Here is a 52,284-nt window from a genome sequence, read left to right as displayed (position 1 = left end):
AAAAAAAAAAAAAAAAAAAAAGCTCAGAGACATTTTAATCCTATGGTATGTACTACCAAGATCATAATATATATTATATAATAAAAGTCGTGCTCACGCAATTTAATTGCGTCAAAGTATCCTTTCCTTTTGCACGGTAATAAATTGTCATTTTGTTCCTCTGGCCTTCTACTCTATTACCAAATTTTAAAATTTAAGAACATTCATATCAGTACATGTAAAAAAACTAAGAACCTACTTTTCTTATTTTACATACTTAATTTTCAAAATATTATACATCAGATTATCTATTTACATTACATTTAATTAAAATATCAATTTTTTCTTTTTCTTTTTTTTAATTGTTTCTCATTCTTTGTACACAATAACCATCATTCATGCTTTTTCTTTATCCTCAGGATACGTAAAGAAGAAATAAAAAAATAAATTTAAAATAAATAGTGTCAATGTAAATTTTTTTTTTTTTAATCAGTGTCAGTGTAAGTTTATACAGTTTTCATAACAATCACACTTGTATTTTTATACAATTTTACATATTCATATGTGGGTGAATTTTACTATTTTAGACTTCATTAGTTAAAATATAGTCTTTTTTTTTTTTTTTTTATTACTATACAAACACCAATAGAGTGCTCCAATACTATTGAAATCAACTTTTGGGTGAAGGCAACTTTTTAGGCGCCTAAATTTCAAAAATATAATACGTACAAGACGCAAACTATTAAAGTTGTAGAAGACAATCGTACGTCTCACTTTTTTGTCTTTAACTAGGAAGACGCAATTACACAGTGGGTCTATTTGGATTGAACTTATTATTGCTGAAACTGAAAACTGAAAACTGAAAACTGAAAATACTGTAGCAAAATAAATTTTAAATGTGTAAATAGTATCGTGGGACCCATTTTTAATATTTTTTTAGTGCGTGAACAGTGCCAAACAGTGCATGAACAGTATTTTTTGTCTCTGTACAGTAAAATCATGTGATTTTACTGTTCACTTTCCGAAAAAAAAAAAAAAAGGAAAAATGCAAAACGCAAAACGTGGACTCAGCTGAAACGCCCTCAGTACATGCATGTAAGATGATGCACCCTGTAACTTCTTATATTCACATTCAACCAAGCACACTCTTTAGCTGAAACTTTTTTTTTTTTTGGTGGAGAAAATTTTTAGCTGAAACATTAATCTTACGTATCAAGCCCATCTCAACATGAACCTAAATCAAGTATTTGACTAGCAACTCATTATACCATGGAGGAAAAATAACTATTTAGTATTTACTTATATAATTATAACTACCCTAAAATGTAATTGAAAGTTCAAAATGGGTATGAAACACCCTTGAACGTTTAAACTCCCAGAAACAAGAATACCAATTCAAGCTTTCTATCAAACAATTAATGTGCGGAATATGATAACAAGCTTAATGGAATTGATAAAGCAATCTATGCCATATATAAACACATCCACAACAGTAAATATAAGGCAAAGATAAAAGAAAGAGAGATGCAAACACACGGACAACACACGATGTGTTATCGAAGAGGAAACCGAAGTCCTCGGCGTAAAACCTCTCCGCCGCCCTCCAAGCGGTAATAAAATCCACTAAAGAATGTAGTTGGGATACATGAACAGCAGAAGACCCTCCAAACCTAATCTACCCAAGTACCTAAGCCCTCCAAGCTTCTTGCTCCAACGAGGTTACGCCGAACCTATTTCTTCTTTAACTTCCCGGATTCCGCTACTTGACCATAGCATCAACCAATGTATATTGGTTCCTTTCCAAATTGCTTCCCAAAGCACCAAATGGACCTTCTCACAGACGTGGGTGTGGTGAGATAAGGGTTTGGTAAATGACCTCTCAAGGGTATGACAATGGAGAGGAAGCGAGTAGAGGAATTGGGGATTTGCTTGATGGCGGAAGTGACTGGAGCTAATTAAGGTCCAATCGGTGGCTCGTGATGTGAAGGTTATTGGGTTTTTATTAGAGTTTGATTGAGGATTCAGTCAAATTTTTTATAGATTGATGATTGTTGATCGTTGATCGTTGATGTGACTCGTTTATTCGTTGAGGATGAGTTCGATTTTTGGTTGATTCGACCAGTGATTTTGAAGGTTGAGTAGTCACTGGATAGATTTGGAAAGAATCGAAAGATATGACTAGTAGAGTCATGTGGTCAGTGATTAATTTTCAAAAAAACAAAATCAAATGTGATGGAGAGAAGTAACAGATTTTGTTAAGAGGATAAAACTAGATAAAATAGAAAAATGGATTTTTAATTGAAATTTATGTGAAAGTCAGAAGAAAAAAAAAATGTTAAAGCTGTTCTAAACAATCATGACAAAAAAATATTTTAAAAAAAAAAGAAAATTATTATTGAATACAGTTAGTTACACACAGTCATACACAGTTTGTAAAATTTGAGTTAAAATTGTGAAACAAAAAAAATTGTGTTTTCAAAAACACAGTTTCACAATTTTAACTTAAATCGTGTTTTAGAAACATGATTTCAACTTGTGTGTATGTACACAATCTTTCTTGCGATCATTGTAGGTTTACAACTAAGTGAACCAATTATACAAGTGCACATAAAGGAAAATTTTTAGTGACAAAAAAAAAAAAAAATGAAGTGAAATCAGAAACCATGATGGAAAGAAATAAAAAGTTTTTGGATAGAGATGAGAGAGTTTGTTTTTGCTCAATTAGTGAAGGTCAAAAGCAGGGAAGCTAGTTGGTAACAGAAAAGACAGGCATTATATTCGTAACCAGAAGAAACTGCAAAAGCAAAAAAAGCCAATATGGAGCAAAACCCCACCCACCATTATATGACACTAGAAGCATAGGGATTCTCTATGGGTCTCTTTCAATTCTGAGGAGATTAGAATGATGAGGAAGATAAGTCTGCCTTTCATTGTGCATTCCATTCCATGCAAATTTGAAAAGGAAAAACATTACCATGCAATTTTTTTGTTTTGTTTTGAAAGAGCCACTTGTGTTGAAAGGGAAAGGCAAAGGCTGGGGTGTCCAAAGCCTCAGAAAAATTTTTTTAAAAAAAAAAAAAAAAAAAGCTCTAATTATAAGTGACTATTCAAAGTGCTCATTGACATCATTGTCCATTCATTTTTCTCATCTCTCAGTTGCTCAATGTGTGGTCAGTGCTTGTTGGTCCTTTTCCCCACCATTTAAGCTGCACCTTCACACATGATTAAAACTGAGGGAGAGTAGAGACCATTAGAGGACGATGTCTCGTCATACCTAATGGGGCCGCATTATTATTTCTCTGTATAATAGTGAATTTCTGTGGTAATTTAGACTACTCATAGGATGGATTTTTTACAAGAAAATATTATTTTATTTTGTTACTCATATATTAAATTTTATTCTTTCATATATATATATATATATGCAATGCTATTCACCATATAAATATAAATTAAGATACAGATAGGTTTACTTTATTAATTTAAAATGAATTTTGGAAAGTTATCTATTCTCATGCTTATAGATATTTTTGTTAACGAATTTAGATTTATAAATAATAAAATTATTATCTGAGAAAAGAAAAAATTGACACGGCCTCATCAACTTAATTGAAGCACTGACCTATCATAGTTTGTGTCTATTTAAGTTATAACTAGGAAGGAGTCTTTTTTTTTGTGAAAATCCAGCGGATGATATTGTTTTCATATATCCTTTTATGGTTGCAAAATATCAAAATGATCAATAACTAATAACTATCTCATCTATAAAATTTTAAAGTTCGAAATTTGTTTATATTTTAATTGTTTATACAAAATATGAGTTTATGAAGCAAATAGTAACTGGCATTCAATTAACATGAAATTTGGCATGTGATTATATATATATATATAAATGTAATCTAATGGTAGGATATTCAAACTATAAATCTAATAAGAGGTTATTAAAGTGTGTAACGATGACAAAGAGTGTATCAAATGTAATTTGATCTTGACTTATCTAAACATATGTGTGTGTATGTTACCGTTCTTTTGATTGCCATTGTCGATATAAAAACAAAGGTAAATTACATTTCTCATATAAAGTAAAATCTTCGGTGAAATGTAGAATGGACAAAGCTTTTTTCTCCAAACCAAGTTGGAGGTCATAAAACCATACATATGCATTAAATCACGTGATACATTTAATCATTTAAATAAATTACATTACAATTAAGTATATCATATGACTAAAAGTACACATGTGACATGTATATTCATTTGACTTGCCATATAGTATAGGTTGAAAAAAAAAATTTTAAGTGGGTCATGTAACTAAAATACATGTGTATGCTCATTTGACTTGCCACATGGTTAGTTGAATAAACTTTCTTCTAAACCAATTTGAAGGAAAATTCCGTCCAAGTCAATATGAATCAAGGTCTTAATTTGCTTCAATCAATCCATATTATTAGTAGAGTTGCATAAAACACGTTGGAAGATAAAACACATTGGAAGATTATAAATAAATAAATAAATTCGATTGTGGAGGTTCTAGAATGGATCGCCCTCCAATTTCTGTTTTGAGCAAAGAGAGCTCAACTGCTCAAGTCAACTTGCCTTTCTCAAGTCGAAGCTGGTAGAGGCAATGCATGCAGGTTTGGAGTCCATTTAGCTGGTCAACTTTAGTGGGAAATCTTCCAGTCTTCAAACTACTCCAAATCTCAGTGACTATGAAGCAAAAGTCACTTTCTTCTGTGTGAACTCAATTCAGAGGACATTGGGATTTCGAAACATGTGGTGATTTTTTAGTAGGGAATGTATTAGTGGGCAATCTTCTTAAGGATTTGGGTCGGAAAGAGAAAATCAATGGACATAATTTTTGTCCAACAATTTTTGCTACAATTTTGATGTGGTCAATTATAAGTAGAGAATCAATATAAAAGTGATTGTCTACCACTCACAGTTAACTATATAAAAAATGTGACAAAAGTTGTGGTCATAGAATAATTGAGTTGAAAATTGAGGTAATTGAAGAAGAAAACCCTCTAGGTCTCTAGTGATTATATTCTTTCTTCCTTTTCAGATATGAATATGGTTGTTTGGAGCTGTCGGGGCAATGAAATCTTGTTCTAGGGTGGAGTTGACTTATAATCACAAAGTTGATCTAATGATTACTTTTGAAACTCGGATAGGGGGTCCTAGGGAAGGTGACCTTATCATAAAAATCTTAGTTATTACAGATGATATTTGTTGATGCAAACCGCCTAAGAGGGTTATGTGTGTAGTTGTGTCCCTTATGTGTGCTCCCTGCATTTGCAAGGGGTAAAGGTGTGTGGAATGTGCATGAACAGAATAGAGTCTCCATTAATCTCGATATGATGTTAATCTTGAACTTAGGTCATGAGGGCTGTACGGAAAGAAATAAGTATAACCTTGTTTTGAACTAAAAACATAGATTTAGGGATCTGATTTTGTGTGGAGACGGTGTTAAATAACCTAAGACACCAAAATTCAATAGCAAATAAATAAAAAGTGCATTTGGATGTGGTTTTTTTTTTTTTTTTTTTTAGGCCGTGTAATCTTTTGTTGAAATTTTATTTATTGAATATTAGTTAAAGTATATTTATAACTAAAAAAAAAAAAAAAAAAAAGTGAGATTTTAAAAGTTGTAAATGGTAAATAGACTAAAAATTTAGAAGGGAAATTCAGTACCAAACACATATATAAATCATTTAAGCTATATGGCATGATGTTTGTGGAGGCTGCGCTGCGGTCAAGTGTCATGACTTACGAGTTTTGTTCGCGGGGAGTTGGTGATTTGAAACATTCTTAGAAGCAACGATTACTTAAGCAACTGCAATATAATTGCATTTTAATTATTTGTTTAATTTTATATTGATCTAACTAATATGAAATATCATACATACAATTAGAGTGGATCTTATCTCAAGAACAATAACTAGCCATTAAAAAGATTATTGATACGGTATAGGGTTTAATGAAAGGTCATGCATTGAATTGTGTATAATAGATTTTATGATTACAGCATCAGCCATAAGAGCAAACTACATAATAATTGACTGATAAACTTTGTTGCAAAAATTACCGTATCATACACCATAAACATAGAGGCCATGAACTTAACCCTAACAGCTTAACATAATTTTACATATAAAAAGTTCTAGCGTAAAATTTTCTCCAATTGCTATCCATACAGGTGATTATACAGGAAATGATCTCCACTATTAGTGCATAATTATGTAATCATTTTCAACATTTCGGCTACAAAGTATGTAATCCTTGCTATACTGGGCATTGCTTCTCTTAAAAAAGAAAAAAAAATTTATATATATCCTATATCTTTGCTTTGGCTATGGACAATTGTGAACTGCCACTGATTATCTTCTCATAGGCTTGTGTTGATGTTGTGCAGGTCTAGCAGAATGAGGCAGTGGCTCAGGGCTTTCAGAGACCTCTGATATTGGACTTGAAATATTGAGAAAGCTTCCCAAAACAGGAGGATCGGGTGTGTCTATGGGGGAAAAACATGGAAATTAGAGGTATGAGAGTGCAGATACATATTGAAATATACAGATAAAGTCAGGCAATTCTAGTTAAAGAAGAGTGTACCAAATAATGACTGAATAGAAGGTCTCTTTGGCTTGTTGGTCTTTTTCTTCAATTGAGCTGCATTGAGGTTAGCCTCTTAACAGTTAGCGAAAGCTAAGAAACAAAGTCTCAAAACAATTAGATACATCAGGCTATAATGGCCATTAAATAATGTCAGTTCTTTTATTACAGTTCGAATGGTATGATCTACACCTCCGGCCTCCGCCCCCTTTTTTGGCATACATAGTAAGGGCCAAGGTTGTCAAAATCAGGATCCTACGTAAGATTGCAAGAGGTAGATAGAATCGTGGATCGTAGGATCTTACCTATTTTCAAATTTGAAGCAAAAAACACATTGATAGTGACTCTGTATATTGAATAATCACGTAAATTATGAATCTTCCATAAATAAAAAATAAATAAATTAAGATTTTGATCATATGATGTAATTTGCATGTCCTACATCGCTATGTCTATACTAATGAAACAAATATATTTAAGTTTTAATTCAATGTATTTAAAAATTTTAGTAAATGTTTAATTAGAAACCAACCAAATACCAAAATACTAGCACACTTTTTCCTTCAACAGCAGCTCTTAAACCCTCATCATCACCTAATATTGATAATCAAATGATACAATAGTGATCACACATTCACACTATACACTAGTAACTTTTTCTTTTTTCCTTTTTTAAATCTATAAAGGAAGGTATTAAAATTATTACTTCATTATCTTCATCAATATCTATACCATCATCTTCTGGTCAACACTCTTTGCTAACCACTCATTATCCGAAGACAAGTTCTTTAAACCAATTTCTTCTTTTGCACTTGATGGTTTAGGTATTTTCTCTTTTATCTTCAAGTTTTACATAACAAATACCAACTCATTCATTTTTTTTTATTTTTTTTTTGTTGGTTTAAACAATTTTCTCCTTTTTTAGTGTACTTTAAGTTGTACCAATTTTAATAGAGAATTCTCAACTGGGGGATAATATACCAAAGTCATTTGGTCTTACTATTCCAAATGTACTCCAATTACTTTCACAACTTGAAGAACTATATGTTAAGCTCAATATTCTAATAGCAAAAAATTTCAATTCAAGAAAGTCATCTCCATATGAGCCCACCACTTAGTTGATACATTTATGAAATACAATGTCTTAGTCTTGAGATTACAAATTACAACTTATAAAGATGAACTTGAAAATAAAATAAAATAATAAAAAATAAAAAACTGATTTTTACGTTTTGGTAGGATCAGTAGGATCCCATACAATCCTACACGATCCTATATGCAATCCTACAATTTTTACGATCCTTGTGCGATTCTAAACATTTTGGTGAGGCAAGATCCTAAAATCGTGCGATCTTACGATCCAGATCGCGATTTTGACAATCATGGTAAGGGCTGCTATAAAGAATATTTTCAGCAACTATAAACAATATATTCTATTTAAGAGAAAAAAAAACTATAAATGATATATCACAGCATCATAACTAAAGAATTTATAAAGGTTGATACAAACCAATGCCAGGTATATGATCCTCGCTCACGATCTCAAAATTCTTGTACGTATAACCAACAAAATTCGCATCCTTGGATGGAAGCATCTGTAATCAAATGAAGTGATAATCAGTCACTACAAACAGACTCACTAAAACTTGGTAGTGCAGACATGCGAAGCAGGGAACCTTTAGCTGCATCAGATGTGTCAAACATAAGCACATCTTAGACACATTTGGCATGTTGAATTCTTTTAGAGAAAACATTTTAACTTACAAAGTTGAAAAGAAAATAATTAAGAAGGAATATTATGAAATATTATTGCAATCATGGACAAACCCCTTATGAAGCTTATCATACAAGTTACATCTCTGGAGAGGGGAGAAATGGAAGAGGGAATATAAGCTTAAGAAAAAAATATTGTTCTTTAGTTTTCGTTGTTTATATATAAGAAAGCCACGTAACCCACTAACCCAATACACACTTGGATACCACCCCAAACAATGCCATTAATAATCCAAAGGACTTCTTGAATTTCTGACCACGTTGAGGAGAGATCTCTCTCTCATATCCTACACTATACTGCTAGACAATTGGTATAGAAGAGTTAAAATGGAAAAGAGAAAGTTCAACAACAGGTGAATTTATAATGACATCAACAGATGCTGCATTGATATTAAAATTCCTCTGCCACAAAATTATGGGGAAACTGCAAACCATTTCTGTTCCAAAATCATATTCTTGTAATATAAACAAGGCAGTTTAGCTTAAAGCCATAGCAGATATAGATACTTTTAGAATAGCGATTAAATGATTAAATTTATCATTTTTTTAATAACTTAAGCTTTTAGGACAAGTGATACTTTATCATGATATCAAGACATGTGGTTCTGAATTCGAACCTTGTACCAGCTCTATCTCCCATTTAAAAAAAGTAAAAATTCCACGTGTTGGGCCTCACATGTTGAGGAGTTTGGGCCCACAAGTGAGAGATAGTATTGTTAAAATAATGGTTAAATGATTAAATTTATTATTTCCTAACAGCTGCTTTTGGAAAAGTGGAAATTTATCAAATACCATCTTGAACTTGACAAACTTAACTAGATGCACCAGGCGAGCGGAAAAATGAGAGGGTCCATTTTAAAAAAAAAAATTATATAAGTAATGAAAATTTTTATTAAAAACTCAAAAAAATAGTCACTCAAGCATACGATAGGGACAATAGCAATCAAAAACACAAAAATGAAATGGTTGCCTACTACAGAACCAATCTGATAAAGTTTTGAGGAAAAAATGAGAGGGTCCATTTCATGATTAAGATTTAATTTTCAAGAATATGAGGGTATACATGGTGCCATTTCAGTTAACATCAATTATCATTCCTTATATGGCAGAATAGAATTTCAAATGACGTAGCATCATGTATACCCTTAGATCCCTGGAAGCTAGGTCTTGACCATAAAACATTTCCTTTGAAAGCCTTTGAAACATTTCCTCATGGAAGTAAAATAATACAGCCAGATACTTATCCTGAATTCTAGGCACATACATCCACTAGTGGTGAAAGCCTTCATACATCCCAGATACATATACTATTCTTGTAGAAGTGAATTAATATAGAAAACACTTGTCTGACAAGGAGGTAATGGAACTAGAGTTGCTGTCATAGCATATTTGAGCCAGATGGAGGAAAGGATTTGATTAAGGGACCAGGGACTCTAAGCAGGAAAATTATCTTCATAAGTTTTTTATATTTATTACTATAACAGATGTATGCAGAAGACTTACGGCTGTAAAGGAGGTTTGGGCCGTTGGGGATGTGTGTGGGGGGATGAAAGAAACTAATTTTTTGGTCATTCAATAGAAGTACCCAATTTTGGGCTTCCAGGATCTGACAATGTTCTTATGGGTTTTATAGATGGAAAACTTCTTTGAGGGGCTTAATGGTATAACCTTCCCCCCCACCACCACCACCACACACACACACACACACACACACACAAAAAAAAAAAGAAGAGAGAGAGAGAGAGAGAGAGAGAAAGAAAATCCCCAGGAATCGCACAGATGCCCATGGAAGACAGACTCCAATAAGTCCAATGCAACAATTTTCAACACACAGTACCCACTAGTTTGAGTTGGGAGAACCTCATCTCCTTGAATTGCTCTAACATGTTTGAAAGAGTTAAGTATACATCTAATTTTGAGCCATATGTTATAAATAGATTGACCAACTCTATGAAACATATAGAAGGATCATTTGGACTTTTCAGAAAAATACATAAACATCCTAAGTGACCTTTTCATAATAAGAATTACTAATGGCAGTAATAAAATAGAAGTAAAGGGAATTCCCGGGAGATCTTCACTATAACAGTATTTTATCATTTAAGTTTTCTCTAATTGTGTCCTCTATGTAAAGACAGTGCAGCAAATGCCAACCAAAATAATGATAAGAAGAAGAGCCCAATCCCATCCCAAAAGCCCTTCAAAAGTTGAAAAGGACTTAAGCTTCCATCAACTCAAATCTCTCACAACCATAAATTCTAAATAAAGGTGGTCTGAGACTCAGAGGTATGTGGTTAACACAGGACAAGTGTGTATTGACTCTTGGTCAGTCCACTTGGGTGAGAAATCATTCTTTCAGCAAGCCCGTGGCCCTGGAATTAAAGAGCTTCCTAATTGGTTGGTAGCCAAAAGAAAAGAAACCAACGGGGGAAAAATGCTGAAAGGAATTTGCATTCTTTCCTTTCTGTATCGTCCTAATAGCATTTCATTTTCCCCAGCATCTTTATCTATCTTTTCTCAAATACTATTGGAAAGGATCCTCTTAATTGTTTTATTAAGATAATAATGATTACAAACTTCAGAGTTAAACAAACTACGTACTGAAAATAAATTTTAAAAAACATATTAACAAATCAGATAAATAGTAAGATCGGGTCAATAGAAATTAAAAGTTCCCAAGACAACAAAATATAAAACTAATGCAAATTATAAAACTTGCCTTTCTCCATGGACCCGATTTTGATGAAGGTTGTCCCATGGCCGCTGACTGCAGACACAGTGAAATGAATAAATATTACCAATAAAATTGCAAAATGAATTCATCACCCAGAAAGGGGAAAGAATAATTTAAACATGTGTCTTTCAAAGGTCCTTTAGGCTTTAGCTCAAGCAGATGAAAAACAAAACATAGCCAATACAATTAATACTTCTAGAAGTCCATTGCCAGGAAACTTCACATGAAATGCACTTCTAGAAGTCCATTGACAGTAAAATTCACATGCCAACAATTTCAGTCAATGAAGATACAAGTAAACTAGGTGATAAAATTACTATATATACCAGCAAACATGTCATCAAAGCAAACTGCCATACTATAGAAGCGCTTTAATAACATGTTGGAATGCTAATATGACAATTACTTATCTAGATTTTTGATATATAAAAACCAAATTATGGAATGTAGGCATGAGGACTCAAGTGTGCATGTGAGAGAAAAGAAACAGCGGTGAAGAGTATCACTTTTTAGAGAAACAAAATGTAAAGAAACCATTACTCTCACCTCTTCAAACTTCTCAAAGTTCTGAGTATCTAACTCATCGTTAACCTCTGGAATGAAAGCAGCTTCCATCTCATATAATCTATCCCACTGTAATCCTTTAAACCATGTGTGTGCCTAATATGAGTTGAAACTTTTGAGTTATAGTAGAAAATAAATTACCCATGTACACAATAAATCAAAAGAGAGTCTAAAAATCCCAACTTTTATTTCAAAAGCTCCTTTTGTCCCAAGCCTTCCCTCAACATTGCAGAGAAGCTTGCAAATGAGATCTTTGGCCTCTGCAGACAGCTTCGCTTCTTCAGGAAATTTCAAATGAGTTCTCCAGTTTACGATCTGCAATGCATGAACTGACCATTTGTTTGATAAGAATATACATATCAGATGTTAGCAGAGATGTCTTCATGTACAATACATAAAGGCAAGATTAATGTCCACACTTCAGGAAAAACAACTATATGATTATTGCAAATTGCTCAGACGAGACATGAATGTAACATTAACTAATATTATTGCATAAGTCTGAAAATCTGAGACAAGAAATCAATATTTTAACAAACAAGGTTCCCCTAAATTATTGTTAGTTGTTAGTGGGAGAAAAGCGTTGTTTATCATTTTAAAGCAAACACAATTTCTTTTAAATTTCATAAAATGATTTCAGAATTAGTCTAGTTTCTATTAAATTTATCTCTCATTGCCTGACATGTAAATGATATGGGAGGTTGTGCGACATAGAGACATGATAGCAATATTAAGGACTTTCCCATTAGGCAATGACGGTTCCTAAGTGATCATGAGCAAAGATGAGGATTCACACTAGTAAGCAAAGGACCCCTGTAGGACCCTTCAAAAGAGTGGCCAACACCACAATTACCTTTCTGCATGTTGACATTGGTTCTTCAGAATAGAATGGTGGATAACCCACAAGCATCTCATACATGATTGCTCCAAGAGACCACCTGATACAGATATCTTGTCACCAAATAAAAACAAATTACCTGTCTAGACTGTGATGTGTACTAAAGAATCAACTAACCAGTCACACTCCATTCCATATCCTTTCTTCAGTAGCACTTCTGGGGCAATGTAGTCTGGTGTTCCCACTGTTGAATAAGCCTGTATGGCACACAGCAGATCTATTTATATGGAAACATTTACAGTGAACATTTTCCGACAACCAATATAGCAGATCTATTTATATCCTTTCTAGTTTCCTTTAGTAAAATTTTCAACAATAGGAAACAATTCCCAACAATGAAAATTTGAGTTTAAAAAAAAATAGGTCAAGGGGTGGCAGTAGACATAAATTGTCTGGCAACCAGCCAAAAGCTGGCTGGCTAACATAGTAGTCAGTGGTGACCACCAAAATCACTGCAGACCAAATGAGGGTGACTGGTAGAAGAGGAGCCATTGAGAGCAATTGGGGTGCCAGGAAAGGCCACAAATGGTTGGATGGAGGTTGCTGGTAGTAGTACAAGGCTTGAGTCTACTTCTCAAAAATTTAAGTCATTTTGCAGAATTTAGGCTCAGTTTCTCTTAATTTTACTGAAGTCCCTCAAAGACAAGAAAGTACAAAGATATTTTCTGGAAGTTATTTTCTTCAATGGTACCTTCAGATTATGAATATTAGCATAGACCTTCAATATCCCATATTCTACGTTGTTGGGACTATTGACATCATTACTCTTATCAACCAAAAATAGGAAATTGACATTTAAATTTCAAAAATGCCATCTTAAGCTGAAATTCCGATCAAATTCCCTCATCCAACCAAAGCCTTAGTATTCCAGTCATGTATATTCTTTTTCCTTTTCCAAAGTTTGATAGAAAAATTCAAATGGAACAATCTAATATGCCATCAAAATATGCAAAGCAGAATTCAAAATTAATTTCTGTGAACAGGGAAAGTTTTTCACCAGCCTAAGCAGGTACAGTAAGCTTGATGAAACCTAATTTAGAAAGTCTGCAAAAGTAGCTAAACAAGTGCTTTCTAATGCAATTGAAAAGCGAGTTAAGTGTGAGTGATAAAGGCAATTTTACCAACTTCACAACCAATAATCTACAGTTGCACTTTATATCTAAAATATGCGTTTCATGAGAAACAGAGAATAAAATTTCACCCAGGGAACTAAGCCCTACAAATGAAGTGTCAATTCTAGGATAATAGAGAGCATACCAACATTCGCCTGTTTTTTTGCCAGTGCAATAACTGTTCCTGTTGGGTCCGCCTTGGTGCAGAATGCAAATTAGAATGGCTGCTACTCTCCAATGAAGATTTGAAATTCCTTCCCACTCCATGGTCATTCTCACTAAGATTCGGAAAACTACTACAGTCCAAGGGCTTACACAACCCAAAATCCGAAAGCTTAATATGGCCATTACGGTCAAGCAGCAAATTATCAGGCTTGATATCCCTATAACAGAAAGGAAAACTCACTTCCACAGTGGTCTAAGTAGACTTATCAAATGCATGAGGTACATTATAAAGGACCCAAAAGAAAATGTAGCAAATGAAATATTAAACTGGGTACAATATAAAAATTAAAATTTAAAAAAAAAAATGTAGGCCACAAGGATCCTTTACATCAAACATTTTATGACCCAAAATCTCATAAGATGGTTATACACAGATATGAATGCCTTTCTTCATCGTTATTCCTGCAGATAAGGCTACTTTCTTGAGTTATTAGAGTTATTAGAAAGAACTTGTTTGAAAACGTATACAGAAATATCACGGTTTGAGAAATAATATGAAGTGACAGAAGCAGACTCAGAGCAGATGGCAAGTTTAGGCATACAATATCAAGTAAATACCACCACAAGGTTTTGTATTACTATTAAATGACTTATGCTGTGACCTGTGAGGATATCACCATCGTACCCTATGTCTAGCAACTGGATATTATTATAGATACTGTGGGAACAATGGCATAGATCAATTATATAAACCTGTGGATGTAGTTGTGCTTGTGAATAGACTCGATGGCGAGGACCGTCTCCCCAACATAAAACCTGGCCTCATCCTCACTCAAGGTATCTTTGCGCATTAGTAACGTCATCATGTCACCACCAGGAAGATATTCCATTATAAGATACAAAAAATCATCATCTTGAAAGGAGCAGTAGAGCTTGACAATGTAAGTACTATCAACTTCCGCAAGAAGATTTCTTTCAGCTTTAACATGTTCCACCTTCAAAAAATAAAAGGATTATTAAATAATAATCATACAATAAGCAAATCCCTTTTTCACAAAAAAAATACAATCAGCAAGGAAATATGAATTGAAATTCCAGTGACAAAGCCAGGATTTTATACTAGGAGGGGCAAGAATAAAAGAGAAGGTTGAAATCAAAGTTAATTTGAAATTTTCAATCAATATGAATTGTAAAAGAAATTAACGATTAAATTTTCATTTTAAACAATAATTTATTTTTCATGCTTAGGGTCAATTTTTTTCTGAATTTTCATTAATGATTTTTCATATATTCCAATTATTGCATGATTATTGATTTCTTTATTGTTGTATATCTCGAATATTCCTCTCTCAATATACTTAAACTTATTAAAAGATAAGTGTTATACAAAATATAGTTATTATTATGCTAAAAAAACATATTTATAAACTACTACATTGTTAGATCAGGATTATATAATAGTACATATTTCATAAAATTTATATATATATATATATATATATGAAAAAATTAATCAATATGCAAAATAAATGAGATCTATAATGTCAAAGAAAAATTGTTTTTTCTTAAAGTTTTTTTGGCCTTTAACAAGACAAATTTTGATCCTAAAAAACCAAGAGCATGATCCCAGTCTGTTTGAGGAAATTATGCGCAAATAATCAACACGTTTAATGCAAAAAATTGATTAATTTTTTAACATAAATACAACAAAAACAACAAGCCTTAGTCAGGTTGGCGGTTGGCCACATGTATCCTATCCAAAATCATACTCTCTATCAAGAGCATGATCCCAGTCTGTTTGAAGAAATTATATGCAAATAATTGACATGTTTAATGCTAAAAATTGATTAAATTTTTAACATAAATACAACAAAAACAACAAGCATTTGTCAGATTGGCGGTTGGCCACATGTATCCTATCCAAAATCATACTCTTTATCACCTCCTTAATTGACATGTCATTTTTTACTATTTCTACTAATGTTATTTTTTGTCTTCCTTTATATTTTCTCATTCCCATGACTTGAATCAACTCACTTTTCCTCAAAGGTGCATTAATCGCTCTCCTTTTACACAACCAAACCATCTTGAAAAGGGCTGAAATAATATCGGATCAATATTAAGATGTGCCAAAAAGTACCGTCGCCTAGAAGTTTAAGAGGAGGCTGGTCCCCTAGTCCATTCTATGAACCAAGCAACGTATGCGTTGCCTAAAATGATGGTTCCTGTTATTGATTTTGTCATTCCAGAAAATTTAAATGCACCAATTGGAAAGAAGGATGTTATGCTGTCATCATGTATACCTCCAAGATAGAAGATGAAAGGGTGTCAAGGCCAAACCTTTTATCTTTTACTAAGGTTACAATGGAACTTTTTTTTTTTTTTGATAGATAATGAGAGACCTATTATTAAAAAGAAAAAGAAGAATAATACAAGTTGTTCATGATGATGAACAATGAGAATTAGAAGAAACAAACAGCCAAACGAAAGAGAGGGAAATCAAATAGTTAATCTAAGTGAAAACAAAAACTCAAGAAGAGACGACGACTCAGTAAAACCCCAACAACAAGACCACTCAAAAAGACATTGCTGGCTTAAAACCTTTAACTCATCCAACGTCTTCTCCAAGTTCTCAAAGGAGCGGCGATTCCGTTCCAACCAAACAATCCACATTAAGCACCCTGGAATCAAATTCCAAATATTCAAGTTGTGCTTCCCAAGCCACTGATGCCAACAAGACAACAATCCTGCCAACGATCCTGGCATAACCCAATGAATACCATAAGCCTGAAGCATAAAGGGCCATAAGGAATGAGTAACAGGACAATGAAGAAGGAGATGGTCAACGGACTCCCCATCACAACAACACATACAACACCAATTTGTCAAAGTGCGACCCCTAAGCATGTTATTATCCAACGTGAGAATCCGATCATGAGCAACTATCCACAAGAAGAAAGCCACTCGCTTAGGAATCTTAGGTTTCCAAACACCCTTCCAAGGAAACTGAATATTCGGAGTACCCTGAGTTGCATGGTAATACAAATGGGTGTCAAACTTACCATTACCTTTGAGTCGCCAACAAAGAGTATCCCTCCTACCACCCTAAGGAATACAAGGTTGGATAAACTGTAAAAGAGAAAAAGAAGCAGCAAGCTCCCAATCTTCGAAAGCTCTGTAAAACCTTAAATCCCACACTCTAATAGTGCTCCTTCCAGAATCCACAAAACCTTAGAGACGCAAGCATCCTTAGCAGCTGAACACAAAAAGAGCTCAGGATATAGATCTTTTAGGGTATTATCCCCAATCCATCTATCATGCCAGAAGCGGATATGGGTGCCTTCACCCACTACAAAAGACAGATGCTTAGAAAAACTCTCCCACCCTTCCTGAATGCTTCTCCAAAGGCCACATCCATGAGTCCTCCTGCACACTTTCGTACACCACCCCCCTTGACCCTCACCATATTTTGCAGAGATAACTCTCCGCCAAAGATGGGTAACTTCAAGACCAAAACGCCACAACCATTTCCCTAATAAAGCTTGATTAAGCGATGCTACCCTTCTTATCCCCAAACCCCCCAATTCAACCAGTAAACACACCTTTTCCCAAGCCACCAAAGGATATTTGAAACTTCCTTCAAAAGACCCCCAAAGAAAATTGCTCTGAATACTTTCCATTCTAACTGCCACAGCTTTAGGAATAGTGAAGAGGGATAAAAAGTACGTTGGAAGACTAGAGAGAGTACTCTTTAGTAAAGTGAGCCTACCACCCTTAGATAAATAGAGATGCTTCCACCCTGAAAGTTTCTTCTCCATCTTCTCCAAAATAGGATTCCAAATCGCAGCAGTCTTAAAAGAAGTTCCCAACGGCATTCCCAAATATTTCATAGGCACACTCCCCACTCTACAATGAAGAATACTAGCCAAATCAACTAGATTATTCACCTCCCCAACAGGGACAATCTCACTTTTCCCAACATTGGCCTTCAAACCCGTAAAAGCCTGAAAACAAGACAACGCCAACCTTATTGACAGCAACTGATCCCTAGAAGCATCACAAAATAAGATAGCGTCGTCCGCAAACAACAAATGGGAAATCCGTACACCAACAAAATTCACAGCTCCCACATGAAACCCCCAAATAAGGTTATTCTCCTCTGTCTTCTTCAAAATTCTGCTTAAAACCTCCATGATAAAAAAAAAACAAAAACGGGGATAAAGGGTCTCCTTGTCTCAACCCTCGAGAGCTTCCAAAAAAGCCTTCAGGGGAACCATTTACTAGGACAGAACAACGAACAGAAGTAACATAAGTCTTAATCCACCCCCTCCATTTCAACCCAAATCCCATCCGGTCCAACAAATAAAACAAGGCCTCCCAGTTTACGTGATCATAAGCTTTTTCAATATCAAGCTTGCAAACCACCCCCGGGATCCGGCTCTTCAACCTACTATCCAGACACTCATTTGCAATGAGCACTAAATCCAAAATCTGCCTTCCACCAACAAACGAATTTTGATTCTCAGATATGAGATTATCCAACACCGTCCTCAGCCGGTTAGCCAACACCTTGGACAACAACTTGTACACACTTCCCACCAAACTAATAGGGCGAAAGTCCTTAATGTTGACAGCATTACCCTTCTTAGGAATTAAAGTGAGAAACGAAGCGTTCATAGACCGTTCAAACACAAAATGCCGATGAAAATACTCAAAAACATCCATGACATCCTTTTCCACAACACTCCAACATTTATGAAAGAAAGCTATGGTGAAACCATCAGGACCAGGGGCTTTATCACCCTCCATCTCCCTTAATACCTGGAGGACTTCCTCCTTCGTGAATTCCTTCTCCAAAAACAGCCTCTCCTCCTCTTCAATACAAGCAAAATCTAAACCATTCATAGTAGGGTGCCCCAGATCAGTTTCCTCAAACAGCCCTTGACAGAAAAGAACTAACTGAGAGCGCACATCCGACTCATCCTCATAAAGGACGCCATCCATCTCGATCCTCTTAATATGGTTAGCATTTCTATGAGAGTTTGCTAAACTATGAAAGAAATGAGTATTATTATCTCCCTCCTTCACATATAAAGCTCGAGATTTTTGTCTCTAGGAAATTTCCTCTAGGGAAGCCAACTGTTCTATGTCTCCTTTGAGTAGAATACAACAAATCTATTCCTCATCCGATAGACCCAGCAACTCCTCTTTCGCATCTAACCCCATCAGTTCAATCAGCAAATTTTTCTTTCTAAAAGCCAAGTCACCAAGGAGGAGTTTGGTGACTTGGCTTTTAGAAAGAAAAATTTGCTGATTGAACGGTCTATGTACACCATAGGGTGCTTCCTTTGGGTACAGGTTTGCGGGTTTACCAAGTCACCAAAATAAAACCTGGTAAACCCGCAAACCTGTACCCATTCCACCACTGCTGAACCCTATCTACAAAACCCTCAACTTTCAACCACATATTTTCAAATTTAAAGGCACTTTGGCCACGACAAACAACACCAGCTTCCAACAAAAGAGGGCAGTGATCAAAGATAACACAAGGAAGCACCCTTTGGTGTACATTCTCAAAATGAACCTCCCAATCTAGAGAAACCAAGGCCCTGTCAATTCTTGAAATAGAGGGAAGCCCGAAATTTCTAAACCAAGTTAAGGAAGCCCCCTCTAAGGGTAAATCAACTAAAGAATTACTCTCTATAAAGTCCGAGAAAGCAAATATAGCAGGGCTAAACGACTCACAGCCAAGCCTTTCACTTGGGTACCTAATGATGTTAAAATCACCAACTAAGCACCATGCCATGGGCCATCTAGCACGCACCTGTGACAACTCCTCCCACAAAGTAGCCCGCTGACCGTCATCATTGGGGCCATACACACCTGTACAAGCCCAAACAAAGTCATCCACCACTCCTCTCAATAAGACTCTGACAGAAAGGAAAAATGTCCTAGATTTTACTTGAAGACATGCCCCTTTGAGGTTTGAATAAAATCCTCCCTCCCTACCCATGAATGCATTTTCTGGACCTTTACCTCCTAAATCCCTCCCTACCACACAGCCAACACCTTTACCTCCTCTGTTCCCTTCTCTACCACTGCCTCTAAACCAGCCACCTCCTTCTTTTCCTGGATCCTTTCCACTACCATTCCCAGCATACTTCGGTTTTTTTCCTTTTCACTCTCTTTGTCCACCACATAATTCTCCTCTGAACACCCCACCTATTACTGACCTGCCTTTACAACCACCAATATGGTCTAGACCAACCTCTACAATATCACCCACACTTCTTCCTAACAAATTGCCTCCCCCTAGCTCAGCTCCTCAGGGCAGAGGGGGTGGTAACAGTGCTTTTCGCATAGATTCCAAAACCTTTTCTTTCTCATTTGACAGGGGGCGGGCTGATCCTTATTCTATTCACGAGTCGTCAGAATTTTAAAAATTCTGTTTGGATGGGTCGGAAGGGATTGGAATGGCTTCTATCGTGTTTTGCAAATATTCAGGATTGGGGTCCAGGAAAGGATTATTTGTGCAAACATTTTAGAGCTAATAATAAGTTTTTCGAATTCCGAGGAAGGTCGAATAAGGCTGGTATTTTCGTGGAGATAGTTGTGTATTTTGGTGGAGCTCGTCATGGCTGGGTTATGGTTCCTGCAAGCTCAAACCAATCTGGGTGGTGCTTGTTTACTAAAGAATTAGATAGGCTCTTATCAGCTTCCAACACTATTTGGGTGGAAGGGAAGTCTGCTGATGAAGCTGTTGGTGGTGGTTCTACGAAAGGTGGTGGGCAAGATGGGAAGAAATCTTTCAATATCGGTGACCTGCGGAAATTAAGGAATTTTGAAATTTTTAGAGTTGTTTTGGGACATAACGTGCAGAAGGGAGTTTCTGCCGTTACTGTCTCCTCTAAAAATGGCAGACCCACGCGTTAGTTTAAGTTTGACGTGACTTCTGCAAATTTGGCACTGAGGGTGACTAAATCTACTGGGGGGTAAACGAGTGGTAACTCGGTTGAACCCATCCAATCCTCTTTTGTCCAATACAAGTGGGCCTGTTTTGTTTAAAACTGTAGCTGGGCATGTTAAAGCCCATTTAGCTGAACCGAGTGGAAAGGCCCAAGTGGAGGGTTATAATCATCTTGGTTTGGGCGTAGGTAAGTCATGTACTCGAGTGCTAGTGTGGTGGGAGAGTGCTCCAAGCTTCCGATGAAATCAACGAAGACACCGGGGTTGCCAGAGACTCTGACGGCAGTCATATCGCCGTTACCCAGTTCTGATCAAGCTTCGGAGCTTCTCCCGTCCTACCTGACAAGAGTGTTAGGTGTCCCTAAGACCGGTAAGGGCTTGGCGTCAAGGAGTGGCTACGTTGTGGATGTTTTCGACACCGTTAAGGCTGGTTCATCCATGAGTTCAGTCTCTGATGCCGAGGAAAGTATTGGATTTGGGGTTAGCTCGGCGACGGCATCGTTTGAGACTCCGATGCTGAAAGATGTACCACCGATCCTTGGTAGGTACCCATGGGTGGCTCAAAATCGCTTTTATCCTCTCTCAGACCTGGGTAATGGGATTGAGGATGAGTTTGAGGAAGGGGAAGTTCTAGTAGAAGAACAGAGGGGTATTTCTGTGGATTCTGGTGGGGGAGTTCAGACAGAATCTGGACTGCATATCCTTCCGTGGGAGAATAGAGAAGTGGTTGACCATAGTTGTGATGGTGGAGAGGAAGATTTTTGTGTGTTGGAGTGTGACCCTCTGTCTCGGTGTGAACCCAATGAACTCAGAGAGTTGGTGCTGGTGCAAGATTCTGTGGAAGGAACTCAGGTGATGGAGTCAGTGACACCCTCAAACTGGGTGTCCCAGACGATGAAAAATTTATGTAACATGGTGGGTTTTCCTATCGTGAAACACGAAGCGCAATGTTATGCTTTGTTTCGCCTTTTGGAACAGGAGTGTCTTAAGGTGGTTGATGGTGGGGTGTCCAAGCGACCCATAAATTCAGGTTCACTAGGTATCAGGGAGCTTAAGGGGCTTATCTCTAATATTAACTATGATGGTGTCTCTTCTAGGAATAGAAGCAGAGTTTCTTCGACTTCTGTGGGGGGTTGTTGGCAATTGTAAATGACTCTGTGACTTTTTCTAGGAATGTAAGGGGGCTTAACAATCCTCGGAAGAGAGAGGTTTGTAAGAATCTTCTAAAAGAATGGAAGTGTGATATTGTATGCTTTCAAGAAACAAAAGTATCTTCTACTAATGTTGTTTTTGTTCGGAGTTTATGGGGTAGTCCATACATTGATTTATTTATGGTTCTATCATGTTATGGGGTTTCTATTTGTGATTTTTACCATTTCTAAGGTTTGTGCTTAGGGTTTGTTTGGCTGAGCTTATTTTGTTTATTAGGTTAGGCAGCTTGTTAGAGATTCAATGTTTACTACAGAAAATTGTACTCTATGCTGGGTCCCAATCTTGTCACTATTATTTAATGTGGGACCCCACTCACATGTGTACACCCAATTTAACCCCACTTAACTTATCAAAAATAAATAAATAAACACTTTAACCCCACTAATGTTTTAAACAAAATAAGCTCATACAAACAAACTCATAGTGATTAAAACCTAGTACTAACCTTTTTGATAAGTCCCCTACACTAAAAATATTATTAAGGTAGGTTTTGTGGTGCCATGCTCAAAATTAGTGCTAATTTGAGTTTTGAATTTAGAATTTCCATTGATGTAAGTTTATAGTGATTGAGGATTATGTGGGATTATGTTTTGATAATGGTTTTATTATTTTCCTTCTTATTGATGTACCCTTGTAAGCCTACTTAAAAAGAATCCAGTAAACATAAATGACAGATTGTTGAGAAATAAAATTTCATGTTGGATTTTTTTTTTCAACTACTAGAAGCTAATTCAGTTTTCCTACTTGGTGCTAATTCCAAGCAAACCCTAAATGTTAATTCCTAGGGCCTATCTTTATTATTGGTTTGATTATTTATACCTAAATTCTTATTCTATCTCCATTTCCCATCCCCTTTTGAACCTGTCCGGCATCATTTTGTTTTCTGTAAATATTGATGCAACACTCTCAATTCAAAAAATGCTTTGGGTTTTTTGTGAATTTTGCAGCAATGAGGTTGTTGAGAATTGCATGTTCAATCCTTTTCTTCCTTAGTGTGATGCAAAGAAAAAAATAGTTGTGATGCCTTCTGTTTCATCTTCTTTTTTGTTTTTCAGCAACTCAATCTCCTCCCTAACCCTAAAATCCAATTCTTAAAAGTCCTAAACCATCAATCCACAAAATAGCTCCAAAACAACCCCCAAAATACTAAAACACTAAGCACTATTCACAGCCCAGAAAGCAACCCAGAAATTTGAGTTCACTTCCTTGTTTGGCCTCCTAACCGAATTCCTTTCTGATGCAGGGCATTTCAAGCAACTACATCCTAATTAGTTAGTTAGTTAGATAACTGCTTAAGCATTGGCCAATAGGATTTAGACACTTGACAACCATCTAGAGACTGCCAAAACAACTAGTATAAATAGCAAAATGTAGGCACTTTGTAGATAAGTTTTGATATATGATTGAAAATAATCCCTAAGAGCTTTTATTTGAGAACTGTGTGTTCTATGCAGAGGTGCCTAACCACCTAATAATGTGTTCTAAGCAACTCACTTTCTATCTAATCTAAATCATATCACAGCACATCATCTTTCCTGCATCACTTTCCTTACCCTCTTAGAAACCCTTAATTCCCTAGTACTTTCCAGCCTTTACCCAGCAAAATTTTAGCTCTAGATATCCCAAACCCTACAAAAATTTTCTGCCAAACAAGCCCTAGCCTAAAGGTCACTCTTTGCTGCAGGTCCACATCACAGATGGGCTCGGCTTTTCAGGGAAAGGAGCAGAAATCTCTAGGTTGGAAGTTTAAGGGGCTGGTAAAGGGCGTCCCCAGGGGGTGGGGTTAGTTTTGCATAAGCAGGTGGGCTTGGCTGGCTGGCCACAGAGCAATTGGAACCCCCCCTAACTCTGCCTTGGAAATTTCCATTCTTTTAACAGAATTTCATGACTACCAAGAAAGCATCAAGTAAGGAAAATGATATTAGAGTTTTTAATGCCTAGAAGGATATTTGCATCATTGCATCAGTTGTATGGGCTGTTAGTTATTTATTCAGACTTCAATTCAGTAAAGTACTACTGCTTCAAAAAGTACCTGGCCTCTGCGAAGCATCTCAGATTTCTTCAGCTTCTTCATTGCATAAACATGCCTAGTAGCTTTCTCTCTGCAAAGTCTCACCTGCACATTTACAGCAAATATGTTAGCAATACAGTCACCATACTTAAATATCTAAAACTGTTATATATTCAGAGGGGAAGGCTGATATACCTTAACACCCTTTTTTCAATACAGTTTTTTTGCTTATAAAAAAAAATAAAAAAATAAAAATAAAAAAATAAAAAAAAATAAAAAATAAAAATTATAATTACTTATGAAAAAAAAGGTAGGTTAGAGAAAAATGGTAAAAGATCTTTTGGGAAGAAAGAGACAGATCATTGACATTACAATACTGGAAGGCAAAGTAAGAATAGAACCTCCCCAAATGCACCCCTTCCTATAATGGTCAAAAGTTCGAAATCATCAACACCCATCTTATGTCTTTGAAGGCGCATATATTCTGTCTCCTGTTGCTCTAAATATTTCAGAATATCCATTTGCTCTTCCTTCGAAACTTCAGCATCAGCAAGCTTTCTCTCCACTATCCAGCGCCTATTTTAGGAGGAACACTAAGTAAGTACAACATGGAATTACCTGATGAGACCAATATGTTTACAAGCATATGGAAAATTTTATTGCATTCAATAGAAGCAAGAACTAACAGGCAGGAAATAAAGACAATACAACAATACTAATCAACACATGCACAATGGAGTACAAAATGAAGGGAAATTTGCAAAATTAGACTTTGTTGTTTTGGCATATAACAATTTCCTGGAGAAAATGTCTTCAGTGGAAAATATTTTCAATGGATTTTCTGTTATATGGTTGAGACTGAAATTAAATTTTCAGTGTTTGGCTGTATTGAAAATAACTACAGTAAAATAAAAAATAAAAAACTCACAAGAAAAAGGTAGTAATGCTTGTACAGCGCTAGTGATGGAGAAGTTAGAGGGAAGAGGGAGAGGAAGATGGTGGTGGTGGCAAGAAAGAGGGAGTAAAGGAAGGAGGAAATGATGGTAGCAACAGCGTAGTGGTGGCAAGGTGTACTTATACATTAATTCACTGCATTAATATTTATACTTCAATTTAATTGGAATAAGCTTAATGTTAAAAAGAAAAGCTGCTCTTTTTTTCATACTTCTGAAACTTTTCAAACCACTGGAAATAATTGTTCCTTTTTGTGTATTAAATGCCTGGATTTCACACTTTAATCTCAGATAAAAAGTTGGACTACAAGAAAAAAGGTATTGCTTCTTGAAGATTTATATGAGTACACAAAAGTTAAGCATTATAGCTGCAATTCCACTCATGCAAAATTTAGAAAGAATAAAAAAATTCATGGAAGAAATCCAAACAATAAAATGACCCAACTCGTAGATAAAATCAATAGAAGTGTTCCAAGTCATGACTCAGGAAGTAAACACAAGCCAAGAATGGTCAAAAGTCCAACATTATGCCACCACATTGCAGAAGAAACTACATCATAACAATGTCAAAATAAATAAAAAGAAAAAGAAAAAGCGCAAACATTTCTCCAACACATAGAACAGTCCCTCACAGCATCAGGTCATATAAGTGTTGACAAACTTACCTCTCCTTCCTATCTTGCAAACACTTCATTTGGGACTTGTAATGGTTCTCAATATACTGCTTGGCTGCTGCTGCCTTCTGTTGTGCTGCATCTGAAGGTACTTCATCATTCACAGACTTATGTGCATCCTTCCCACTTTCCATTTCCTTCTTGGAGGGTTCAGTTTTCTCTCTAGGTTGGAATTTCTTAAACCAACTCCTTGCAGAATCCATTACTCTCACATTCAATCACAACGTTGCATTCTTCTTCCAATTCTATAACCAATAACTTTAAAATATAAAATAAAAAATCATCAATTTTGTGTTCCAAAAATCAGATTATGATCAGCAAGATGATTCAAGAGTAATACTAAAAACAGAAATATCATCACAATTTACACAATTAATTTAAAAAACAAAAATTTACATGGAAATAAGGTTTAAATACACTGTTAGTCCCTAAAATTTAGCACGAGCGACTTTCATCCCTAAAGTTTAAAGTGCTCGCTTTTAGTCCCTTAGATGACATGGAAAAACTTAAAACTGACACGTCATCACTCCTTAGGGACTCCCTAAAATTCAGCACATGACTTTGATTCTTGAAGTTTTAAAGTGCTCACTTTTAGTCCCTTAGATGATGTGGAAAAACTTAAAACTAACACATCATCACTCCTTAGGGACTCCCAAAAATTTAGCACTTGAGTGACTAGGGGCCATTTGGTATGGTAGTTTAAGCAATACTTCTCAGTTTTTAAACAACATTATACATATTTCCAAAAAATACAAACAAAGTTACTAGAACAACGTTACCAAACGGCCCCTTTGATTCTTGAAGTTTGAAGTGCTCACCTTTAGTCCCTTAAATGATGTGGAAAAACTTAAAAATGACACATCATCACTCCTTAGGGACTCCCTAAAATTTAGCACTTGAGCGACTTTGATTCTTGAAGTTTAAAGTGCTCACTTTTAGTCCCTTAGATGACATGGCAAAACTTAAAACTAACACATCATCACTCCTTAGGGACTCCCTAAAATTTAGCACATGAGCGACTTTGATTCTTGAAGTTTGAAGTGCTCACTTTTAGTCCCTTATATGACGTGGCAAAACTTAAAACTGACACATCATCACTCCTTAGGGACTCCCTAAAATTTAGGACATGAGCAACTTTAATTCTTGAAGTTTAAATTTGCTCACTTTTAGTCCCTTACATGACATGGCAAAACTTAAAACTGACACGTCATCACTCCTTAGGGACTCCCTAAAATTTAGGACATAAGCGTCTTTAATCCCTAAAGTTTAAATTTGCTCGCTTTTAATCCCTTATATGACATGGCAAAACTTAAAACTGACACATCATCACTCCTTAGGGACTCCCAAAAATTTAGAATGAGCAACTTTAATCCCTGAAGTTTAAATTTGCTCGCTTTTAGTCCCTTAGATGACGTGGCAAAACTTAAAACTGACAAGTCATCACTCCTTAGGGACTCCCTAAAATTTAGGACATGAGCGTCTTTAATTCCTAAAGTTTAAATTTGCTCGCTTTTAGAACCTTATATGACATGGAAAAACTTAAAACTGATACGTCATCACTCCTTAAGGACTTCCTAAAATGTTAAAGAGCTAGCTGCATCAGGTTGTATAGCTGAGTGTAGTGTATAGGTACATAGGATTAGATCATGACATGTGCTGAGATTGTATTTAGACATGTGATCTTGATTGTATTAAGCATGTGCTGCTGTATTGGCAGTTAGCTGGGTAGTTAGGCAGTTAGTTAGTTACTTGGCAGTAAGAGATTGGCATGAGGGTATAAGAGAGGATTGTACAGTGAGGCAGAGGGGTATGTGAATGTAATGCAATTTTGTTCTTAACCATTTCCAATCTTTTCCCTTTTCTTGTGGAGGCCCGGTTGTCCTTGAAATCAACCAAAAAAATATCTTCAATTGTCCAAAGTCAATTGACAAATTGAAGAGACTTAATAATTGGTATCAAAGCAGTAACTGATACATGGCAGAAACAAGAGCTACGACAAATAATGAGAAAACTGCAGCTTTAGCTACCAAGTTCGAAGGGCATGATGTTACCTTGTTGGAGATGAAGCAACAATTGGGTGTAATTGCTCAATTTATGCAAAAGATGGATCAAAGATTGAGTAATACAAAGGTACAGGTTCAAGAAGAAAATCAGAGAAGGATTTAGAATGTGGAAAACTCCATTGTTGTATCAGGTGCCAAGCCTTTGAGATTGGAGTTCCCTCATTTTTCAAGGGGTAGATTCAGCTTCATGGATTTACAAGTCTAATCAATTCTTTGCTTGCTACAACACCCCTGAACATCAAAAGGTTCTAATGGGGCATCTTATCTCATGGAAGGGGAAGCCTTAATTTGGTTTCAAGATGCTGAGAATTCTGGTTTGTTCAGTGATTGGGAGGCATTTGTTAAGGCAGTGCATGTAAGGTTTGGTGCTACTTCTTATGATGATCCAATGGAGTCACTCACAAGATTGAAGCAGGCCTCTTCTGTTATTGCTTATGGAGGGCAATTTGAGGCTATTTCTAATAGGGTTCGAAGCTTGTCTGAGCCTCATAAACTGAGTTGTTTTCTCAGTGGGCTTAAGGATGAAGTGAGACTTCCTGTGAGGATGTTAGGTCCCAAGAACCTTAATGAAGCTTTTGGCCTTGCTAAGATGCAAGAGGAGTATCTCTGGAGTTGTAGAAGGTCTAGCAAGATTCCTCATGATGGTTCAAGACCATCCATTAGCATCTCTACATCAGACTCAAGAACCAAGGTGTCTCTGCAAAGACTAACAGCTGCTCAAATGGAAGAAAGGAGGAAGAAGGGTCTATGTTATCATTGTGATGAGAAGTGGCAGAGTGGACATCAATGTAAGGGAGCAAGGATTTTTCTCTTAGAAGGAGTTTCTTTTTCTCAAGAATTGCCTTCCTCTGGCCCACAACTTGTGGAGTTGGAGGCAAATGGGTTTGTGGTCTTGTCAGAAGGTCAGGATGTGCTGCAAGATTCACCTGAGATTACACTATATGCATTAGTGGGCAGTCCTTCTCCAGGCACAACGAGAATTGAAGGGAAAATTCAAAGGCACTGCTTGGTGATTCTTATTGACACTGGCAGTACCCACAATTTTTTGGATGCTGGGTTGTGTTCAAGCTTGAAGTTGGCCATTGATCCAGCTCTAGCTTTTGATGTGAAGATAGCCAATGGGGCTACAGTGAAGACACTTGGTGCTTGTCAAGATTTGCAAGTTCAAGTGCAAGGTCATCACTTTTGTATGGATCTTAATGTGCTTCCTTTAGGAGGGTGTGATTTAGTTTTGGGTACTCAGTGGCTCAGAACATTGGGGTTAATACAATGGGATTTCAATCTGCTTACTATGGCATTTCAGTGGCTTGGCAAGACAGTGGTTCTAAAGGGATTGAGGCCATCTCATTCCTCCCTTCAAGATGCAAGCCAGTTCTTCAAGAAACCTGCTATGAAGGGCCTTTTGTTGCAGATCACAGCCCAACTTTTCACTGCTGAACCTACCTTGCCTGTACTTGAACTAGAGTCTTTATTGGAAGAATTTGCAGCTATGTTTGAGGTTCCTCAAGGCTTGCCTCCTTCTCGAGGGTCATGAGCATAGCATTCCACTCAAGAAGGGCATTCAAGCAGTGTGCGGAAGGCCTTATAGGTATCCCTATTTTCAGAAAACTGAAATTGAGAAAATTGTCAAAGAACTTTTAGAAGTTGGCTCTATTAGACCAAGCCAAAGCCCATTTTCATCACTTGTTCTGGTAGTTGGGAAAGCTAATGGATCTTGGCAAATGTGTATAGATTATAGAGCTCTAAATCAAGTCACTATTAAAGATAAGTTTCCTATACCAGCAGTGGATGAACTGCTTCATGAACTATGTGGTTCAATGATCTTTTCTAAGCTTGATATAAGGTCTGGTTACCATCAGATTAGAATGAAAGCTGAGGATGTCCTAAAACTGCATTTAGGACTCATTAGAGTCACTATGAATTCTTGGTGATGCCTTTTGGTCTCACAAATGCTCCTTCCACTTTCCAAGCTCTTATGAATGATATCTTTAAACCATTTTTGAGGAAGTTTGTTCTGGTTTTTTTTTTATGATATCTTGGTCTATAGTCAGTCCTTAGCAAACCACTTGAATCACTTAAGGGCTGTGCTTAGTGTTTTGCTTCAAAATCAGCTTTATGCTTAGAAGAGCAAGTGTTCCTTTGGCTGCTCTGAAGTGGAGTATTTGGGGCACATTGTGTCAAGTGAGGGTGTCAAAACTAATCCTAAGAAAGTTATGGCTATGCAGCAATGGCCAACTCCTACTTGTGTGAAAGCTTTGAGAGGTTTTTTGGGGCTCACAGGTTATTACACGGAGTTTATCAAAAATTATGGTCTCATAGTTGCACCCTTGACTAATTTGCTCAGAAAGGATGCTTTTAAATGGACTGTTGAGGCTGATTCTGCCTTTTAACACCTCAAGGCTGCTGTCATGAATCCCCCTATCTTAGCTTTACCTGATTTCTCTAAGCCATTTATTATTGAGTGTGATGCCTCAAGAGTGGGAATAGGTGCTGTTTTGATTCAAGGACAGAGGACTATAGCCTTCCACAGCCAAGTTTTGAAGGGCAAAAGTTTGCACCTTTCTACTTATGAAAACAAGTTCTTGGCCTTGGTTACAACTGTCAAAAGGTGGAGACCTTATCTTCTTGGCAAGCCATTCATCATTAAACCTGGTCACCAAAGCTTGAAATTCTTGTTAGAGCATAAAATAGGCACCCCAGCATAGCAAAAATGGATTTCTAAGCTTTTGGGTTATGCTTTTGTGGTGGAGTACAAGAGGGGTCAAGATAACAAGGTTGCTGATGCCTTGTCCAAACTGGGATGCTCTTTTGATTTGGTGGCAGACCCTAATGCACACCTATCTCTCATTTCCTTTCCAAGCATTACTTGGATTGAGGAATTACAACAAAGTTATCTCAATGATGAGCTGTCACAACATCTCTTGACTGCTCTTAAGCAAGGCACTACTCCTAAGCATTACACTTTGCATAATGGTCTGATTTTATATAAAGGAAGGATATTTTTGGGGCCATCCTGTTGTTTAATACCTAAAGTGTTGTCTCATGTTCATGACAATCCCCTAGGTGGCCATTCTGGGTACTTGAAATCTTTTCATAGGTTGAAGCAGGACTTTTGGTGGCAGGGTATGAAGTCTGACTTGAAAACTTATATCAAGGAATGTGTTGTATGTCAACAGATGAAGCATGAGACTTGTAGGCCAGCAGGGTTTGTTGCAGCCATTTCCCATTCCTTCTAAGCCTTGGTCTAATATTAGCATAGACTTTGTGGAAGGTCTTCCAAAATCTCATAGAATGGATGTTGTCTTTGTGGTAGTGGATCGGCTTACTAAGTATGTCCACATTATTGCCTTATCTCATCCTTATTCAGCCTCTAAGGTTGCTACCTTATTTGTTCAACATGTGTTCAAACTACATGGGATGCCTAGTTCAATTGTTAGTGATAGGGATCCTGCCTTTACTTCCCTTTTCTAGTCTAAGCTGATGAGGTTGCAGGGTGTTCAATTGGCCATGTCTTCTTCTTATCACCCTCAAACTGATGGCCAAACTAAGGTGGTGAATAGGATTCTTGAGCAGTACCTCAGGATCTTCACTAGTGACAAACCAGCTGAATGGGTTGAGTGGTTACCTTTGTGTGAGTATTGGTTCAATACTAACTTCCATGTTTCAACTAAATGTACTCCCTTTGAAGCTTTATATGGTATCGCTCCCCCTAAACTCCTTGATTATATTCCTAGTACCACTAAGGTTGAGGCTATGGATAGGTAGCTGCATTCTAGGCAAGAGTTGATTGCTGTTTTGAGGCATAATTTGGTGCAAGATCAGAATGCCATGAAACTACAAGCAGACAAGCATAGATCAGATAGAGTTTTTGAAGTTGGTGACTGGGTTTACTTGAGGTTGCAGCCATTTAAGCAGCAATCCCTGGCTCACAGGGCTTCTCACAAGCTCTCTCCGAGGTTCTATGGATCCTTCCAGGTTCTTCAAAGGATTGAAGCTGCTGCTTACAAGTTGCAATTACCTTCAGAATCCAGAATTCATCCAGTTTTTCATGTTTCTTGCCTTAAGAAGCAATTGGGGCAACATGTTCTTCCAATTCCTACCCTACCAGCTGTGAATGATGTGGGAGTTCTCAATCCTGAACCAGTGGCTATTTTGGACAATAAGGAGCTCAATCTACGCTCAAGGGTCATCACTGAGTTGTTGGTCTAGTGGCAAGGGGGTTCTGCAAAAGATACCACTTGGGAATCCTTGCATTCTCTTTCAAGGCAGTTCCCTCACCTTGTGGGCAAGGTGTTTTAAGGAGGGGGTATTGTTAAGGAGCTAGCTGCATCAGGTTGTATAGCTGAGTGTAGTGTATAGGTACATTGGATTAGATCATGACATGTGCTGAGATTGTATTTAGACATGTGATCTTGATTGTATAAAGCATGTGCTAATTGTATGAAGCATGTGCTGATGTATTGGTAGTTAGCTGGGTAGTTAGGCAGTTAGTTAGTTACTTGGCAGTTAGAGATTGGCATGAGGGTATAAGAGAGGATTGTATGGTGAGGCAGAGGGGTGTGTGAATGTAATGCAATTTTGTTCTTAACCATTTCCAATCTTTTCCCTTTTCTTGTGGAGGCCCGGTTGTCCTTGAAATCAACCAGAAAAATATCTTCAATTGTCCAAAGTCAATTGACAGATCGAAGAGACTTAATATAAAATTTAGTATGAGCAACTTTAATCCCTGAAGTTTAAATTTACTCGCTTTTAGTCCCTTAAATGACATGGCAAAACTTAAAACTGATACATCATCACTACTTAGGGACTCCCCAAAATTTAGCATATGAGTGACTTTAATCCCTGAATTTTAATTTTGCTCGCTTTTAGTCCCTTAGATGACTTGGCAAGAGTTGAAACTGACACATCATCACTCCGTACTCGAACACTTTCAGTTTGTAAGGAACTAAAATCTATCACTTCAATTTTCTCATGGACTAAAAATCTATCACTTCAATTTTATTAGGGACTAAAATCGATCACCTCAAGTTTTGTAAGGACTAAAACCGACCACTTTAAATTTGTTAGGGACTATAAGCAATCAGTTTAAACTACTTCAGGGACTAAAATCGCTCATAGTCTAAAGTTTAGGGAAAATAAGCACACATGACCCCCTATGATGAAGAAAACAACATGTATAGTTAGATTCACAGTTCACTATACTTGACTCTCTTAACAAGCTTGAAAATTTCTACTATCAGCTTTGTTTGGCTAACGAGAAACCAAAAGGACACTAAACAACAAGAAAAACAAATCATCGTGTACATAGCAAAACTGTAAAAATACAAATTAATCACGCAATCAACTATTTTAAAGCTACACAAAACTGACCAAAAGTCAATCTAATATCAATTAGGGTTTGCTCTTCACACTCTTTCATTTAAAAAAAAAAAAATTGTTTTCTTCTGGAATTCAGATTCAGAAAACACATCACCAGGGAAAAAAAATTAAATAAATAGAGAGAATGGAATTAAAAAGAGTACCTAATTGCAGGAATTGCAGAGAAAGAGCAAGGAATTGAAATTCATGGAAAACTCATTCACATGCAAACTAACACTTTAACTGTCACAACAACCAGCCCCACTTTGTGACTTTTTGTGTACTCTTATCCTTTGCTAACAAGGAAAAATTTTTTCAAAAGGAATTTGTTTTTAAAATTTAAAAAAAAAAAAAAAAGTTACTGGATTTTGAAAGTTCTACCTAGTACGCGTGATGACTGACGCGTGGCAGTTTGGGGAGGGTGAGGCCGGCGTGATTTGAACAACGTGAAAGCACGATCAAATGCTTTATTGCCACGTCGGATGGGCATAAATGCGCGCGAAATTGGGCTTTACGCGTTTTATGGGTGTTGTGTAAGCAAGTGATGTGGTAGGTAACCCAGGGTTTTTTTGTGAGGGTCGGGAAAGTGAAAAACCGTGTGGATAACTGAACCATGGTTAAGCTTACGCAGCTCATGTTCAAAAAGCAATGCGGCCCATGCCATTGTTTATATTTTATAGGGTAAAATATCATTTTACGTCCCTAAACTATCATAAAAGTTCATTTTTCGTCTTTAAACTTTCAAAAGTTCTATTTTCATCCCTAAATTTTTCCAAACGTATTGATTTTCGTCCCTTCCATATCAGCACTCTGTCAAGCCACGTCAGCATTCCGTCAGAACTTTTGGAAGTTTAGGGAGGAAAATAGAACTTTTGAAATTTTAAGGACAAAAACGAACTTTTGTGATAGTTTAGGGACGAAAATAAAACTTTTAAAAGTTTAGGGACGAAAAACGAACTTTTGTGATAGTTTAGGGACGAAAATGATATTTTACCCTATTTTATATTTATTTTACCATTTTTGTAGTATAGATTATGATAAATATTAATATTGTTGGATGAAAAAGTAGTTTCAATTGTAAGCATAAAGTAAAACCAATAATAACTTGTGAGCTTTCTTAAAAAAAAAAAATAATAGTAATAACTTGTGGACCGTGACATGAATTATTGTGAAAACAAGTGAAAGTCTCATGCATTTTACAGCTTTAATTATGAATTTTCTTTACTTTTTTTTTTTTGAGAAATAATAACACGTGATGACTGACGCGTGGCAGTTTGGGGAGGGTGAGGCCGGCGTGATTTGAACAACGTGAAAGCACGATCAAATGCTTTATTGCCACGTCGGATGGGCATAAATGCGCGCGAAATTGGGCTTTACGCGTTTTATGGGTGTTGTGTAAGCAAGTGATGTGGTAGGTAACCCAGGGTTTTTTTGTGAGGGTCGGGAAAGTGAAAAACCGTGTGGATAACTGAACCATGGTTAAGCTTACGCAGCTCATGTTCAAAAAGCAATGCGGCCCATGCCATTGTTTATATTTTATAGGGTAAGATATCATTTTACGTCCCTAAACTATCATAAAAGTTCGTTTTTCGTCCCTAAACTTTTAAAAGTTTTATTTTCGTCCCTAAACTATCACAAAAGTTCATTTTTCGTCCTTAAACTTTCAAAAGTTCTATTTTCATCCCTAAACTTTTCCAAACGTATTGATTTTCGTCCCTCCCATATCAGCACTCTGTCAAGCCACGTCAGCATTCCGTCAGAACTTTTGGAAGTTTAGGGACGAAAATAGAACTTTTGAAATTTTAAGGACAAAAACGAACTTTTGTGATAGTTTAGGGACGAAAATAAAACTTTTAAAAGTTTAGGGACGAAAAACAAACTTTTGTGATAGTTTAAGGACGAAAATGATATTTTACCCTATTTTATATTTATTTTACCATTTTTGTAGTATAGATTATGATAAATATTAATATTGTTGGATGAAAAAGTAGTTTCAATTGTAAGCATAAAGTAAAACCAATAATAACTTGTGAGCTTTCTCAAAAAAAAAAATAATAGTAATAACTTGTGGACCGTGACAAGAATTATTGTGAAAACAAGTGAAAGTCTCATGCATTTTACAGCTTTAATTATGAATTTTCTTTACTTATTTTTTTTGAGAAATAATAACTAAATTAGTTATTATTATATAATTTTAGAACTCGTTTCTAACTAAATAAATTAAGCGTAAATACACTTTTGGCCCCTATATTTTGGGCCGATTTTCGATTTGGTCCCTAGATTGATTTATCTCCTAAGTCAGTCCCTGATTTTAGAAAATCGTTTTTATTTTAGTCCCTGCCGTCAACCTGGTGACAGAAAATGCTGAGGTGGCAAACAGAAAGCACTGTGTGCACAATAAATGCTGACGTGGCTATTATAATAATATTAAAAAATTTGATTAGGCATTTTTTAAATGTCACGTCAGCATTTAAAATGCCACACCAGCATATAAATTAATAAAAAAAAATCAATTTCTTGATTTTAATTTAAACTGAAAAAATTAAAAACAAAAAAGCTTATTATAAAAAAAAAATTAAAAAACAAAAACAAAAACAAAAACAAAACAAAACTCACAAACCTAACCCAAATATCTCTCTCCAACCCTCTGCTCCACTCCAACCCTCTGCTCCAAACTGGGAGACCCATGGCAAAAGACACCAAGCTCCAAACCAAAAACCCATGGCCAAATAAAACAACACTTTTTCTTTGATCTACCTAGAAACCCACCTTGTTCTTCCTCATCGAGTTCATGAATTGCTTGGGGACTCTCTTCATGTCGTCGTGCACATCGTAGCACTCAAAGTAGATCGGCACGTGCAACGCCTCCATCGCCTCCATCGCACAAGACCAACGTCACCGCATCGGAGCTCCGTCGCCAGGTCGAGGCATGTGGGTCACAGATCGGGTCTGGTAAAGGGTTACGAAATTGAAGGAGATGATGATTTTTTTTGTGTGTTTGGCTGCTAAGAGAGTGGGGAATAGAACCAATCAGATCACTCTCTCTCGACCTGGGTTTTTTCCCCTGTGGTGTTGATTTGTTTTAAATTTCTAGGTTTGGTTTTTTCATGTGGGTTTGATGATTTTCTGGGTTGGAGGTTTCGGTTTCTGGGTTGGAGGTTACGGGGTTTGATGATTTTTCTGGGTTGTAGGTTTAATAATTTTTCTTGGTTGGAGGTTTCGGGGTTGATAATTTTTCTGGGTGGAGGTTTGTTGATTTATCTGGGTTGGCTTTTTCATGTCGGTTTGATGATTTCTTCATGTTGGAGGTTTCGGTGGAGGATGGGAATTTTGTATGAATTTGTGCATGTTTATTTGCTAAGAAAATATAAGAAAAGAGAAGAAAATCTTAGATTATTTTAATTTCTGGGCAACCCGAAGAACATGAAGAACATCCTACCTTGTTCTTTCGAAAATAATAAAAAGATAATAAGAAAATAAGCTTTTTTGTTTTTAATTTTTTCAGTTTAAATTAAAATCAAGAAATTGAATTTTTTTTTGTTTTTATTTTTTTATTAATTTATATGCTAATGTGGCATTTTAAATGCTGATGTGGCATTTAAAAAATGCCTAATCAATTTTTTTAATATTATTATAATAGCCACGTCAGCATTTACTGTGCACACAGTGCTTTCTGTGCCACCTCAGCATTTTCTGTCACCAGGTTAACGGCAGGGACTAAAATAAAACGATTTTCTGAAATCAGGGACTGACTTAGGAGCTAAATCAATCTAGGGACCAAATCGAGAATCGGCCTAAAATGTAGGGGCCAAAAGTGTATTTACGCCAATAAATTATTATTATTATTATATAAAATGCATAATTTTGTATATTTGTCCTTATATATAATATCTATAATTAAAATTGTCAGTAAAAACTTTTTTTTAATTTTTTTTATAATTCCTTATTTATTAATGAAGAGGTTGGTTAATTTGAAATCAAGTTGCAGTTAATTAGAAAACAAGTGATCTAATAAACCCTAACTACTAAACAACCCATGACAAGCGTTGAAGGTTTAATTTAGTAGCAGCCTTAAGAACTAGAGAGATCGATGAAGCTAAATAATACAAACACAAGCGGTTGCATTTAATTTAGTTGAGCGTTCTTCCTAAGATCTAATAATTTTTGATGCAGCAAATCATTAAATCTTGGTTGTTTCTCAAATTAGAGAGATCAAACAATTACGGATTTGATATCTAACCTAGCAATAGATTGCAACGAATAATAAACTAGTAGACCTCTTAGTAATTAAACGAGACAATCATGAAAATAGACACAGAAGAACATTCGATATTCAAAGCAAAATTTGAACAATAAAAGCAGATTAGATCTCACAGTTTTATTGATTCCGAGGCTTTAGTTTCCTTCGACCAAGTATAAAAGTTTAGCCAAGTAAGGCCAAGATGAAAACTAAAAGGAGAAAATTAGAGAAGAGGGGAGAGAGAGGCATGTGTGTCCAATTCTGATTTCTCCTCCCCCTTTTACACGTTAATTCCCCCTTTCCTAAGACTGCAAAATCTCCTAAAAATATTCTAAATAATAATATCCAAATCTGACTAATTAAGAAAAAATATTAAAAATAAAACAAAGTCCTAATATAACTAGGAAAGTGGTGTTTTTCAGCTAGAATTTTCGTGCACCAGATTTGGAAGCTTCTGAAAATAAATCGCATTAAATCCGCGTATTAGAATTTCAAGCAAAGGAACATTCCAAAACGTCAGCAATGCAGGTGTAACAATTTCAAGTCTGATTTTGAACTTGATGCGTCCTGTATCTCTCAAAACCCAAAGCATGAAAGTAGTAGAGCTTTTTCTTGGCGTTCCATAGCATCTTGAATCATCTCAATCAAAGCTTTGATGAGAGAGTTATGCCCAGATTACGAAGAAATGTCGAAACTGTCTAGAATCGCCCAATTAGCTTCATTTTGCACTTAACGCCTCCATTTGCATCCTAAATCAAAATATAAGAATAACGAGTACATTTAGGCACCAAATAAGTATAAAAGACTAAACATTAAGGAAGAAAAATATACAATTTGCATTCTCATCATGCAACATGCATTTTTTTAGATAAAATAAGAATAAGAATAAATGTTTTAACAAAACATGCAACATGTATCTAAGTTTTAGTTGATAGAGACAACAACTTACTTACGCATATGAGACAACAACTTCCTTGTACACCTAGCATAAAACTAGGTTAGATACTCTTCATGGGAGCGATCCTTACTCACACCACTACATATGTTTAGGAGTATAGGTTTTATTTAGGTTAGATACTCTTCATGGGAGCGATCCTTACTCACACCACTACATATGTTTAGAAGTATAGGTTTTATTTTTGGTTGCCTATGACAACACACCATTGCATGGTTTGTTAAAACACTTATTGCCACTTTATCTTAAGAAATTGATAAAAACAAATAAGTTGTTGCATCTATTAACTGAAACTTAGAAGCATGTTGCATATTTTGTTATAACACTTATTATTATTTTATCTAAAGAAATTAATAAGAAAAAATAAGTTATTATCTCTATCTAAAAAATTGTTTTTACCCAAAATACTGTTGTAATTTGGTGAAGCTACTTGGCGCAACCACGGCTTTTAAGCCCAACTTTTATTATATAGTATATGATGATATATGATATGATACAATATGATATGATATTATGTTGACGAACTAGAAAACATAATAGTATAACATTACTCATAAATTATTATATTTAACCATTTTATAGGATACAAAATAAATGGTAAAATACAATTAGCACCCTTCCGATTTGGTCCCCGAACCATTTGCTAAATACAATAATTTCATTTCTAAGAGCATATAGTTTAGGGACCAAATTGGTTTTTTTTTTTTAAATATCATAGACATGTTTCAGGGGCAGAACCAAACTTCTCAATATTAGACTTTTACCCCTAAATTGACCTAAAATTTACAAAGGACATATGGTTAACCCCCAAACTCTTCATATTTCTTGTATGATTCTATTAAATTAGTTCAATTTTATATTTGTTATAATTTTGGCCCCCCATTTATAAAATCCTAATTCCGCCCTGACTTGTTTGACATTAGCATGAACCTTAAGAGTAGCGACTGTATTCTACACTAAAATAATTTATCCTCACATATTTCAATTGACGTATCTTTTGGATTGATCAAGCGGTCTAAATCTTAAAAAAAAAAAATTGATCAAAATTTAAATTAAAAAAAAATTATTAAAAGAGAATGGATCCTAGGGAGGCCATCAATTCTATTCCTAAACCCATAAAAGGTACTCAAAGCACGTTTTGTTAAATACTCTTGTTAAATAAAAGACTACTCTTCTACTACCGAAAATTATCATCATAATAAAGATTGAGTAAATTGATAATCAAATTACCGATAAAGCCGAAGATATCCATTATCAATATCTTTGAATTCATTTGCCTATAAACCAGCGGCCTATAGTCTTTGGTAGAACTCAATCTGGGCATAAAATTTAGTTAGGCCAATGAATTTATTAGTTCAAAATTCTGAGAAGTTTATAGGCTCATAGGATATCTTCTCGCTCAGCTAGGGCACTCACTAAGAAATATCCAGAGTATTATTTAGTCACAAATATCCTTGTTTTTAGTTCGAGATCAGTTCCTTTAAAACCCTTAACCTTTTTTAGCCTCCTTGAGATAATAAAAAGCCATTAAAAGATTCAAAACTAGGCTTTTGAGTGAATGGAATTGATGGTGTGGGGTAACACAATCTATTTGTCTGCTTTGGGAGGCAGGCCATAGGCATGCTTAGAGCGCAACGTCCCGAGCTTCTATCCCCCTCGCGGCTTTGTCCTTTCAAGCGACATGGGCATGCTTTGTGCAAGAGTCCCACATCGAAGAAAGAAGCGCCCCCCTATGCCTTATAAGCATGAGCTGAAGGCATAAGGGTACCATTACTATCATCATGAATTAATTGGTTGGAATGCACAGTTCTTTATCGTTACCTATGGTGGCTTATTTGAGGAAATTTAAATAGAGAACAAAGGATAATTTTTGGATTAATACGAGATAATCTTGCCTCCTTAAAAGATAAGTTTGGATGATAATTTTCTGATATCTTTTATTCCAATAGTGACGTAGGACAACCATAACAAAACTAAACAACATTAAAATAAATAGATTTGACTTAGGAGTCAACTGGACCTGAAGTCAGCACTAGGGTGGACCTGAAGTCAACACCAAACCAAAGAAAGACCAAACTGTCATTTTTTCATTCATCAAAATATCAACTATCCCTCAAGAAGTACAATAGGTTGTTTATAAAAGATTGCTAAACCCTAGTTCTAATTGGCTAGGAAACTCTAATTGCCTTATTACAAAAATAACCTTGCTTCCAAATTAAAATACTAATAGCCCAATAAACTAATAGGACCTAAAACATAAAAATACAATTGACTTGCAAATATAAATAATACTAAATAATAATTTTTTTGTGTCTCCCCCATCATTCTCCTCTGGTTAGAGAAAACTTGACCTCAAGTTCTAAAGCGTTGAAGGATTAAGATGCTGACAAGTAACACTTGCTTCAAGTCTGGAATCACCTTAGGGAGCATAGAGAAAAGAAAAACCTTGAATTCCACCATTTTGACTACCTAATTAATTAAAACACAAAGAATTTTGTGTGTATGTGTGAGGGATAAAAAGTCTTGAAACATTCAACCAAATGATACAAGGAATATTTATTTTTTAATTAGAAAATTCTTGAAACATTGAACCAAATGAAACAAAAATTCAATATTTAATTTGTTCTTATCTCTAATGTGGCACTTGAGAATATTTCAATTATCTTTACATGGAATACACCACTTAGCAAAACCCCATATTTTCCTACATAAGGTCTCTACTTTTATATATATACAAGGGAGTCAATTTTATGACGATGGTCAGTTTAGTTTGGACAAAGGAACAATAAGTTTCCGTAACATATAATATTGGTGTACCATTTCAAAGTTACCAATATCCATATACATAAATAACATATGTTTATAAACATGTGAATAGACATAAAATAAATACATAAACATATATTATGTATATATATGTGTATATATATATATGTAAGCTTTATTTACATGTTTATAAACATATAATTTAAAATAAGGCAAAATATTAGCTTTATTACAATGACCCAATTTAGTTGTTTAAATAACATGTTTTATAAGTTTTTAACATTTTTAATTATTTTCTTACTATACTGGTTGGAACATCTAAAAATCTTTGGTACAGGTTGAGACATCCCGATATTTTATCCAGTACATTTAAGAGAACAAACACCAATTTAATAGCTAATATGGCATTGGCTTCCTTACTTAGAAATCCTTAGAGAATGTGTTAGGTTTGTGTGTTTTTATGGAGTCACCACTTATTTCATTATGGAAAAAATAGAAACCTTTATTAATATACCTCTTTTTTGAACAATTGAATGAATATATCATTGGATCAAAAGAACTTATCAACTAGGAATGAGTAGTATTAAAATCTACTCACCGATTAGAAATCAAAACAACGACTTACGTGTGTGTATATACATATGTATAAATATTATATATTATATATATATATACACACACACATATATATATATATCTATATATATATTTTTTAATATTCTATACGATTAAACAACGATTTTTAGGCTTGATATTAATTTTACCCTTTTTTTCTGGAACATTGTACCACCATGTTTTATAAGTTTATTTCTCATCTTCTCCTCTTGAAAAGAATGAAAATTAACAAAAAGATAATCATAAATTAACTAATTGCTCCCATAACTGTATGCAAATAACAAATATACAAATCTATAATAATAATAATTAATAACTAAATTCTTGCTAAAATTATATTTATTGAGTTAATTAGATATAATGATTTCTTTTATGATCTTAAAAAATAAAATTAGATTCACCAACCATATATTGTTTAAAATTACATGCCTCAATTTAAGTTTATATAAGTATATGTATATACATAATGTGAACCTTGTATTTTTAAAACTTATGTGCTTCGATTGAAGTATATATAATATTATATGTTTATATGTACATAAGTATAAACATATACTTGAGATTAGATTTTTTTTTTTTTTTAAGGAAGACTTGAGATTAGATTGTGTAAGTTTGTAAATAAGTTTATAAAAATAATTTTCAAGGAGATAGGTAGTTCCATATTAATTTTTTCCTTTTTTGTGGCAAAATGATGTCGTTTTCTTAAATTAGTTACAAATTTTAGTTTAGAAGGCAAATGTTGAACTTTTCGTAACAAAATCTTCTCTATTTCAAATCAAGATCCTCTAGAGTTTTTAAGGCACTCTACTAGATTGATTTCTTTTAATCTTAACATTTCATTTTAAAATAAATTGTTGAGATTATACCATGTCATACTAACAAAAACCTTAAAATAATGATGTCACATTAGCTATTAAAGAAAAGCAAATTGAAATGTCTACTTTTAAATTATTTAATTTATTTGAACTTTTTAAAGAAAATCATATATGAACTCTCCTCCTCTGTTAGGTTGTGGAGCAAAAGAGAGGATGTGATGATCAAAGATAAGTATGTTAAAACCATTGGATGCCTTTATGATAAATCTGGAACTTGATCTTGAGGCTGTTTAATTTAGCATGGACCATTTCTTACGTGTCGTACAAGAGACTTATTTAGTCTTTATTATTACTAGTAAGTTGCCCGTACGATACATAGATAATGTAGTGATATTTTATGTAAGATGGTTTTATAGAATATTGTACATATATTATAAAGAAAAAAATAAACTAATTTAATAATTAGATCCAAGAAACTTAGACATTTTGAGATATTAAAAATTAAATTAGTATCAATGTATCATAAAGATCAACCTACTCAAACTATATCATGAGTCAATGATAGAGTTTTCTTTATCACAACAATGAGTTAAAGATTAAAAATAAAGATACAAACAATGTAGGAAAGAAAATGTAACAACAAATATTAATATTTTTTCCAATATTCCTCTATAAACATGTTTTGTTATAGAATTTTTTATTTTTGCTTTTGTTTTTAATGCTAAAACGGTGGGTATGCTAAAAGCCATAACGAAGAGAGAAATGCGTGGTGTAAGATTAGTTAATTAATGGGATATTAATGAGATAATAGTAAAAATAAGTTAATGTGATTTTTGGTAACAGTAAAAAAAAAAAAAAAAAAAAAACACTTAAAGAAAAGAGGTAAAAAAAATAGTTAAGTACAAAATTAGAGCGCAACATGGCAAGATCTCATGCACTTCCGCATAAGGTCTATGCTTTTATATATAATAACTAGTGTGTAACCCCATGCATATGCAATGATACATTTATATATATGCACAGGTGTGTGTGTGTGTGTGTGTACATATATATATATATATATATATATGATTTAGAATATAATTATATCTAGACTTTTCGGTTTTTACACCAATAATTTACTTGCCATAAAAATAAATAAAATTAGATGGGACACATAACGCAAAATTTAACTCCAATTAAAATTCAATTAGAATCTAATTGAATTTACACTCTTTGACTTTTTTACCTAATAATTCACTTGACACACAAATTTAAATTAGATGAGACTCGTGGCGCAAAATTAGATTTCAATTTAGAATTTAATTGGATTTTCTCTTAACTTTGTCTATTAATATATATATATATATAGATTAATCAATGTCCCTTGCGATGTGCGGAAACTTTATACTTTTATTTTGAAATAATTTCTAACTATTTTTTATGGCCCTATAACACTCATCTTATGCTCAATTATAATATACATATCATTAAGAGGAAGAAAATAAAAAGAACCAAAATTATGATGAATATTTATACTACTATTTAAGGAGCTTCTCCTATTTGTGATCCTCATTTTTTTTTTGGTTCAAAAATGCCACTACGCCCTAATATTTAAGTGGAGACAAAACTAAAAGAAAATCCGGTAAAAATACAACTCTAACTCCCACTAAAACATTGCCTAAAAAATAGGGCCACTCTCCCGTTGATTTTCAAATTACTTTATTCACTTATAAATTAGATTATCAAAATAAAAATCATATATATAAAATAAAAACATAGGTTTTTTATTTTGCTACAAAAATAGGACCACTAAGTAGGGATGACAATTTTTCCCCATCCCGCTTAACTCACCCCTCCTCGCTTTGCCCCGTGTCGGATTTTCCTGCCGTACAAAGGTGGTGGAGTGGGGATGGGGCAAAATTTTAGCCCCGCCCCGCCGCCCCGCGTTACTAAGGGTTATAATAGTAAATTTTTCATACCCTAAAACCCTAATATTTAAACAAACATATCAATATTAGGTTATTTTATTCTACCCAATGTGGTTCTCTACCTTTATTTTGTTATGTGTTATACTATGAGTTTTTTTTTATGATTGTCTTGTTAAACACTTGGATATATTATTCAATTTTTTCTAAAAATTTATTTGATTAAATGGGATAAATTTAGTTGTAATTTCAAGTATATTTTTATTAATGAAATAGGTTTCATTAAAAAATTGTACTAGTTGTAGGACAAATTAACAAAAAGTAGAGTTTTACGGGATCGGGCGGGGCTTTGCCCAGCCCCAAGGGGTGGGGATAGGGCAAGATAAAACCATATGGGGCGGGGACAAAGACCCCATCCTTCGGCCCTGCCCTACGCCATTGCCATCCCTACCACTAAGCCCAACGTTTTCACATTTTTTCCCTTTATCAAGACTTAAAAGTTTCTTTCTTTTTTTTCTTCTAAATTCTAATCTCACTTTTAAAAAAAAAAAATTTGGTATTTTTTTTCAAATTGGAATGAATGAAAAATTATGACACTAAAAAAAAAAAAAAAAACCTCATCGCACACGCAAAGTGCATGTGATGGTACATAATTAAGAATATGAATATATATATATATATCCTAAATGAATGTCACAATTATTTAATTATTTTGACTAATTAAAGTGTACAATTATCTTTTACATTCCTTGAAAGAGAGTGGACAGCTGGACATATAATTTGTTGGCTTCAAGAGTCTTCTACATTAAAAATTAAAACAAAAAACAAATTGAGAGTGTCACGCCCCGAACCCAACTATAAAAATAGGCACGTGACAACTGCCGCACACTTATAAAGTAAGCACCCTACAAGTGTACAAGGCATTTTTAGCAACTAAAATTTATCCTCAAAAATTAAATCAAATAAATCCAAACTTTTCTTCGTTTGTGCCATTAAAACTCTTGAATAATTAAATATTTTCACTACTGACCAAAATACTTACATAAAAAAAATACTCTAATTCTAAATAAAGATTAGATTTGACAAGAAAGAGATTTTTAGACTCTTACCTCAAATTGTGATGCCCTAATTTGATTGATTGTGTGATGTGTGTGAGTATGTGATGTGTGTGAGTATGTGATGAGTCCCACATTGGGTATTTACTGGGTTGAATTGAGCTTTATTAACAATTACAAGGAGCCTCAATTGTGACTAGTTCTTTTGAGGTATAGCGTAGATGTGGTTAGTGTTTTTCCTTTGGTCGTTACATATGATATCGGAGCCGACCTAGTAACCCTGTGTGGGCTTGGAAACACTACTCCACAAAGTGGGCCCTAATGAGGATGTTAGGGATTTAAAAATACTATCAGCGATAGGAAGATGAAAGAGCAAATTGATGTGGCACTTAATAATAAGAATCTTATCAGGAAGATTGTAAAGAGAGTCTTTCAAAAATGTGTCCTATTTTATGATGTCAACCCATATTTTGGAAAACATGGAAAAAAGTTAATGTGGAAGGGTCATGCATGGGTCATAATATGTAACGTAATAAGTGGCTTTTCGTAAGATTTGGTCTGATGTTAAATTAATTTTGAACTACAATCCATCTTTTAGATACCAATTAAAAAAAAATTAACGTGATCTTTTAGATAACAGTAAAAAAAACTTAATGAAAAGAGGTTAAAAATGCTAAATGAAATATTAGGGTGCAGTGCTCCTGCATGAGATCTCTACTTATATATATATATATATATGGAGAGAGAGAGAATGAATATTGATGTCCAGCTGTTGAAATATTAAGATGGTTATATATAAAATCATAATTGTGGCGGGCAAAAATTGAAAAACAACTTTATGTCTTAAATGATGATTCTTGCTATTTACTATCACAATTAATTTCTTTAGAGATGGGAAGTCAAGTCTATTTTATAACACCCAATGCAAAGTTTATGAAGGCTTATGTCATTGAATGAAGAGAGAGATGGTATTTATTTCATTGATGTTCAGTTTGAAAGCTGATTAAAGAAAAACACAAGTGTTGATCCTCGGGTCTAATCCAAGGAGATATTACAAGAATGGATGAACTCCCTTTCTTTCTTTCTTTTTGCCCCCTTTCTTTGTGTCCCCCTTTCCAGATCTTTTTTTTTTTTTTTGCTTTATATACCTAGTTTAAATGTATTTGGATTCTACACTTGGAGGGTTGGGATCACATTCCTAGAATTCTTGTTTGGAACATACTAGCAAGTTTTACACTGAAATCTTAACTATGTCACCACTGTTTATGGTCACTTCCTCATTAATGCGGCCAAAGAAGTGGTTGTCTTGCATTTAATGTGGAGGGGATGGCTTCTATATCTTTCTTTCTTCATCTTTCTCGTCTATTTTCTTTCCTTTCTGGCGGTTTAGCTCTGTGTCCTTTATATAACTAGTGCTCGTCCCTCCAAGGTTTGAAGTATGTCCTCAGAATCCTCATCATGTAAGTTACCCCAACCTCCCTTCAAATAGTGAGATCACCACCCTATATCATTTTTTCAGATTTTAGCTCCTCAGAAATAACTTTGACTGCCTGTTTACCTATTTTGGATCCTCGTCCCCCACAATAATCATAATAAATGTTTATTAATAACTATCATAATATAGTAATAAAAAAAAAAACTATCATAATTCTCAAATTTCATACTTAGACAATAAAAAAAAAAAATTTATTATGTTAATCTTGCCCGTATATTGCACGGGTCATTTGACTAGTTTACGTATAATTTTTTTATTAACTTCTAGTGTGTCAAACATTCAAAATTTAAATTTTAATCCTTGTTAATAGGGGTGTGCAATGAACTCGCCAAAACCAACCCAACCAATAGGGTTGGGTCATAAATATATATATATATATATATTATAGCGAGTCAAGTTGGGTTCGAGTCATGAGATTTACAAATCCACTTAACCCCGCCTGACCCACCTATATTTAATATATTTTTAAATTATAGAAAATATATTATATAAATTTGTTATATGCTTTTTTGCCCCTCTTCATAAATAAAACCCAAACTCTAAATTCTTCTCATATAGTTTGTATTTGTTTAATGTTATGCTCATGATTATTTGGTTATAAATTTGCTCTTATATGTGTTAATGTTGTTCTAATGCTCAATTTAATAATAATAATAATAATAATAATAGTAATTAAAAAAAAAATGTCCAACCCAACCTGATCTATGTAGGTTGGGTAGGAACCCTGTGATGGGTTGGGTTAGGTTGGATTTCTTTTTAACCCACCATGGTGAATTAGGTTGAAAAAAATCCTTAACTCAATCCAATCCAACTCATGCACACCTTTTTTTTTTTGTTTGAGAAACAACTCATGCACACCCTTGCTTGTTATGACAATCGAATCATGAAAAAAGAAAATAAAAACTAATTATGGTATAAAGTTTAGGTCTCATGCTTGTAAGGTCCATGTACACATAGCATTGGTTTGGATATAGCGTTTTCCTGTGTTGTCTTTTCAATGTTGCGTTTTAAGTTTTTTTTTTTTTTTTTTTTGCTTTCACTCGTTTCAGGGAACAAAATTTACTGTTCATGAGACAAAAAACACTGTTCTCGCATTGTTCTAGTGCTGTTCACGTAATATTCATGAGACCCACAACCACTTTAATCAGAAAAAAATATTAAAATTGAGTCTCATGGCACTATTTATACATTTAAAAATTATTTTGTTACAGTATTTTTAGCAACAATAAATTATATCTAAACAAGCCCATAAAGTTAGGTCCTATCAACAAGTCGTCCGTGTTTGCACTGAAATTGTGTTTTTCAAAATACAATTCTAATTTTTTTTTAGTCAAATGTTAACGAAAAACACCTGGTTAAAATTATTTAGTTTTGTAACCTGTTTTAAAACCCGAGTTGCTAAACTCTTTTCATTCATTTAGACAAACTCGAGCTCCAAAATAACAAAATGACTTTGGGAAAGTTTTCAGTATATATATATATATATACATATTTTAAATTTTATTTTATAAAAAAGGAATATTAGCAAAAAAAGCAGTACAAAATGTGAAATAGTCAACGTGTAACAAGATTTTCCCGTTAGAATTAACGGTCTATTACATACCCTTTTTTTGTTGTGTGAGAGAGTGAAAAGAAAAATGAGAGAAAATCTGCTGTCCTTGCCCTCCTATAAATTCACTCTCCCTCCCACTCACATCTATTTCTTCTCACTCCAAACTCCGAAGCTACGACGCAGCAGAGTCCAGAAAAAGGCAATGGAGGTGGGAGGGTTAGATTCCAAAGGGCGCCAATTCAAGAACGCGGAGGAGATGTGGCGTGAACAGACGGGTGATCCCAGCAAGAAGTGCGATTGGTACAAGCATGGCGTGGGGTATTGGGAAGGCGTGGAGGCATCTGTCAATGGTGTTCTTGGTGGGTATGCCCAGGTCAATGAGCCCGATATTGAGGGTAGCGAAGCTTTCCTCAATACCCTCTTGTCTGAACGCTTCCCTAATTCTGACCACTTCGCTGCTCTTGGTATCTCAACTCTCTCTCTCTCTCTCTCTCTCTGTTTTTCTGTGTGTATGTGTTTCAAATTTGAAAACTTTTAGTTCTTTGATGGATTACATGGCAACTTGTTTTGATGGGTGGAAAAATTATTTTATGAGATGGTTTTATAGAACATCCCCATAACATGCGTGGGTCCCAAATATTGCATGTTTCATGAGATGCCTTTTTCTGATGGATGGGGTCAGTTGCATAGAAGCTAGTCCAAAGAGCTCCTATAATTAAAAGAAAAATGGACTTTTATAGTTCGATTGGATTGAGGGAGAGGGAGGAAGAGCAGAGGAAAGTAGAGTAGAGTTGGCTAGAAATTAGCCTGATATTCGGCTAACTCAACTCTACTCTACTCACCTAGCTCCCCACTCTTCTCCCTTAATCTAAACAAGCCATTAGTTCATTGCCACTATTATGAAGAATTTTGAAATAAATATATTATTACTTTTTGATTGGTAATTGTGGACGGAGTAGGTAACATTTAAGCTAGAACTCATTGGTTTGGATCTTGAAATATTATGATTGGAAATTAGCATGATGTAGGGAGAGAATGTAGGTATAGATGCTGGTGTGTGTGTGTGTGTATTTGTGACAGTTACAATAGGATTTGAGACATTTGGTGTTTGCTCGATGATGATTGTTCTTTATCATTAGCTAAAGACACTAATTAGTTTAACCTAGGTCCCTAATTCAACGACAAAAGAGTTTATATGTTGATAACTTAGCAGCACTTAGTATGCATCCGAAAAGCATGAGCTTGTGAGAAAAGGTGAATCCATTCAGTTATAATTTATAAATAGTCTAATATGCTCTATCACTTGTGGATCTGGACTCTATGTCAGGTTTAGACTCCCTCCAAATGAATGGCACCTAAAACACGGGGTTTTTACATGGAGAGGAGAAATGATCCAAACTCCAAACTATTTTTCTAATACAACTTAATAAATTACCACTTATCCCAAAGCTTAAACTTATGAGAAAGGGTGAATTTTAAGAACAATTACTTAATGCATCTGAAAGTAGCTGGTTTGTCCTGCCCATATCCAGAAAGAAGGCATCCCAAGTGTTTTCTTTTGTTCTTTCTTCCAAAGAAGCTGGTCTTACTCTTCTGAAGAAGTGCAGAATTGTCATTGGGGCGCAAGATGAAGGGTTACTGAAGGTTTCTAACATGAATTAGGATCTGCATTTCCCAATTGCATGAAATTTAAATTACACATATTTGACAATGACAATTCGGGATTAGCATGAAAATTCATCTTGCAAGATAGGATCAAAGGATATATATCATATGTATTCTCAATATCAGTTTAAATTACACAAAATTTGACACTTTTACTATTGCATACGACTACTGGATTAGGACTTTTATTGGCAATACCAATTTTTACTAGTAATTTAACTGCTGCAGATTGTGGTTCTGGCATTGGGAGAGTCACAAAAAACCTTCTCATAAGATATTTCAATGAGGTAAGGTATTATATCACCTATATATTATTTTCCCATTGTACCCTTTAAATTTTCCATATAAGCATTTTTACCCTTTAAAAGAAAAAACATCTTCACCATAGCTGATATCTTCTCTAACTTGTGGAGGCCTTAACACGAGAACATCTGTTGGCCAAACCAGGGGATTGTTAACTGTGTACTTTATTTCCAGAGGATCACACAAAAATCTTCTTTTGTGTCATTCTCTGATTTGATTCTTAGTGCTGCCATCACTCTTTGTAGATGTAAAGGTTCCCCTTAACTAGTAAGGCTTACAGTATTTTGGGGTTCTGGATCAGGGGAGATCATGAGTTTGCTCCCCTCAACGCCTTTTTCTCTTTCTCTCATTTCTAGAAAGGAAAGAATCTTGGTTGACTTGCGTATCTTTTTGATTTTGGCTTCACCTCGTGTCTTCTTAAAGATTCATCTTAGGGTCCTTTTATTTATTCACTTTTAAATCAACAAAAATCAAGGGAAAGTAAAGCCGATTGTAGTTGAGTTAACAATATGCACCCAATGTTGAACATAGCTAATTCCTACCTTTTGTGTTCTTCCGTGGTTTTTCTTATATTTGACACAGGATATTATTACCTATATAACATGGACATTTCTATATTTCTAATTTTTAGTGTTTGGATATCAAGATCTCTGCCCATGCATGCTAATGGCTGTCTTTACTTTATTTTTGTGGAGGTTTTGATCAGATACTGGGGATCCGGCTTTGTCTCTCTTACTTACATGATGCTTATCAGTTTTATTAAACTTTAAGAGATTATTACCTGATGCAACCTGTACAAAATTTGGAACAGTCAATTTAGTTCATTTATCATAACTGACAGCAAATACTTTCCCTGACATCCAGGTTGATCTTCTTGAGCCTGTATCACATTTCTTAGACGCTGCCCGTGAAAATTTGGGTCATACATCCTCAGATATGCACAAAGCCACTAATTTTTTTTGTATGCCTCTTCAGGTAATGAACTGACTACATATACATAAAAACAAAAGCATAAATACAATTCTTGTTTCAGAATTACCAATTATGATAAATCTATTTGAATATAGAAATTGCATACTCGATAATTGAAAACAATTGCCAAAAACATAATCAAATATGTCAGCCAATGAAAATTGATGTATTTTTATTCCCCACCCCCCCCCCCCCCTTTTTTCTTTTTCTTTTTAGTGTCCTTAGTATACTTCCCGTGTACTTTGACCTTGACCTATCTTTTTTCGTCTTTATTTTAATAAATTCTTTTCTTACTGATCCAAAAAGAAGAAGAAGAAGAAGTCAGGCAATGAATTATTTATGCTGTGGGCATCATTATTAATATATTTGTTTTATTCTTGAAGGTATTGCCAAACTTAGTAGAATATTGTGAAGCATTTGGTTGTCATGTGGAACTAAAATGATTACTTTTTATGTTTGGGTTAATTGCAATTGTTACCCTAAAGTGTGGAGCATTAGCAATGTGCACTCTAAACAACTAAATTTTGCAATCAACATCTAAATTGAAATTAATTTGCAATGTCCACACCCCCGATCAATAGAGTCAACTTAATAAGAGTAGTAGGTAAAGTAGAAATACGAGCTTTGATACCAAAACTGATGTAGAACAATGAACTTAGACACAGGAAAAAACCATGTGTAACAATAAAATGGAAGATACTTGAATCAGTCTTTACTTTTTTTCTTGATTTTGCATTTGTTTTTAAGCATCCTTTGGTTACCAATGGTAATTGTAGCTACTAATTCTTTTAATGCAGCATTAAAGGAAATTACCTAAAATTGTTGTTTGATTTGATCTGTATAGCTTCTTGTATTCTTTTATGTACAACTTCA

At 34.8% G+C, this 52,284-nt stretch overlaps 3 protein-coding genes across 3 annotated transcripts in view; 2 read left to right on the top strand and 1 right to left on the bottom strand.

Moving 5' to 3' along the window:
• Nucleotides 1–6,024: 6,024 nt before the first annotated feature.
• Nucleotides 6,025–33,379, bottom strand: LOC112019468 (uncharacterized). The gene is made up of 14 exons (XM_024051984.2): nt 33,236–33,379; nt 25,642–25,908; nt 24,425–24,599; nt 24,045–24,128; nt 14,588–14,829; nt 13,815–14,052; nt 12,675–12,754; nt 12,513–12,597; nt 11,843–11,974; nt 11,642–11,755; nt 11,081–11,128; nt 8,099–8,183; nt 6,589–6,645; nt 6,025–6,490 (listed from the first exon to the last, which is right to left on the bottom strand). Exons 2-14 carry the CDS (start codon nt 25,851–25,853, stop codon nt 6,357–6,359), a joined length of 1,686 nt encoding a protein of 561 aa, XP_023907752.1. The 5' UTR covers nt 25,854–25,908; nt 33,236–33,379; the 3' UTR covers nt 6,025–6,356.
• Nucleotides 27,625–29,644, top strand: LOC112019466 (uncharacterized). Its single transcript, XM_024051982.1, has 3 exons — nt 27,625–27,769; nt 27,959–29,211; nt 29,318–29,644. Exons 1-3 carry the CDS (start codon nt 27,625–27,627, stop codon nt 29,642–29,644), a joined length of 1,725 nt encoding a protein of 574 aa, XP_023907750.1.
• A 15,163-nt stretch (nt 33,380–48,542) lies between the features above and the next one.
• The window catches only part of LOC112035016 (alpha N-terminal protein methyltransferase 1-like), a 16,420-nt gene continuing 12,678 nt past the window's right edge, over nt 48,543–52,284 (top strand). The window contains exons 1-3 of the mRNA XM_065774230.1: nt 48,543–48,935; nt 50,365–50,423; nt 51,304–51,414. Of these exons, the coding sequence (XP_065630302.1) occupies nt 48,557–48,935; nt 50,365–50,423; nt 51,304–51,414 (549 nt within the window). The 5' untranslated portion in view covers nt 48,543–48,556. The remainder of the gene's footprint in view (nt 48,936–50,364; nt 50,424–51,303; nt 51,415–52,284) is intronic.

Source organism: Quercus suber, unplaced genomic scaffold, assembly GCF_002906115.3.
Source record: "Quercus suber isolate HL8 unplaced genomic scaffold, Cork oak 2.0 scaffold_88, whole genome shotgun sequence".
Taxonomy (NCBI): Eukaryota; Viridiplantae; Streptophyta; class Magnoliopsida; order Fagales; family Fagaceae; genus Quercus; species Quercus suber.
Note: the sequence above shows the minus strand (reverse complement) of the source record. Positions and strands in the feature narration are given on the sequence as shown.

Coding starts and splice junctions, on each gene's coding strand:
- LOC112019466 (XM_024051982.1), top strand. CDS start 27,625: ATGGCAGAAACAAGAGCTACGACAAATAATGAGAAAACTGCAGCTTTA. Junction 27,770..27,958: donor AAAGATGGATCAAAGATTGA/GTAATACAAAGG, acceptor GAACATCAAAAG/GTTCTAATGGGGCATCTTAT. Junction 29,212..29,317: donor AATTTGCAGCTATGTTTGAG/GTTCCTCAAGGC, acceptor CCCTATTTTCAG/AAAACTGAAATTGAGAAAAT.
- LOC112019468 (XM_024051984.2), bottom strand. CDS start 25,853: ATGGATTCTGCAAGGAGTTGGTTTAAGAAATTCCAACCTAGAGAGAAA. Junction 11,975..12,512: donor CAATGTCAACATGCAGAAAG/GTAATTGTGGTG, acceptor CATGCATTGCAG/ATCGTAAACTGGAGAACTCA. Junction 11,129..11,641: donor ACTTTGAGAAGTTTGAAGAG/GTGAGAGTAATG, acceptor CTGTGTCTGCAG/TCAGCGGCCATGGGACAACC.